Raw genomic sequence first — 69,835 nt, forward strand, 5'->3', positions numbered from 1 at the left:
CCATCAATGGACCCATCCTCCGTGAATTCGCCTTGCTCTGAGTGGAACCCTCCAATCGGTTTGGTCATCACAGCACCCCCTGGCAGCGCATTCCACCGACGGACTGGGAAGAACCGTTTGTTCCTTTTAAATCTGCTGCAGCCCATTCGATTCATTGGGTGACAGGTAATTGTTGTGGCCTGGGAAGGAGTAAACAGCTGTTCCTTATTCAGTCAGAGAGAGGGAGCCATGCTAGTCTGTACGCTATCAAACAAAAAGGCAATCCAGGAGCACTTTAAAGACCAACAAAATAATTTATTAGGTGATGAGCTTTTGTGGGAGAGACCCCCTGCTTCAGACCAGAGCCAGACCAGACCAGATTCTTGCTTCTCTGTGCCTTAAATATTGAGTCTGGTCTGGTATGGTTACCCTCCCCCCAGCCCCTGACAGCAATGGGCTATAAAGCGGATAGCCATCGATTTATAGGGCTCTGACCCAAACCTCAGAGAAATCTGTCTTACCCGGTATAAAGCTGTATGTAAAGTGAGCTCATGTTTGCCAAGAGGAAGAGGCCCAGCCAATTGCCCCATGGGTTTATATTTTGAAGAGTGATTTGGTTGTGTGAGATGGAAGTGCTCATAAGAGATAACACACAAAGAATGCTGGTTACTAAACACACTCACACAGAACATGCAAACTAAGCTCAATACACTTGGAAACTGGTCACATGGAATATCTTGTCCTCTCAGTTGTTCTCATACACTTCTTTGAAAGTCTGCAAGGCCTCCCAGCCTGGGTTCCATCTTCCTCCCTTTCAGTCCCAGATGTTTCCAGGAATCATCATAGGTTGGGTCACCAGGGAGAACTCATGATCAAGATTACATCACTTTCCTCCCCTAAACAGGTCTTGTCTGGGGCAGGAATTCTTTGTGTTCAGTCTAAATGTTTTTTTCTCAATATTGGGGAAAAAATACAGCTTCCAATGAGGAGCTCAGCATCAGCTGACCTGGCTACATGCCTAGGTGGGAGCCACCATGGCTCCCCCTCCCTGGCTCACAGGAAAAACAAATCTATTCACAGTTCATTGTCCTGAGTATTGGGCCATTAAGTTTTCCAAATAGTGCTTATGGTCCTCACTTAGCATGACAGCTAGACAGGAAGGACACAAATAGGATGTGCATGTTCTGAAGATTATAATCTTTCCAATGGTATGGCCCATGACGTAGCTCACAAATAGCATAGTCCAGTTATGACCTAGTCAGATTCATAAACCTGTTTTCATATAGCCCGTGGAATGCCCTGGCCCAGACAGAAGCCTGGCCTTTACCTGGCTGGGGAGAGGGATTTGAGGCCACAGGAAGTCACAGATGCAACTCAGACCAATCCAGCCGCTGATCTTGCTGTGACATCTCGAACCCCAGAAGGTGGTGACCAGTTCTGGTGGTACTTTGGTCCTGGAACGGCCCCCAAGGGATAAAGCCTGAAAAGAATTCCTGCAAAGGCCAAGATCGATGGGTTTGTTTTGTGTGGGTACTGGCTCTGCAGAGTGGTGGGGACTGTGCCGGCTGAGAGGAATGTGCCAGCTTTCTGAGATTTCCAGATTTCCTGTGTTGCGGCTCACTTCGTCAGAGGCAGGAAGGGAGTGGTGCAGTTGGCAGGGATTTCCTTACGGGTAGGCAGTCACATCTGTGCTCATGAGGCTAATTCAAGCAGGGAGAAGCCGTCAAGAAGACCAAAAGGAGAGAAAAATGACGGATTCTAACAAGCTAGCCATTCCCAGTCCCTACTCAGCCCTGCTCTGATGGTACCTCGTGTTTATTTCAATTCCAGCTCAACAATTTCATGCTGCAGCGTTTTGGAAGTTTTTTGCTCAAGGGTGCGTCCGGGGAGGGTAAAGTGCTAAATGCCCTAAGATATTTGTTAGTCTCTAACTTGCCACAGGACTGCTTGTTGTTTTTGCTGTAACAGAATAACATGGCGACCCCTTGGAGTCCTCTCTTTCTGTGTTCTCTTTGCAAACGGCAGGCAATTCCCCATGCATTAAAACAGCAAAAGGCCAGAGAGCAGGAGCAGCTCTGTAGTAATGAACCTACACACAGTCCAGTCCCGAGGACACCCAGCAGAATGAGTGAGGGACGGGTTATCTCACATGTTTTTATCACCCATGAGAGGGAGATTGCAAACCACTATTTTACCATCACAGGACTGGACCCATCCTTGGCACCTTGGAAAGTTGACTAGGATTTCATTAGCCCGCTGAGTTTTGAGGAGGTCACTAGCCTCTTGGCTATGCCAACACCTCTCATGAGGAGAGAACCAATGTGGAAGAGAACAACAAATCATCCTTCCCCTGCAGCCTGGTCCTCAGTGGTACTCGGACCCAGCCTAGCTGCTCTGAAAGTGTGAAGGAGCCTGCATGGCTGCCTAACACTCTCCCACGACCAGGGGCTCCCCATCCTGTGCAGAGATGTCCTTTACTCTGCTCACACCTCCTGGGGAAGGGAGTGGATCAGAGATGTGGCCAGAGAGCCCTGCTCTGTGACACTCCTCTACTCCCCAGGTATCCAAGGGGGCCCGATGTTAGAACAGCCCTGAGGCTGCTCTAATTTACCCCAGAGGCCAGGTAGGCCCTTGCCTGGCCCCAGAATAGAGAGTGTAAAGATAAAATCCCTGTTTGCCCTCCCATTGTTCATTCTGTCTCAAGCACAGCAATGGAGCTGGGTCCTTGCAGCCAAGCCATTCTCCAGCATCCCTGGGACATCCCATCTGTGTCTCTGCAAACCAGCCGGGGTCCTGTTCAGTTGTTTTTGCCTTTCCTTGGCAGCAAACTAGGCTGGCTGGGTAGGAGGGCAACGGAGACAGAGGCAACAGGAAGGCCAGCACCATTCTGCATTGGGAGCAGCGTACGTGGGCCGAATACATGTTGTCCTGTTCAGCGAGGCCTGTGCAGGCGTGCACCATGCATGGAAACATGCTGCTGGCTGCGGGTGCTCTGCTGATCAGCTGGGCAGCACCTGAATCTCTCCTGGGCAGCCCCCGAGCTCTCAGCTAGCAGGGAACTCTGGTGGGAAGGTTGGTGGCTCTGAGCAGAAGATGCTCCACAAGATGTGGCCAGACTGGGTGGTTTACCTGCTAGGAAAGGGGAGGGGGGATAGTCACTGCACCATCTGAGCTAGGCTGATTGTTCTATTTGCTGCCTCCCTGGTCAGCCTCACGGGCTGGTGCAGGAAGGAGAGGCAGGCCACAGCATCCCTTCCTTCTTTTCTTGCCTCCTTTGGGGGAGATCTCTGCCTCCAGGGCCTTAGGATGGAGCTGTGCTGCTGTAGGGGTCAGGAGGTGACGAGGAGAAGGAAGATGAGCAGGGTAAGGCAGAGCGGAGGCCCCAAGCTCAGGAGAAGAGTTGCATGGTGCTCACATGGGAGCAGGGGGGATCTCATGATGGGTGAGATCCCACCATGGACCCTGGAATGGGTGTTGGGGGTAGGAGGCCCCAACAGTCATTGGGGAAATGTTTGAGGCAAGCAGGTTGTCTTCCCCTTGACCTGCCCCACCCTTGCTCCTCTCAAGGACAGTGTCCGTATCTCCTCCGGAGCATAAAGGGAGTGGACAGCTCCTGGGCATCCCCTTCTTCCCACACACGCTGGTGGAAATGTCCCAATGTCCCCACTAACGACTTCCATCCACAGGCGGAATTTTTTCATTCCTGTGTGGAATCATTTTTACTTGCAGTGAGGTGCAGCAAATGTGCATCATCCGGAGAAACAAACAACCCAGTGGGCGCTCTGCTGGGGGCACTGCAATCTCTCCTGGGGGGCACATTACCGAGACCCAGTGAGATTAAGTAGTTCACCGATGGTGGTGCAGGGATGCTGGGACAGCCACTGAACACAGCGCTCCTGAGACTGAGTTCACATCCTTAAACCAAGGGTGTGCGAAGTGGGGAGCGAGCCCCTTCCGGGGGGGCAGGAAATTTCATAAGAGGGGGGACAGCACGATCAGCTGCTGGGTCTCAGGTTCAGCCCTCTCTTCAAAAATGCTGACCGGTTCCTGTGTTTATGTCTGTGCAGTCCCCTTCCTAGACCGATTTGTAAAACCTTTACATGCTACATCTTTACTTTCTCACATGTGCCAGTTAAGTTCTATGAACATAACTGACATTTCCATCAGCTTGGATTGCATTAGACAGGCTGGGGTGGGGCTGCTATTTAGAGGGACAAAGAGCGGAGCTGGATGTAAAAGATTGACTCACCCCTGCCTTAAACATAATGCCTTTAATGCTACCCAGGCATTTACGTGCTACCCAATGCATTGTTAAACACACAGCTCCCCTCCGTGGTCAAAACAAAGAGCAGTCAAGTAGCACTTTAAAGACTAGCAAAATAGTTTATTAGGTGATGAGCTTCCGTGGGACAGACCCACTTCTTCAGCCCAGAGCCAGACCAGAACAGACTCAATATTTAAGGCACAGAGAACCAAAACAGTAATCAGGGAGGACAAATCAGGAAAAAAATGATCAAGGTGAGCAAGTCAGAGAGTGGGGAGGGGAAGGTCAAGAATTCGATTAAGCCAAGTATGCAGATAAGGCCCTGTAGTGACTCGGAAAATTCACCTCCCTGTTCAAACCACGTGTTAATGTGCCGAATTTGAATGTAAAAGCCAGCTCGGTGGTGTGTGTCATTATTACCACTGAAGAGATGGCCCGAGGTTCATCCTTCACATCAAGTGTCAAGACCTGGTCACAAACGAGGAGCTTTGGAATAGGGCAGGACAAGAACCATTTGACTTTCAAATCAAGAGCAGAAAGTGGGGGCGGCCAGGCCACACTCTCAGAAAGCCATCAGCCAGCACAGTCCGTCAAGCTCTCCCATGGAACCCCCAAGGACAAGGCAAAAGAGGAAGCCCTCGTGGAGAAGATCCACTGAGACTGAAGGACAACAACCGGGGTAACTCCTGGGGTCAGCTAGAAGTTTTGTCCCGAAACGGGGTGAAGTGGAGGAGACGTAGATGGCCTTTGCGCCTCATGAAGTACAAAGGGTTAAGTCAAGAGATGAGAAGGAGTCTTAAGAAAAAGGCTTCAAAGCACATTCCTGGAAGTTTCTTTCTAGGGCTTGCAGCCCTGTCTGTAGGCTCTCTCAGAGGTCCAGAGAAGCCTGGGACATGTCCAGCCTTTGAGCCTCTGGCCGGAATAAAAATAAAACATGAAGACACATGAAAACAAAATAAGGCACCACAAGTAAAAATAAAACCTGAGAGAGAGAGATACAACTGGAATGTTTGCATTTAAAAGTGGATTTGTTTCCTTTTTAACTTATCAAGTACCAAAAAATTAACAAGTGTCTAAATCTGAGACCCCCTGTCAGGTAAGGCTCAGGCCATGTGGCTCTCCTGGCCCCCCTCTGATTGGCCCTGCCAGCCAGCACACTCCCGAGCTCTGTTCCAGGCAGAACCTGTGTCTCAAGGCTTTGTGGTACAGGCATTTGGCCCTTCTCCAGCACAGGCCTCGCCCTGGGTTTATGCGGAACCTAAACTCATTGGTTGCACCTGGTCCATGCGCTGCACTACCCCGCGGGCTGAGCCGTCACAGCTTGTGCTGTGATCACCGCGAATCTGTAACAAAGAAATGAAGGCACCAGACATAATCGACGGCCTGTCAGATAACCACAGGTGGGTTCGGTTTGAGCAGCCTGCCTGGGTCGCTGAGACGTGGGGGCTCTGACTGGAATGACTCTATTTCCAGGACAGGGACAGAGATGTTTAGAGAGACGTTCATGTCTTTACGAGGGAGCTGCTTGGAAGATTTCCTGGGGAACAGGTCCAGTTTGAGTACATTTTGTTCAGACAACACTTGGGAAAGGAGCGCTGCTCGGCACAGGGCATTTTGGTTTCGTCTCTTTGTTTATTTCATATAACCCAAAAAAAAAAATCACCCTTCAGACAAAGTGTTTCCAATAGCCCGCGATGAACATAATTTCCTGGGAAAGTCTGAAGTTTGTTGGGGGTTGAGGGAAACGTTCCCCCTAAATGTTTCCATTGTGGTTGGAATACGTTTTGTTGTGTGCGCCATGGCGTGTGTATGTGCATGGCCAATAGAAACACATGCTGCCGGCAGTGGGTGCTCTGCTACTGAGCCGGGCAGCACCTTAATCTCTCCTGGGCGGGCGTCCCAGCGCTCAGCTTTCAGGGAACACTGGCTGGGAGGCGCCACATCCCTTCTGTTTTGAACCAGACAGTCCTCTTGGCTTGGGCAGGACGGGGGGAATTCACATTCATACTCACATTCCCGTCCGTATGCTGAAGTCTGGTGAGACTCAGACACTGCAACACAGCGTGTGTGTGTGTGTGTGTGTGTGTGTGTGTGTGTGTGTAGGGGAGATAGGGGGTTGCAGCTAGGCTGAGTCTGAGCACCCCCAAGGATCAGGCTGCAGGGGAAGGAGGATTTGTTGCTATTGTCCCTGCTGCTGCCAACTCCAGCAAGTGGGTGCTGGGGACGGCGCGTGTAGTGGGGAAGCTGTGGGCAGCTCCTGGTGCCCAAGGGGAAATGGCAGGGCATTGCTGTGCATTTGGCGGCTGTGCAAATAACCCAGTGCCTGGGCTGCTCCCTCTCCTAGGACTCCCAGGGCTGTGCTGGGGTGGGGGTGTTGGTCTGCAGGGTGGGACAGCTCATGATGCTGCTCCCTGTTGCCGCGTGACCCCGAGATTGAGGCGTCCGTGCCAGCCCTGCCCACCCCTCCGCCATCCGTGTCACTAGCTGCCCATTGCAAGGGGGGTTGAGGGCCCCGGGACGGTGCACAAAGCGAATGCACCTTGAGCCGGGAGGTGGTTTAATACTCTGCATCCTTCTGCTCCCACCATGGATGCTGCAGGGGCTGTGTGGAGTCCAGGCCCCAGGGCTGTGCCCCTACTCAGACAGCATGGGGGAGACCCACGCCGCCGGTGCCCTGCAGGCTGGCAGCAGGGAGGAACCAGCCAGGCTCCGGGAGAGCAGAGCCCATCTGTGCTGCAAGCCTGGTGGAAGTATCTCTAGGTGGCAGCAACGCTGCACTTCAGCAGGTTATTTCTCTGCTGCAGCATCCCGTGCCTGGACCCTGAGGTGTGTCAGTGGTGCTGTCCATCCAGCTGCGGGCCGACAGCCACCCCGGGGCAGAGGCCAAGGTGAGAGGGTGGACGGGCTCTGCGCCTCTGAAGGGGCGGGGTCAAGAGGGGAAGGCGGGGAAAAGGGTGAAGGGGAGGGGCCTAGGACACCCAGCACCTTAGCGTCACCTGGACCGTGGCGCTGGCCCCCACACGGCTGCATGGCACGGCAGAGCACCGCTGCCATGGCACTTCATCGGCCAGGACGGCTGTGGCCACAGCTCTTGATTCCGTTATTCACCCAGTTAAAAATCCCAGGTCCTCCCTCACCTGTGTGTAGGCAGCTTCCGAAAGGGGCAGCTCTTGAAATGTCCCTTACGAGCGGGACAGTGCAAGAGGACGTGGGATCTTGGACAATGAGACTTGTGCAAAAAGCTTGAATGGAAACACTTATGTCTGATGTTGTGTGTTGCCTGTCTGCCCTGTTCCCAGAGCCTGGCCATCTCTGCGCTCATTGCCCTTTGAGGTCACGTCACTCCTTGGCTTCCTGTCTGAGAATCGGAGCTCTGAAGATCACGAAGGTCCATTATCGTGACCTTGCCTGATTTGCTGAGTAACCAGCCGGAGAATTCCTCCACCTGCCTGAAACCCAACAATCTGTGGTTGGACCAGCGCATCCCTTGTCGAAAGCTGCCTGATCTTGATTTATAGATTGCACGTGATGGAGACAGTGTTGCATCCCCTGGTAACTTGATCAAATGCTTAACTACCTTCTTGGTGAACAGCCATCCACCTCGTTACTCGTGTACTGGTGCGAGACAATGGCTCCACAATGGGTTAAAAACGGACATTAAATCAGTGAGGCCTTGGGTTTGAAGATGAAGTAGAAAATAACCTCTAGGGTCTTTGGATAACTCTCAAGTCAATGGTCAGATCTTGAGTCATCAAGCCAATGAAATGGTGTGAACCTTTTAGTGGCAAACACCGTGGTCCTCTATCAGCAGCAGCAAGGGACACGTGGTCTTTTACCTTCTGGGGCAGCCAATATATTTTGAAAACCTGGTGCAGTAGCTTCTCACATGCATGGGAAGCTTTGGGATAACTCTGCTCAGCAGCCCAGCCCCAGCTGCATGTTGCAACGCATGAGATCAGTTGGTTACAGTATGTGCCAATGTAATATGGCTCTTGTGTTAGGTAACCCCTGGTTGTGCTGGTTCACTTCTCCAATAGCTTTGCCAAAAGAGCCCTTGTTTTCTAATGCCTGTGTCACGTGCTTTTGGAGGGACAATGCTTAGCTTTCTCCATGCACAGGGTCTCCGTTACTCTTCGTAGCCACCGTTTGCCCCGGGTGATTTGGTCTCCCGTGTTGCTGGCCACGTCTCCAGTTCCTGCACACGGGATTTTAGGGACGGTTTGCCATTTTGTGGCATAGCTTGGGCTGTGCAGTTTCACAATCCTGACAGTAAGAAATGACGAAAGGTGCCAAAAGTCCAGCCCCTCAGAAACCTGCCAGACGTGTTTCTCTGGGAGAAACAGAAAGCCAGTGGTGGCGAATGGGAAAGGCCAGGCCATGGGAGCAGATCAGTCTGAAGTGTAATTCCCCAGCATCTGCATTCCTGCTGAGGTTGGGCTGATGTGAGGTGAGGCCTGGTCCAGATGCGTAGAACAAGACTCAGGCACTGGTAGATTTAAAATCATGGGACAAACTTTTCTATGGCACCTGGCTCTTGAGGACCAGAGATGTATTTTAGCTTACCAGAGAGCCCTCTGGCTAATTATTCTGAGAAGCTGCTATAAATCAACAAATCCTTACTAACGTCCAGGGAGCTAGGTATGAGCAAACAGTGCGCCCTTGTAGCCAAGAAGGCCAATGTCATATTGGGGTGCATTAGGAGGAGCATTTTGAGCAGATCTAGAGAGGTTGTTGTTCCCCTCTATTCTGCACTGGTGAGGCCACATCTGGAGTATTGTGTCCAGGTTTGGGCCCCCCAGTACAGAAAGGATGTGGATGTGCTGGAGCAGGTTCAGCAGAGGGCAACAAAAACGATTAGAGGGTCTGGAGCACAAGACCTATGAGGACAGGCTGAGGGATCTGGGCTTATTTAGTTTACAGAAGAGAAGACTGAGTGGTGATTTGATAGCAGCCTTCAACTTCCTGAAGGGGAGCTCTAAAAGGGACGGAGAGAAACTGTTCTCAGTGGTGACAGACGGCAGAACAAGGAGCAATGGTCTGAAGTTACAGAGGGGGAGGTGTAGGTTAGATATTAGGAAAAACTACTTCCCCAGGAGGGTGGTGAAGCACTGGAATGTGTTGCCTAGAGAGGTGGTGGAATCTCCATCCCCAGAGATTTTTAAGTCCTGCTGTGACATAGTCATGGGTGGGATGACTTAGCTGGGGTTGATCCTGCTTGGGGCAGGGGGCTGGACTCGATGACCTCTCAATATCCCTCCCAGCTCTGTGATTCTATGACTTCAGTTCAGCATCTGGCCCATATTGTTCCCATTCTCTGTGTTAGGGTAATACCCAAAGGCTCCATCGGAGACGGGGCCAGGTGCTGTTTGTACGCAGTGTGACGGACCTTGCTCTGTCCAGCCGACAGTCCAATGAGAGAGGTGGTGGAATCTCCATCCCTGGAGGTTGTTGAGTCCCAGCTTGACAAAGGCCTGGCTGGGATGAGTTAGTCAGATTGGTCCTGCTTTGGGCAGGGGGCTGGACTCGATGACGTCCTGAGGTCCGTTGCAGCCCTGGGAGTCTGTGAGATAAGACAACGGGGAGGGGGGTGGGGGGGGGTTGGAAGGGAGGATGGATCATTTGCCCTGTGGGCAGAGGGGGAATTGCACCAGGGCTGGGCACACTCAGCTCAGCACTGGGCCAGGTTTGAGTGCGAGCCCCCTTCCGTCCACACACGAGTCCGCCTGACTTGGATCAGCAAGGGCTGGGACCTGGACCCGAGTGCCCCGGGAGGCGGATGGGTCAGAGTTGAGATCTCCGAGGCAGGTCCAAGCTCTGTCATTCTACTGTGGACATGACTCAGCCTGACCCTACGTGTGTGTTCTGGGCAGTGCCAAGGGGACGCATTAGCACGGCTGCGAGACACAGTGGGATGTGGGCAGGCCAGAAGCCCGCACTAGCCTCAGCTGAAACCATTAGCGTTGAACTGACAGCCAAGGAGCAGACCAGGCACCGGGTGACGTCGGGCTGTTCTGAACAGCTGTGGGCCTTGTGCAAAGGTAGTGAGTTCAGACTCTGCCGGGCCTGCACGGCGCTGCATGCATGGAGCTCGCTAATAGTCCGTAGCCCACCAGGGAAGCTTTCCTGGCTGGTGCTGTACACAGGCCTGCAGCCAGGAGAGAAGTGTTTGCTGGGGTGAAACACAGGCCTGCCGGAGCTGCTGGAGAGGGTGGGAATAGGAGGCAATTGCCTGAGAGCCCAGCAATTCAAAAGGGCCTGGTCTTGGCGGCTGCTGCCGGATGAACCTCTTGAACCTGGAACGCTCTCGTCTGGCAGCATCTGGAACCCAGCTGGGCTTTTGCGAGGGCCACTTCTTACGGGCGTGGCCGCGTTTCCGGCGGTCCCGGGACGTTTGCTTCCAGCCACCAGGCCTGGCGTGCAGGGCTCGCTGCTGCTATTTCCCTGTAATTTACCCGGCATGTCTCCTCAGAGCCCAGCTCGCCGTGGGAGTGCTGGTAATGCTGCTCGGCAACACTGACTGCCCGTGGGCTGGCAGATTCTCTCGCCCGGCACCGGCCAGGTCCCGAGGGTGCTGGGTGAGAGAGGCTCACCCTGCCCTGCAGCAGCCCCGCAGACGGAGCCCCAGGCCCTTTCGGTTGCCAGCACCATGGTTCGTGCTGCGCTCTGGGTGACTCTGAGGGCTGGGGGGGCCCACGGGGCACCCTGGACGATGCTGCAGGCTGTCTGCCCTGTCTCTGTCCCTTCCACCTGAGGCCCCACCCCTTCTGGGGGTGCAGAACCCCCCACACCTTGGCCAGGGTTCCTGGGAGGCTGTCAGCTCCCCTGCCTCCTGCCCACAGAGTTATGCCCAGAGAGCCCAGGCCAAGCCGTGGGGAGTGCCAGTGGACCAAATGCCGGGGCTGGTTGCTCCTGGCACCCTCTTGGGAGAAGACATGTCTGGGGGTCCTCCCGCCCTCTTCAGCTTTGGGGGAAGGGACGAAAAAGCCCAGGCACAGAGAAACTGCGTCTTCTGGGCTGTTTGCACTTGGGGAGCCAGGCACACTCCTCGACGGCAGAGATCCCCGGGCGGCACCGGGGCCTGCCCCGCAAGGCCCTGTCTGTGGGCAGGTGGCTCCTACGTGCCTCTCTCAGGCTCGGGGTGGCGCTGTTCGCCTGCTGTGAGCCGTGAAGAGCTCTTCCGTCTCCTTCCCAGGGCTGGTGCCCGGCCGGGCGGCAGGCCTGTGGCGTAAGGCCAGGGGTGCTGAAGGGTTTGGGGGTGAGTGACTGAGCTCTTGGGCCTGGGAGCAGCCTGCATAGTGTGTGATTCTTGGCAGCAGCCCCCACGTGTCACTGAGCCCAGGCGGCCTGGGTGGCAAGATGGACCGGAGCGTGTCTGGGGACTGCCCGTGAGAGTCTGTTCCTGGCTCTGTGAGCGCCAGAGCTGGGCACTCATGAGCCTTCGCTGCTGCACACAGGACCACACGCGCGCCCAGCAGCGGCACTAACCCCAGGGCTCTGAGCCCGTGTGGCTTGGAAACACTCGCTCCACAGGCTCAGGTGCCACGGACCCCCAGGTGGCGTGCAGCGTAGCCACGGCGTCAGAGACGCTGACGTCAGCAGAGCTGCTGCTCGTTTGCACGGTCGGGGGGGAGAATCTGGCCTGAGACGTGGCTGGGCCGCGGGTGCGGTGCCAGGGCCTGCGTCAGACCTTCCGCTCGGCTGTCGGTCGGGTTTGCGCAGCAGCAAATTCCGTGGCGAGGACGCGGCGGGGAGCAACCCGGCAAGAGAGTTCCTGGAGCCGTACGGTTCACGGAGGAGCACGACGATCAGCCAGCCTGACGTCCGGCCTCCCACGCGCCGGAAATTTAACCCCCTGCTTCCTGCACCCAGCCCGAGACCTCGTGGTTGACCTTGTCCTCTTTGAGACTCTAGCGAGGGGGCTGAGTGAGGCCGAACGCCTGGTGTCTGTAGGGCTGGCTTCCCTGCTCTCACGCCGGTGTCGTGCTGCCGCTTTCCTTCCCCATGCAGTACCCCCGGCTGAGGATCTGCTGCCCTGGCCTTGGTGGAGTTACGCCTCATCCACTCTGGACAGAGATCACACTCGGGGCCTAAATCCTCAGGCCTGATTCAGGGTCGTTAAAAATGGCTGAGGGAGCGTTTCAGGGGGCAGGAGGATGGAAACGACGCTTCTCCGTTTGAGGAATTGACAGCCGCAGCCTCCTCCATGTTAACCCGCTCCCTGAGCTGAAGGGCAGGGCCTCTTTCTGGGCAGGCCATTGTCACGCCAGGGACAGCAACAGAGCGAGGCCTATCTTCATCAAGGGGGTGACACTGATTTATGCTCGTTGAGAGTCTGGCCTTGACTTGTGCTGGAAAGTCACACACCACCCAGCTCCTCATCTGTAATCTGCAATCCTAATCTAGGCTGGAATCCAGCATCATGCTGCAGGGCTCCAGTGGCTCACCTGCTGGGGCCAGGAAGGGATGTTTCTGCCCCAGTGCACAAGTGGTTACACATATTTTGTTTTTTCCTCCTGTTTTCCTCTGAAGCATTAGACATGAGCGTGGCAGGAGATAGGCAACTCGGCCAGTGCTCTCACGGGGGCCAGAGAATCCTCCCTCTAGAGGCTTCACTCGTGGGTCTTACTTATTGCATATCAGGAAGGGATTGCTACCAGGTCAGATTGGCAGTGATTCTGGGGGTTTTTCCACTTTCCGCTGCAGCACAGGAAGGGATTGGCTGCCAGGATCACCATCCATCCCCTGCTGTCGCAGGGCCTCTGGCGTTGGTGGCATCTCGCTCTCTGGCTGTCCCCCAGCTTCCTGAGGACAGAAATATTTCAGTCTCGCTGAAGTCTTTGGGCTCAGTGTAAGGCTAGCTGGATGCAGGCCAGATGAGTTAATCTGATGGTCTCTGCTTGCCTAGCACCGGTGCTCCCTCTAATTTTTTCCATCTGTGGGCAGAATAAATTTTGTTCTGTGCATTGAGGCCTGTGTGGATGTGCACCACCCATGGAAACGCACTGCCACTCGTGTGCGCTCTGTGCATCAGCCAGGCAGCCCCTGAATCTCTCCTGGGCAGCTATGCAAGCACACAGCTTCCAGGGAACACTGCCTAACCCACTCCCCATCCCCTCTGTCTTTATAGCACCAGGATGCCTCTGCAGCCTGGCCTCTCTCTTCCAGTTGCCCAGCCTTGCTGCCTCTGCTCTGCATTGCGCCAGTGCCCTGGCACACGAAGCAAACAAATCAGAGTGCAAACAAACAAAGCTGTGTGACCCGCCCCCACCAGCGCCTGCAATCCCACCCAGCGCTCCATAGGCTAGTGTAATTACCCATCAGTGCTTGTCTAATTAAAAGTTGAGCCCCATGTAAAGGAGAGCAGGGTTGGGCCATTATGATGTAAGCGTCTCAGATCTGGGCCTTGAACCAGATTTTCACACAGGGCTGTTCCTTTCAATGGGCCAAACAGGCCGTTGTGTAGGGGACCATGGAACCTGGGGCACTGAACTGCCCCAGATTTCATGGTGTCCTGTGCGCTGCTTGCTGCCTACTTGTTCCCATCACGCAAAAACTGGGAGTCACCAAATGAAATTAATGGGGAGCAGGTTTAAAAGAAACACAAGGAAATATTTCTTGACTCAGCGCACAGTCAACCTGTGGAACTCCTCGCCACAGGAGGCTGTGAAGATCATGTTTAACAGAGTTCAAATAAGAACAAGATAACTTCATGGAGAACAGGCCCATTGATGGCTATTAGCCACGATAGGGCCCTAGCCTCTGTTTGTCAGCAGTTGGAAATGGGTGACAGGGGAGGGATCACTTGGTGATTCCATGTTCAGTTCACTCCCCCGGGGCTCTCGGCATTGGCTACTGTCAGAAGACAGGACACTGGGCTAGATGGACCTTTGGTCTCACCCAGTGTGGCCGTTCTGATGTCTTATGTCAGGTTTTGGAGGGACTGTTGTGGGGGCTTTTTCTCCAGTTTTTGAGAAGTTCCCAAATTTTGGGTTTTTGAAACATTTGGAGTTTTCAAAGCTTCATTTGGAAACAAAAGCAAACTTCCTCGATGAGCGAAAACCCAGCGGGCGCTCAGCTAAGGCTGTAGAGCAGTGGTTCACAACCTTTTCCAGACAGGGACCCATTTTGACAATTCAGGAAGACTTGGTGACCCACGGCAAGTCAAAAATAGGTGGTAGGGGGCAGAGCTGTAATTAGCTAATATTACACCTGAAGCAAGAATATCAAGTTGTGCCCCCTCACGTTTATATGTTCATAATCGTTATTTCATAGGAAAGGGGAAATACGTTAATAAAATAATAACACTACGTTTACTATGGTTAATCAAGTTGTGGTGGTGGAAAGACACTCATCCCCAAACTGCTCCCCCTGGCTTGAACCCCACACTCAGGGGGTAGGGGAGTCGCATTGAGGGGCTGGGAGAGTCACACTCAGGGGCTAGGAGTCACTCACAGGCTGCAGGGAGCTAGGAGAGGCACAGGGACCCCCATGGCGGGAAGTCAGCTGGAGCATGGAGCTCTGGGCAGCAGTGCCAGCCGTGGGAACCCTGACCAGTACAGGTGAGAACCCCCATCCCTGCAGCTGGAAGCCGGCTGGGGCAGAGCCCTGGCCAGCAGAGCCAGCCACGGGAACCCCGGCCGAGTCTGGGAGGACCCCCGACCCCCGCAGCTGGAAGCCAGTCTGGGGGGACCCCATCTCCTGCAGAAGCTGAAAGCCAGGGAGCTGATCAGCTCTGCCCTCCCTCCCAACCTCGGCCTCAGGCCCCCACCTTACCTGAACTGGGCACTGCTCCACAGGGAGGCACCTCTCTGCCTGCAGCTGAAATGGTTCCCAATGTACTTGATTAGCTTAATTGCCTGATGGCTCTTAATCCAATTAAGAAGTTGAGAACCACTTCAGGAGTGTAAATGGCTCCTTAATAGCCACCTGTGGAGCCGCCCAGCCCAGCCCGCAACACTTTTGAAATATAATTGCCACTCATGTCTGGGTCCGGACCCACTGGTTGGGAAACCCTGTTGTAGAGGAAACTCATTATTCTCTCTCTAAGTGGTTTCAGGGCCATTAGCTGGGTCAGGACACCACTCCCACGGGCTTGGCAGAATTTGATTTTTTAAATTATTTCACTAGACACTATCAGTGTTTACTTGTATCCTTGTACTTTTGCACAAGCGAGAGTCAGGCATTAATTATTTAAGGAAGCAGAGGCTGAGATTCAAGCAATTAAAGCTTTATCACTAGGGCCTTATCAATCTCACCACTGTGAGAAATGTGCCCCAGACTGTGAAATTAGTGAAATCAGGTGTCCCTGTGTTCTGAAGTGTCCCATCAAAGGGGCTTTCCTAGCTCTGACTGGGCAGGGGAAGGACAGCTGCTGTCCCTCTCCCACAAACTGCTGGGGTGGTGGTTGTGGGGGGGACCAGACCAGACCAGACCCGACCCGACCCAACCCAACCCCTCTCCCCCAGCTGCAGGATGCTATCCCAGACTGGGCAGCAGCCTGAGGTTCCTGCTGCTGAAGGGGATTTGGGGAGTTGTATACTTTCTTCCTTGTGCTGCTGGGAGCACCCCATCCCAGGGGACTTCCTAGCTCTGACTGGGAAGGCGGGACAGGGCTGGGGGTCACAGTGATTCCTGCAGCTGTGCAGGGAGAAAGCAGGGGTTGTCCCGTCCTGGCCGATCAGGACTAGCTGCGAGGAGCTGCTGGCTGGGGCGCACCCAGTAGCACAGGGAAGATCGGACCCACCTCCTGGGACCTCCTGCAGGAGCTGGGAAGCTCCAGCACAGAAGTGAGGGTGGCAATCCCCCATCCCCTTTTGGGTCGGGACCCCACAGTCACACCACCAAGAAATGTCACATGTCAGCAGCTGCATGCACGACATTTGCCAATTTTCAAATCCTCCGGCTGTGGAATTGACTGTGATGGACCGTGAATTCGGCCGGGCCTGCACTATAAGCCTTACAATGCCAATTGTCAGCATTGCATGTGAGCACACCCAGCCGTCCAGCTCTGTGCATTCCCAAGCTGCGTTTCTCTTACTTGGTTGATGTTTTGATTGTTATCCATGGAAGTAGTTTGTGCGTGGGTGTGTGTGTGCGCACATGCAGGTGCCGCTGGACATTGAGCGATAAAAACTTGAGTCCTTCCAGTTCACTCATTAAACTCAGGCGCTGAATCTGTGTTTTATCCCCTCCTTGTAACTGAAGCAGCAAGGAGCCAGCGAAATCTACTGAACCAATACAGTACATAAGAACATAAGAACATAAGAATGGCCATACTGGGTCAGACCAAAGGTCCATCCAGCCCAGTATCCCGTCTGCTGACAGTGGCCAATGCCAGGTGCCCCAGAGAAGGAGAACAGAAGACAGTGATCAAGTGATTTATCTCCTGCCATCCATCTCCTGCCCTTGTTCTGAAGGCTAGGGGCACCATACTTTATCCCTGGCTAATAGCCATTTATGGACCTAACCTGCAAAAATTTATCGAGCTCTTTTTTAAACCCTAATAGAGTGCTGGCCTTCACAGCCTCCTCCGGCAAGGAGTTCCACAGGTTGACTGTGCGCTGTGTGAAGAAAAATTTCCTTTTATTAGTTTTGAACCTACTACCCATCAATTTCATTTGGTGTCCCCTAGTTCTTGTATTATGGGAAAAGGTAAATAATTTTTCTATATTCACTTTCTCCACACCATTCATGATTTTATATACCTCTATCATATCATATCTATTATATACCTCAGTAAGAGCCAGGACTTAGGTTTAGGCTGCAGTGATCATGTGAAGATGGGGTGTCAGACCCTCCCCGTTTGGCAGCTGAAGACCCGGAGCTTATTTTTCAAGGCCTCAGAGGCCTCCAGGACACAGCAACACATACAAACAGGGCACCCTTGGGAGACCACGCATGCAGGAGGGCTGACAGCCATTGCAGACCATAGAACAAAGTGTGTGTGTAGGGGGGGAATCAGCTTCATGCCTTTGGAAGGGGTGGGGCCAAGGGCAGAAGGGGTGGGGCCAATGCTAGCTGCCCTTAGCACTGCTGGGGTCCCTGCGCTGGGTGCCCACCACAGCCACATGGAGCAGCAAAACAGGACTAGTGGCACCCAGAGCTCCAGGACCCCTTGGCTACGTCTACACGTGAACGCTACATCGAAATAGCTTATTTCGATGTAGTGACATCGATGAGTAACGTCTACACGTCCTCCAGGGCTGGCAACGTCGATGTTCAACTTCGACGTTGCGCAGCACCACATCGAAATAGGCGCTGCGAGGGAACGTCTACATGCCAAAGTTGCACACATCAAAATAAGGGTGCCAGGCACAGCTACAGACAGGGTCACAGGGCGGACTCAACAGCAAGCCGCTCCCTTAAAGGGCCCCTCCCAGACACAGTTGCACTAAACAACACAAGATACACAGAGCCGACAACTGGTTGCAGACCCTGTGCCTGCAGCATGGATGCCCAGCTGCCGCAGCAGCAGACAGAAGCCCTGGGCTAAGGGCTGCTGCCCACGGTGACCATAGAGCCCCACAGGGGCTCGAGAGAGAGCGTCTCTCAACCCCTCAGCTGATGGCCGCCATAGCGGACCCCGCTATTTCTAAGTTGCAGGACGCGCAATGTCTACACGGTCCCTACTTCGACGTTCAACGTTGAAGTAGGGCGCTATTCCTATCCCCTCATGGGGTTAGCAACTTCGACGTCTCGCCGCCTAACATCGAAGTTAACTTCGAAATAGCGCCTGACACGTGTAGCCGTGACGGGCGCTATTTCGAAGTTAGTGCCGCTACTTCGAAGTAGCGTGCACGTGTAGACACGGCTCTTGAAAGGCAAGACCCTGGGGCAACTGCCCCTTGGCTCCGCCTCTAATTTTGATGAATAGTATTAACACTTAGTCTTATGCATTTAAGAAAACATTATCAATTTCACTCTTCACAGTTGCCGGAAATCACAGGCAGCTCAGACAATAATTATGTAATGGCAGAGTTTATTGAGACGCAAACAAAGTTTTGTACCAGCATCTCGTGTCAGCATGGACCCGATACATCTCCAACCAGAGAAGTTCTCAAGTTGCGTTTGTCGAACTTTGCCTCGCTGCACATTTCCAAATTCCCCACCGAAACGTTTCTTTGCGGCTTGGCTGGGTAGGTTGAAACTGACGTTTACCAAGATTTTATGAAGAAAAGTCAGTTCCTTCCAAGTCTGCCCATAAAATTTCCGCCATGAAGCAACTAGCTTAGGAACGAAGCTGGGCAGCTTGAAAATGTGTGTATTCAGCAGCATGTTGTACAGCTGTGAGACATGAGTGATAACAAAAAATTTGAAGACAAAAATATTGGTGTTCGAGACGAGTTGTTAGAGAAAGATCCTGAGAATAGGTTGGATATAGGAGGTCACCAAGGAGGAATTCTATAGGAAGATACACCTGAAAGAGAACCTAATGCAGAAGGTTATACAATGAAAGTTACACCTATTTGGGCATATTTGCAAAATGAACAATGAATAAAAAATCAAGACCCTGATATTTGGCATAATGGACAGTTCGAATCAGAGAGGCAGACCCCACAGAGAACGGGTAGATGAGATAGTAGATTGGTGTGGAGCTTGTCTATAGAAACTAAGCCACCCTGCACTGCAGAGGGAAAGTTAGAAAGAAATAGCGAGAGAGGCATCAGACACCAATAGGTGCTGAGCCCCTGGGCATTGTTGATGATAAAGACACACCCATCTCATAGAACTGGAAGGGACCTCAGGAGGTCATTGAGTCCAGTCCCCTGCCCTCTTGGCAGGGCAACGCACCCTCCCTTTCCCATGATCCCTAAATGGGCCCTCAAGGATGGAGCTGACAATGCTGGGTTTAGCAGGTCAGTGCTCAAACCACTGAATTATTCCTCGCGTCTCATGATGATGATGAAGTTTGTTATTTCCAAAAGCAACACTAATACTTAGTGGGTTTTACTGGTGAAGGCTTATGACCCACTACATTTATTAGCATCTAACATGCCACAGGACTGCTGATTTCTGAAGTTACAGGTAACACGACTACTTCTCTGACACTTTCTAGGCCTACTCTGTGCTGGCAACTGCTCCCTTGCTGTGTCCACACACGACGATTTCATCAGAATCCAAGAGAAGCTGACAAAAGATACTAGAGGAGGAGGAAAAAAATTACTGGCATATATAATATCCAATTCAGCACAATTGTAGCTTCCCCAGCCAGGAAATATGAACTTTAATTAATTCAAGAAGGAAGATGAAAGGCTGCTTATTTACTGCAGGAGTTTTGTTTGCATGTGAGTAGCCCAGAAAATTAATGATGATTAGGCATTCCCTCTGGGGATCTGAGTGGGATCAAGGGCTAGGCAGCCCATACGCAGGCATATCTCCAGGAAGACTCAACTCTCTTTCAGCATGTGCTTGATGGTGGGTGGTGGCTGAGAGTTTGGACAGAGTATAAAAGAGACACCAGTCCCAGCGCTCTTTACTCCTCTGTGACTGGCTTTGCAGCAATTCCATTTTCTTGGGGAGCCAGGTAAGTCTGATTTTAAGACCTCCTGTCCGCTTTGATCTCTTGCCTCCTTGAAGCGCTTTTTAAATGCTTAGTTAAGCTCAGAAATATCCATGTTGCCTAGAAGAACAAAGAGCCCAAGAAATACCAGTTTTATCTTCCTGCCTGTGTTAACTGTGGGTTATTATCAGGGCTCCATCTAATTTTTTCCATCCACAGGCAGAATAAATTTTGTTCTGTGCACTGAGGCATGTATGGATGTGCACCAGCAATAGAAACACAGGCTGGCCATTGTGCGTGGCTGTGGGCATTCTGCCAATCAGATGGGTGGCACCTGAATGTTGCCTCAGTGGCCACCCAAGGGCTCAGCTTACAGGGAACACTGGTTAGAGAATTATCTAATACTGTTACTTATTATTTTAGTGACTAAGGGCCTTGAGGTAGGCACAGCACAACTGTGTCCCTGTTCCAAAGAGCTCAGATAGAGGAAAAAGTGTAACAGGTGAATGGAATGAACAGATGTGGCCAGGAGGAGGCAGGATGAGTGGACCAGAGTACACACATGTTGTCATACTAATGCTCTTGCAAAAAAAAAAAAGAAAAAAGGCAGACCTCGTTCTGGGCTACGCTAACAGGTGTGTTGTGAACCAGATGCGCTGATGAGGCCTCAGTTGGAGTATAGTGTCCACTTCTGGTCCTTGCGCTTTGGGAAAGATGTAGAGAAATTGGAGAGGGTCCAGAGAACAGCATCAAAAATGAAACAGTTCTAGAAAACATGACCCATGAGGGACGACTGGGAGCACTGGGTGTGATTAGTCTGGAAAAGCGAAGGCTGGGAGGGGACATGAGAGCAGGTTTCAAGTCCTTTGTTCTTGTTTTTATTGACTTGCATCTGGCTGATTTCAGGCCAGGTCTTGAATTTGTCAAGGTCATTTTGAATTTCTAACCCTGTCCTCCAAAGTGCTGGCAGCCCTCCCCAGCTTGATGTCGTCCCCCCGTTTCATCACCAAGCCCTTCACGTCATCCTCCGAGTCAGTCATGAAAGCACAGAAGAGCACCTGAGCCAGAACTGGCTTCTGCAGCACCACAGTGGATGCGCTTTCCCTGTTTGACAGGGATCCACTGATAACTACTTGGAGAACAGACTTTTGGCCTGTCATGCGCTCATTTGATAGTAGCTTCATCTAGGCCACATTTCCCTAGGTTGCTTATGAGAGTGTCAGGCAGGACTGCTTCAAAGCCTTGCTAAAAACCCAAAATCTATCACATCTACTGCTTCCCTGCAAGTCCACTAGGCCAGCAACCAAGTCAAAGAAGGAAAGTAACTTAGATTATCACCCCTTTGTCATACAATCATAGAATCCTAGGGCTGGAAGGGACCTCAGAAGGTTACCGAGTCCAGCCTCCAATCTTCCAGCTGCTTACAAACTGATGAATAATTTATTCCAGTCTCTTTCCAGATATCAAAGTCCGATTGACTGGTCTGTAATTCTTCAGGTTCTGTTTGCTCCCCTTTTTAAAGATGGTTCTTATACCTGCCTTTCTCCTGCCCTCTGGGAACACCCCTCCCCCTCCAGGAGTTCTCAAAGATAATTGCTGATGGCTCTGAGATTGCAGCAGCCAGTTCTTCACCTAGCCTGGGAAGATTTTTATCAGGCCGGGCTGACTTTAATAGTTCTTTACCCACTTCTTCCCCTGTTTGGGATTAAGTCTTGGATCTGGGAGGAAGGAGGTGTACATTTTTGGCAGCTCATTCCAGTGTTTGTGAATACAGCCTGAATTAACAGCTGGCATAATGCAAATAATGCATAATACTTGGGCCCCCCAGTATAAAAAGGATGTGGATTTGCTGGAGCAGATTCAGCGAAGGGCAACAAAAATGATTAAGGGTCTGGAGCACAAGACCTATGAGGAGAGGCTGAGGGATTTGGGCTTGTGTAGTTTACAGAAGAGAAGACTTAGGGGTGATTTAATAGCAGCCTTCAACTTCCTGAAGGGGAGCTCTAAAAAGGAGGGTGAGAAACTGTTCTCAGTGGTGTTGGATGGCAGAACAAGGAGCAATGGTCTGAAGCTGAAGAGGGAGAGCTGTAGGTTAGATATTAGGAAAAACTACTTCACCTGGAGAGGTGGTGAATTCTCCATCCCTTGAGGTTTTTAAGTCCCAGCTGGACAAGGTCCTGGCTGGGATGACTTAGTGGGGGTTGATCCTGCTTGAAGCAGGGGGCTGGACTAGATGACCTCCTGAGGTCCCTTCCAGCCCTGGGATTCTGTGAAAGCATTTCTAGCTGAGCTTATGTGGGTCGCAAACCCTGTTTGCGTTATGGGACAGATAGTTAACTGGTGAAAATCAAGCTGGGTTCTCTAGTATCACAGTCATGGAAACAATCATGTTATGGATATGACAGAGCTCTATAAAATCATGACTGGTGGAGAAAGAGAATAAGGAAAAGTTATTTACTTGTTCCCATAAGGCAAAAACTAGGGGTCACCCAATGATATTAACGGGCAGCAACTTTAAAACTAAGAAAAGGAAGCTTTTCTTCATGCACGGCATGGTCGGCCGGTGGAATTTCCTGCCAGAGGATGTTGTGAGGACCAGAACTTTAACAGGGTTCAAAAAGGAACTAGATAAATTCATGGAGATTAGGTCCATCGATGGCTGTTAGCTAGGCTGGGTTGGAATGTGGTCCCCAGACTCTGGTTGGCAGGGGAGGGATCCCTCAGTGATTCCCTGCTCTGTTCACTCCCTCTGGGGCACCTGGCAGAGGCCGCTTTAGAAAGACAGAACCCTGGGCTAGAAGGAACTTGGCTCTGACCCAATATGGCCATTCTTATGTTCTCACAATATTCACCTTAGTGGAGCTCTGCCTAGTGGCCCGAGGGAAGGATCTGGCCCCAGGTGTTCTTTCCTAATAGAAGTTCTTTGCCCCTCCAATTATGGCTCCAGACCGATGCTGAAAAGAAGCCTGGATGTGTGGGAGGGGTCATCTGCTTTTAGCCTCTTCCCTGACTGCGACAGGCTCCTTCTTCCCTTCAGGCTTTTCCACAAAGATGCTGACTGCACTGGAGTGTTGCCTTGAATCCATCGTTGATGTCTTCTGCAAGTATTCATGCAAGGGACCTCCTCCGAACAAGCTCAGCAAGGGGGAGCTGAAGTGCCTGCTGCAGACTGAACTGCCGAACTTGGTGAAGGTGAGTCAGGCCAGGGCAACTTTGTTCTGGCCAGTGAGGAGAGGAGGGACACTTCTGGGGAGCCGGTAGGGGAACCCTGAGCCAGATTCTGTTCTAATTACACTGAAAGGCAATTTCCTTCAGAGCCCATCGCCTGAGTGCAGCTCAGACACCGTCCCAGGTGTTCGAAGTTACAAGCAGAGTCTGCTGGCTGCCTCCCCTCTGTATTGCACTGACATCCTGGCACAGGATCAGATTCTGAACTCACTGCAAAACTGGAATAACAATGCAGCCTAGCTCAGGCTTTGCTCCCTGGTCTCTGGGTGTTCTGGGGAAGAGGGTTCTGCACTTGATTGCAGGGTCCTGTCTCTTGGCCCCAGTTCTGCTGACATTTCCACCAGTGCAAACTGGCAGCAGGTTCAGTAAAGCGAATGGTGTGTTAGACTGGACCCAGACACGCAGCAGCTGGTCTCTTTGGGGCAGTAACAAGTCCCTTGGCCTTTACTGGTAAACAGCAGCATCTGCCCCAGAGGAGCAGGAGGAAACCTACAGGTTGAGGACCTTGTTGCACAGTTCTCAGTACAAGAGCTGGTCCAAATTTTCCAGACTAAACTACTTTTTTAAATTGAAAAAGCCTTTTGTAATAAAACAACCAACTGACTTTGGCCTTTGCAGAGTTGTTTTGGATGTGCAGACCAGAGATTTTGCAAAACAGGAATGTCTTTTTTAACAAATGGAAAACATGATCATGGGGCTCTTGACAGTGTTGGCTGATGGCAAAATTAAACACCCTCCCCTGGACAGGCAAACATCCCCTCCACGCAGTTTGTTTTGCCTTTTACAATTGGCTCTCATCACATCTCTTTGTTTGCTGCACTTAATGCCGCTCCCTTCTCCCCCCACACCCCTTACTGTTTCAACAGCACCCGATTGACCCAAAGGAACTGGAGTGCATATTTGATGACCTGGACAAAAATAAGGACCAGCAGATTTCCTTTAAGGAGTGCTTGGCACTAATATGCACAGTGCTCCTGATTTGCCATGAAAAACTGCAGGAGAAGTAGAAGCTCCAGCCCCATCCTCAGGAGTAACATGCAAATGAGCTCATAATTTGTGAACAGGATTAACAGGTTGCTTTCTGCTGTGTTATAAGGAGATGTGAATTATCTCCTGATCTGACATATGACCTGGTGTAATCAGATGAGATAATAAAGCTCCATTAAAGCTCTCAGTTTGTTGCTGTTATTTATTTGTACTTCAGTCATGACTGGGAACTCCAGCCAGGATCCTGGCTTCTGAGTGCCACAGCAATTAACAGGCCTGGTCCCCCGGCTCTGCTAGCCGATTTACTTGATTAGCCCCTTTGCCCTGCACAGAGCCCTGGGGAAGTCAATGGGATGGAGGGTCAGTCCCTGCAAGTCAGCTTGCAGAGAGACTGAATTAGAGACAAACCCCCACCCTTGCCTTGCCCTGTGTTTTATAGAGTCGTGCATGTGGCGGTCTGAAGGGATTGAATAAAGAGCTGCAGATGAACACGGCTGCTCCTCTGAGTGTAAATCAAGGGCCCTTAGTGTCTAAAAGGGAGTTGAGAACAGCAAGAAGTCCTGTGGCACCTCATAGACTGACAAATATTTTGGAACTAAGCTGTCGTGGGCAAAGCCTCCCTTTGTCATCTGCAGCGGGTCTGTGCCCACCAAAGCTCATGCTCCAAAATATCTGTTAGTCTCTAAGGTGCCCCAGGACTCCTTGTTGTTCTCGAAGCTACAGACTAACACGGCTCCCTCTCTGCTACATGGGAGTTGAGCTTTGGAAGAAGAGTCTGTCCCACCCCTGCCCCCTCTAATTCTTTTCCGTCCATGGGCAGAATATCTATTGTTTGTGCACCAAGGCACACATGGATGTGCACCACCAATCAAAACAGGGCCGGCTGTGGGCGCTCTGCTAATCAGCTGGGCAGCACCTGAATCTTTACGGGGTGGCTGCCCAGGCACTCAGCTGTCCCTCAGAGAACCAGTCCCAGTTCACTCAGCATCAACATCTCCTGGATCCCAGTCTATCTGCCAGCCTCTCTTTCCTTTCCCACCGGTATTGATGCAGCCGGAGAGCACGCCCGGTGCTCGGAGATGCTCACCATGACAGACACTTTGTGAAGAACTCGGTGGCACGTGAATGGCTAACCGATTTATTAGGACGTATGCTTTTGTGAGTTGCCACCAGACTCCTTGTTGTTTTGGCTGACACAGACTAGCACAGCGACCTGTCAAGCCTGTATAAATAGCTCAGTTGTACATCGCTTTGTGTCTGTCCGGGCGGCCGTGCGTACATGGCTGATGACGTGTCGACCTGTCTTGCATTGTATCCAACGTACATTGTACCGGTTGCAAAGAGGCTGAAAAATTCTAGTGCAGAGAGGGAGAAAGGAATTGCAACCATCTCCTTTTAAAACCCGAGCGTGGCAGGGCCAGTCTAGTCTTGCTAAGAATGTTGCCTCTTCCATAAACCTGCCGCTTCCCCGCCTGCCAGCTGCGGCTCAGCACGTAGTGTGACAAGTGCAGTTTCCTAAGCTGGACCCAAAGTGCTGCAACAAGGAAGGAGCTGACAAACTTGTTGAGAAATGGGCCCTCTGCCAGCTTTTGCAGGTTTCCTGTTTTCTGCGCTTGTGAAAGGAGGTAGAGTTCTTTAGCTTTGCAAGACCATTTTGCCCTGCTCCTGAGCCTTGGCGTGCAATGCCCCTTCCAAATAGTAACGAATTTGGCCTCCCTCTCCACCCAAGCAAGGTCACTGCAGCCAGTGGGGTCCTGGGATCCTAGGCAGCTGAGAATGGGGAGGTGATGGCTTTTGTTGGACCAGCTTCTGCTGGGAAAAGAGACTGGCTTTCCATTGCACGGAGCTCTTCTGCTTGCCCAGGGAGAGGCCCCTGAAGCGGTTTGGCTCAATAGAAGAGAGACCTCCTGCACTGAGCCTCTCTCAACTCCCTGCTCATGTTCAGGCAATTGAATTCAAGGACAAAATCCCCATGGAGTGGCTTATTCTGTAGCCGGGGTTCTCAGACCTCCTGCTGGTGCTGGCCTGGGTCCGAGGCAGGATGCTGGGCTGGAGGGACCCATAGGTCTGAGCCAGTCCCATGGTCCTCCATAAGGAAGCCTTATGGGCCCCATTTATGAGTCTGAGGGCTGGAGAGATGCAAAGGGCACAGGGGCCCCTAAGAAAGACCAATCTCTCAATTCCTGCTGCACCAGTGGGAACGGAGGGGGTCTGGTATGTTGGGAAGGATCGTGGCCTAAAAAGGTGTGATGCTAAGTCTATCCTGCTGCAGCTGAAGCCCCTCCCCATAACTGCAGTGGGACCCCCTCCCTGCAGCGACAGCCCTCCCCCGTAAAGCCGTGGGAGTCCCTCTCCCTAAATGCAAAGGGAGCCCCTGCCCCACAGCTGCAGCCCTTCTCCCACACCTGCAGTGGGAGCCCCCAGGTGTTGGCCTCTCTCTAGCCAGGGCTTCCAAAAACAGCTTCTGACCCCGCATGCCTTGATTTCTGGACGCTCCGCTTGAGCCCCCACGGTGAGTTTTAGGGGTGTGCCAGTCGAAGTCCTAGGAGCGCCAGGGGCTCTGAAAACCAGGCCCAAGGAGCTCTGGGTGGAGATTAGCGGCTGGTCAGCACCCAGGGTCAGGGCTAGAGAGGAGCCCCAGCCAGGGGCCAGGACACCATGGCACTAGGAGCGTACAGACACAGAACAAGGGGCCCCACAGTGGAGGCACCTCCATATAGATCCCTCTGAGGTTCTTGTGAAACACACAGCCCTAGGCCCGGTGCATGGCCTGACGCCTGCAGACTGCACGTGGGGGACTTCCTTTCTGGCACCGAGATCTCAGTCAAACCTCGGTGAAAGGGATGTGGAAATAAATCAGCCGGTTGCTTGGAAATTCCCCCCGAGTCATGTCAGTCTTGCAGCAAGTGAATGAGAAGGGATTAATGTTAAGCCTGAGGATGGAAAGGAATGGGCTGGTTAGGTTGGGTAACAGGCAGCCACCGCCACCACTGATTGTTCTGACGTGGTATTATTGCGGCTCATTTATGGATGGAATTTATTAGGCCAAACAGAGACCAAAAAGTAAATTTAGCTGGGAGACAGCCCCAGAGTGACAGAATGGAAATCTAGCAATAGCAGCAAAGGAAGACACAGCGTCAGTACAAACTGCAGCATGGGGATCCTGGACGACATAGGGCCAGATTCCCCACTGCGGTAACCCAGCGTAACTACACTGATTTACATCCTCTGAGCAGCTGTGACGATAGCTGACCTGTGGATGAGGCCACCTGGCCAATGGCTCAGGGGACATGTGGTCTATTCCTGACTCTATCACCAACTCCCAGTGACTGTGGGCGAGTCTCTTTCTCTCTCCTTCATCTGTAAAATGGGGACCCACCCCTGCTTTGGGGCCTGAGGCAGGGACTGTCACACACTGGGTTTGCACCAATGTGCCCTCTAGTCTTTTTCACCCAGGTGCAGAATAATTTTATATGCACTGAGGCTGGTGCGAATGTGCACCACCAATATAAACACAAAACTGAGCTGTGGGCGATCTGCTAATCAGCTGGATGCAGTCTGAATTGCTCCTGAGTGGCTGCACAAACCCACCCGGGGGGCCCTGATCTCAGAGGTGATGTTCAGCACCAAAAGTTCAGTAGGTTCCTCAGCAAAATGCGTGCAAAAGGTGGAAGGGAAGTTGAGACTCACTGCAGCATCTACCCGTGGAATAAGAGAACTGGAAGGGTCCTCAGGAGGCCGTTGAGTCCAGTCTTGTGCGCTCACAGCAGGTCCAAGCACCATCTAGATCATTTGTCCAATCTGTTCTTACATATCTCCAGTGACAGGTATTCTACAACCACCCTGGGCAATTTATTCCAGTAATTGACCACCCTGACAGGCAATTTTTCCTACAGTGCAACCTAAACCTCCCTTGCGGCAGTTTACGCCCCTTGCTCCTTCTCCTGTCCTCAGAGAACAAGGGGAACAATTTTTCTCCCTCCTCCTTCTAACACCCTTTCAGGTACCTGAAAGCTACTATCCTGTCCCCTCCCAGCCTTCTATTTCCAAACTAAACAAACCAGTTTTTTAATTCTCTCTCATAGGACATGTGTTCTAGACCTTTAATCATTCTAGTAGCTCTTCTCTGGGCCCTCTCCCACTTCTCCACATCTTTCCTAAAATGTGGAGCCCAGAACTGGACACAGAGCTCCAGCTGGGGCCTCGTCAGTGCTGAGCAGAGCGGAAGAATGACTTCTCATGTCTTGCTCCCGGCACTCAAAACCACCACCACGGTCCCATGTCTGTGTTAGAGCCGCTTTGTGTGACTGTGCAACTGCAGCGTGGCCTCCGAGAAGGCAGACTGGCCCGGAGGATCACTGTTACAGGCTGGCTCTGCAGGAAAGGCCTGGGTCTGACCCAGCCCAGAGGATGGACAAGGGCTGGCAGAGATGACTTCACTTTGCACCCCAGTAGACAGCTGCCACGCTCATGAGGTGAATGGTTTGACAGACGCAGAAAAGTGAACTCAACGCACAGGCTAGAAGTTGTGGCTCTCTCCTTAGCAACCCAACCCAACCAGGTGGTCTGGGACATCCAGGCGCTCAGGTGACTTGCTATGGCTGCGGAAAGAGGACGGTGGCTGGAAAGAGGATATTGCGCTTACCCCAGTGCTAATGCAGCAGAAGAGGTTATGCTGGAGCAGGCCAGCGTGCAGCTCCATTTCCTGGACAAGAGACCACACTGCTCCCTTCACCAAAGCCCTTGCAATGACCATTCCCGAGCAGGTGAAAGTGAAAACCCCAGGAAAGCCATATGAACCCGGTTAAAGCACTCTGATATACTGGTACCAAAACATCTGCCTTTGTGTCGGAGCCGAGAGCCCCCCAGGCCAGCCTCACGGTCGGTGGAGTGTTGGCAACTGGAAAATCCCCTGAGCCAGAGAACTAGCTCCTGTGGGAAGTTACAGTGAATTTAAGTGCTCCAGCTGCTGAGGGCTGGGAATGCAGTTTGGGTCAGGTAGACGTCACTGGCCAATTAGAATCTCCAGTGGCTGCTACAACTGAGTGATGCTCCATTGACTCCATCCGGCGGATTTCAGCCAAAGTTGGCAAAGGCTGATAATAACATGGGCCAATCAGCATTTGGCTCTTTGGCCACGTTATTCAGTCCCAAACATTTAGTTGCAATGGGGAAGAGGTGGGGGCAGAACAGTGGGTCCAAATCTCCGAGCCACATCTCTGAGCTGTCTGAACACCAACCCCGACCGGTGTGACGAGCTCAAAGCATCCAAAAGTTGCAGAAAATGCCACAGGAATTCCATTTACAGAAACCTTAAGCAACGCCTGGGTGTGCACCAGCCCCAGCCCCAGCCCCAGCCCCAGCCCCAGCCCCAGCCCCAGCCGGCAATCAGGTGAGCCAGAAACATTGTGCAAGCAGGGGATGGACCAGACCGCGGGACAGACAATAAAACAGGGCCCTCTCCCGTCCATCCTCATTCAGCCTCCTTTTCTTCTCCTGGTTCTCTCGCACTCTGCCCTTGCACCATGAGTCAGGTGAGTCCACATGGGATGGATTCCCCAAGATTTCCGTGTCTCGTGTTCAGATTCTCTTTTCATGGGTGACACGTTAGGGGAAGCAGGGGGACTTCCCCTCCTTAGAGGCTGGGGTCTTACCCGCCTCTTTCTTCCTGCCTTAGCTGTGAGCATGACTCCGAAATGCAGACAATGGCAGGGAGCACTTTCAGACCTCGTTTGACTGCTCCGGGCACATTTGGGGCACAAGCTATGTCCAGAGCCTGCATTTTTGAGTGCCCAGTGTGGGGTATTATAAAAGCACCTGCCTGGTGGCCTGGGAGCCCCTGATGATTTCCTCCAGTGTGTCTCCTTCAAACTTCAACCGAGTGGTTTCCCTTTCAGATGATCAAGGGGAACCTGTCTGAGCTGGAGAAAGCGCTTGAGGTGATCATCGACATTTTCCACATGCATTCGGCACGCGTTGGACATTTCGACACCCTCACCAAGGGGGAGCTGAAGCAGCTGATTGAGAGCCAGCTGGTCAACTTCCTGAAGGTGAGTGAAAAAGAACCCAGGGGAACTGAGAGGCAGAGCAGGCAGCAACTGGCTCCCACTCCCGGCCATGGGGCCACTGAAGGACTCCTGGCTCTCAGCAGCCAGGCATGGGGGTCCCATCCTGCTTTCTCCTGCCTCCGAGATAAGTGCCTGGGTGGGGCTGTTGGGTGGAGAGCTTCTCGTGTCCCCTTCACGTCTCGTACCACAAGGCGCCGGCGGCGACTACCAGCACCATCCCTCTCCCCACCCCTTTTCTTGCAGAATCAAACGAACCATGGCAACCTGGACCAGCTGTTCAAAGACCTGGACAAGAACAAAGACCAGCAGCTCAGCTTTGGGGAATTCATGACCCTGATCAGCCAGGTGACCGTGGACACTCACGAGCACCTCCACCACGCAGATGAGTAGCAGCATCAGCACCAAGCCCAGGCCATGGAGGGCTGCAGCTGGTGACAAACGCATGGAGACAGTAGCTAAAAGCTGCTGAGATCCCCCGTGGTGGGGCCTGGTCAGTCGACCATGAGCCAATAAAGATGTGCTGTAAAGTTCTCGAAGTCTGCTTGCCTTTCCTTTGGGGTTGCCTGGAGGCTGGTGACACAGGTCTGCTGGTGCCCCCAGCAGGGGTCTTGGAGTTAGTCCTTGTCTCTAAAATACTCTGGTCCAGAAGGTTGGTTCTTCTCCTGTCTGGGGCGAGGGAGCTTCCGCCTGCCAACCCCCAGAAGGAGAGATGGACATTCCTGGTGGGTGTGCACGAGGGAGCGTGGGACGGAAGAGGGGTATCTCCGCAAAAGACTTTCCTAAGGTAACGAGGCATATTCAAACTGATCGACTGCCACAGTGCAGCTCCCACAGGCTGTCGGTGGCATATCCCCACTGGGGTGGACATCTCCTGTCTCCATGGCAAAGCATGAAGTAAGCAAAAGATAGAATATCCCCATGACAAGTGGTAACAAAGGATAACAGCTGTGTAGGGAAGGGAACATAACGGGGGAAAAAGACAAGGGCAGAGCCCAGATCTCATTGCTTCGTTGGTGTCAGCTAAGGATCTGCCCTCTGAAGAGCTGTGGAAAGGAACACCATGCCAACTCCCTCCTGGACCTTCGCTTGCTCCTCTGCCTCCCAGGGGCTTCTGTAGTGACAGAGAGCTGGTAAATCCCTGCCCCTGCCCTGTGGTGTCCCCAGACTAGGCAAACCCTGTCCGTCCCCTGGGTCCCAGGGCACGCAGAAGGGACAGCACATGGTGGAGTAAGGCAAATATCTCAGCTGCTGGGGTTAGGTGTGGGATAGGGGGCTCTGAGCCAGCTCTCACCTCTCTGGGCCTGAGCAGCTCCTGATGTCACTGTAGCCATCTCAGGGGGTTTCTGTGCCCCCCGGGACTGGGCAGAGGGCCTTGTTCTCCTCTGTGCATCCACCCCCGCCATGCCCCCTAAGGAAGGGAGGGGCGGGTGCATACAGCCGGCACGGCGGCTTCCGGGGAGCCCCCTGCAGCAGCTCATGCTCCTTTAGAGGCTCTTAAGGGGTGCGTCAAGAACATCCGTTCATCCTTTTCGCCATCCCTCCCTCCTTCCATCCACCCAGTCAGCCAAGCTCTGCCTGCTCAGCCAGCCCTCGCGTTTCAGACTCACCACCACCGGTGGATCCACACACGTTAACACAGCGAGGGGCAGCCCAGGCTGGGAGTGGGCCCCATGAGTGGCCCTACTTCCTCTCTGGGGGCTGCAAGATTGTCACAGCCGCAGCGGCTTCGCTAACAGCACTGGCGTGCCTCGAATTTGTGGGGTGATTGGACTGGACCGTAGCAGCGCTTTGAGTGGCTGCAGCGGGAGCGTACAGCTCTCCCAGTGTTGTGAGCCATCAGCACGCACCTCACTTCAGGGCCCCGGCTTTACACGCCGGTCACAGCAGTAACACCGGGAGGCTGCACTCCTGCCAATGTTGCTGTCTGTGTGCGGAATAAATGTTGCTCTGTGCGCCGAGGCCCGTGCGGATGTGCACCACTCATAGAGACACGCTGCCAGCTGTGGGTGCTCTGCCAATCAGCTGGGGGGCATTTAAATATCTCCTGGGTGGCTGCCCAAGTGCTCAGCTTACAGGGAACTCTGCATCGCACCCTGCTCCAGAGGCTGTGGACATCTCCCAGGTTGGCCTAGAGAAACAGGCTAGAGTCCCCTATGCTGGGGGTCTGCGTGGGGCAGCAGGAGGGACCATAGACTGACTCAGGGGAACTGACATCAGTCCCCAGCTCTGCCGGGGATCTGGTGGGGCCCCTTGGGCAGTCACCTGGCCTCAGTTTGCCCTCCTGCCCTTTGTCCAGCTAACTGTAAGCCCCCCAGAGCAGGGACAGTCTCTCACTGCACATCTGCACGGCCTCCGGCACAAGGGGGCCTGATCTTGAAATCGAAAGTAGGACAACATGCAGGAGAAGACCCATGCGGGCCCTTGTCCTGTTCACAGCCGTTTCCACAAACGCCCAAGCTGAGGGGAAGACTGACAAATGTGACCTCCTGACATGCCAGGGACAAAAACTGACACATCACTGAGACCTGCTCTCACCATCCAACCCCCAAAAACCCAGGAGCAGCAGACACTCTTGAAGGCCTGCAGAGAACTAGCACAGGCTGACTCAATTGCAACATTTAGTCCCAATGGGGAAGAGGTGGGGGCAGAATGGTTCAAAGGCCCAAGACAGAACCCTGAGCTCTCTGAACACCAACCCTGACCAGTGCAACAAGCTCAAAGCATCCAAAAGTTGCAGAAAAAGCCACAGGAATTCCATTTACAGAAACCTTAAGCAACACTCGGGTGTGCAACAGCCCCGGCTGGCAATCAGGTGAACGAGAAATATTTCACAAGCGGGGGATGGAGCAAACCACTGGACAGACTATAAAACAGGGCACCCTCCTGCCCATCCTCATTCAGCCTCCTTTTCTTCTCCTGGTTCTCTCGCACTCTGCCCTTGCACCATGAGTCAGGTGAGTCCACGTGGGACGGATTCCCCAAGATTTCCGTGTCTCGTGTTCAGATTCTCTTTTCATGGGTGAGGCGTTAGGGGAAGCAGGGGGACTTCCCCTGCATAGAGGCCGAGGTCTTATCCGCCTCTTTCTTCGTGCCTTAGCTGTGAGCATGACTCCGAAATGCAGACAATGGCAGGGAGCACTTTCAGACCTCGATTGGCTGCTCCGGGCGGATTTGGGCTACGAGCTATGTCCAGAGCCTGCATTTTTGAGTGCCCAGTGTGGGGCATTTTGAAAGCACCTGCCTGGCAGCCTGGGAGCCCCTGAAGGTTTTCTCCAGTGGGGGTCCTCCAAACTTCAACTGAATCGTTTCCCTTTCAGACGATCAAGGGGAACCTGTCCGAGCTGGAGAAAGCCCTTGAGGCCATCATTGACATTTTCCACCGCTATTCGAAACGAGTTGGACATTTCGACACCCTCACCAAGGGAGAGCTGAAGCAGCTGATTGACAGCCAGCTGGTCAACTTCCTGAAGGTGAGTGAAACCAGCCCAGCTTCCCTTGTTCTCTGCAGTGAGTAGAAAACCGCACCAGATCTTCCACTGCAATTAGCAGAGCAAGGTTAATGATCTGGAGCTGCGTCTCTGGGAAGCTGAACACGGCTAGGGCCTGAACGGAATGAGAACAAGGCATGGGGCTGTGATGTGGTCCACAGAAACGGAACAGGACTCAGTTCCTTTCACCTCCTCTCTCTGTGGACCAGAGTTCCCTGTAAGCTGAGTGCTTGGGCAGCTGCCCAGGAGAGATTCAGGTGCTGCCCAGCTGATGAGCAGACAACCCACAGCCGGCAGCCTGTGTTTCTATGGTGGTGCACATCTGCACATGCCTCTGTGCACAGAACAAAATGTATTCTGCACAAGGATGGAAATAATTAGAGGGAACCCTGCTGTGAATGCCAAATCCCAGGCGTTTTCCTTTCAGAGCTGGCTGCAGTAAAGAAACCCAGTAAGAGATGGTCTCTGTACCACAGGGAGTGAAACTGAGCTGCCGCAGGTTGCTCTGGTTTGGCTCATGAAAGACAGATATGTGCAGAGTCGTGGCCAAGAGGCTCTTTAGGGGTTTCCCCTCACCACTGCAGGAACTGAACCCCTGGAAAGGGCCTTTGGGGACCTACTGCACCCCAGGGAACTGTTGGGAGCAGGTTACTGCTCTTGTGCTTTGCTTTTACTCCTGCTGGCTAGCTCCATGCCCTCCCCTCACGTATTTCCAGCTCCCCTTCCACCACCTATTCAGAACAGAGCTGAGTGGGCCGCTCACTGGGTGGGGGGCGTAGGGGACTAACTCCTGCTTGTTCTGTGCCTCAGTTTCCCAGGGGGAATGATATAGGTCTCCATCGTAAAGTGCCTTGAAATCTACGGCTGAGCAGAGCAAGGCTGTGTTTGAGGTTCCCTCCTTCGCAGCCTACGCAGAGCTTGTCTAGGCTATAATCCAGGGAGAGCCCACTAGGGGCTGCTTCAGGGGCTCAAGGAGGAAGACGCCAGTGGGAGATGAAAGAGGGGAACGGCACCCTGGAATGCAGATGCCGGGCTCTGTTACTGGGGTGTGCCACTGCAGATCTCAGTGTCCTGTATCAAGGGGGTTGGGAGCTTCATCCCCCAGGGGAACTCAGGGGCAGAGCAGGCAGCAACTGGCTCCCACGCCTGGCCATGGGGCCATTGAAAGATGCCTGGCGCTCAGCAGATGGGCAGGTCAGCCTGGCTTTGCCCAGGGGGCCCCTCCTGCTTTCTCCTGCCTCCGAGATAAGTGCCTGGGTGGGGCTGTTGGGTGGAGAGCTCCCTGTGTCCCCTTCACGCCTGGTGCCGCAGGAGCCAGCAGTGACTAACAGCGCTTCCTCCCCCGCTCGCCCCGGCCCTTTCCCTCCAGAATCAAAAGAACCAAACCAGCATCGACCAGCTGTTCAGAGACCTGGACAAAAACAGAGACCAGCAGCTCAGCTTCGGGGAGTTCATGGTCCTGATCTGCCGGGTGACTGTGGCCACTCATGACCACCTCCACGAGGGAGAGCAGCAGCAGCAGCAGCAGCAGCAGCAGCAGCAGCACTAAGCGCAGGCCACGGAGCGCAGCGGCTGGTGACAAACGCATGGAGACAGTAGCCCAAAGCTGCTGAGATCCCCCGTGGTGGGGCCTGGTCAGTCGACCATGAGCCAATAAAGATGTGCTGTGAAGTGCTCGAAGTCTGCTTGCCTTTCCTTTGGGGTTGCCTGCAGGCTGGTGACACAGGCCTGCTGGTGCCCCCAGCAGGGGTCTTGGAGTTAGTCCTTGTCTCTAAAATACTCCGGTCCAGAAGGTTGGTTCTTCTCCTGTCTGGGGCGAGGGAGCTTCCGCCTGCCAACCCCCAGAAGGAGAGATGGACATTCCCGGTGGGTGTGCACGAGGGAGCGTGGGACGGAAGAGGGGTATCGCCGCAAAAGACTTTCCTAAGGTAACGAGGCATATTCAAACTGATCGACTGCCACAGTGCAGCTCCCACAGGCTGTCGGTGGCATATCCCCACCGGGGTGGACATCTCCTGTCTCCATGGCAAAGCATGAAGTAAGCAAAAAAGAGAATGTCCCCATGCCAAAGGGTAACAAAGGACAACAGCTCTGTGTAGGGAAGGGAACATAACGGGGGAAAAAGACAAGGGCAGAGCCCAGCTGAGGCCAGATCTCATTGCTTCGTTGATGTCCACTGAGGATCTGCCCTGTGGAGAGCTGTGAAAATGAATCTGGGCCAACATTAGTTTTCTGGGGCTGAATTTCCATTCTGCTTGGCCAGCAGCCCCCGTGCCCAGCACACTAGGGCTGGGCACTCATCCTTTGCCAGGGTGGAAGGCAGCTAAGCAGGGCTCCCTCTAATTTTTTTCTACCTGTGTACAGAATAAATTTTGTTCTGTGCACCAAGGGATAAGCACATGCGCACCACCTGGAGAAACACACGCTGCCAGCTGTGGGCATTCTGCTAATTGTGTGGGCAGCACCTGACTCGCTCCTGGGTGGCTGCCCGAGTGCTCCGCTTGCAGGGAACACTGCTGTTATGCGTTATGCTGAGTGTGGATTTCTTGGTGCATCCTCACCCTGCGCGCTGCAGCAAACAGAATGGAGAGTCTGTGGGGCTCTCTGCTCCCGGGAAGTGGTGTTCTGACTCATCCCTCCAGGCCCATGGCAGACCGGGGGGCTATGTGTCACACAGGTTTAATGGCAGCATGTCCCAGTGTCGTAGTCAGTGGCCACTGGGTAGTTACTTGTGGCCTGTCTAATGTGACCTCAGCACTTTCACTGGGGCCCATTATTCCTGTCTCAGTCCAGGCGAGTGAAATTCACCCGGGGAGGGCGCGTGTCAGCCCAGGTGTTAACAGGGGGCAGAGTGTGGGCTCTGCTTTGCAGTGACTTTCACGCAGGCTTTCCCCATGGACCACATCCCTGCTGGAGGCCAATGAGGACACCCACAACACTGAACAGGGAGACGCCTCCTCTCAGCTAGTGAGCACCGGCAACAGTCCCCACGCAGGGGGCTAACAAGCAGCAAATCCCTTTCTGGTTCCCTCTGAATCTGCCCTTTCCCTCCCCAGGCTCCGGAACTGCTAACACCCAGCTCAGCCCTCGCTCGGCCGGGAGCTGCCCCCAAACTCATCGGGCAGGTGCCTCACTGGCACCGTGACCACGTTTTATGGGAGCACCTCAGGCCCAGGCTTTCTGCATCTGCCCCGAATGCCCTGGCAAAGGTGCAAAGGTGCTGGGCCCTTCGGAGATGGATTCTCAGCTCCTCTGCTCTGCTGGGGAGCCCAGGCATGGTGGGGTCAGCTGACTTGTCTGAGGTCACCCTTGGCCTCAGTGCGGTCCCAGGGACAGAATTCAGATGATCTGGCCCTCAGCCTGGAGCCCTCTCCTCAGAACTGCCCCCAGTCGAAACAGCTAAGAAAACATTGGGAACCAAGAGGGACGGGGTAGAGAACAAAGAGAAAATGTCACAGTGCCACTACCTTGGCCAGGGGCAGGCCATCATTTTTGTTGGGGGGCCACGCCAAGACTTTGGGAGCAGCCCAGGGCCGCGCTCTTCCATGATGTTAGTTGAGGAGGTGAGGGGTCTGGGATAGAGGTTAGGTGCAGAAGGGAGCTCTGGGTAGGGACTGGGGTGCAGGATGGGTGCGGGGTCTGGGAGGAGTCATGGGTGTGGGACAGGAGTCTAACCTGGGGAGGGGATTAGGAGGGGGTGCAGCATCGGGAAGGGGGTTGTGAGCTGGGGTAGGGAGTACAGGGATGGAGGAGGTGAGGTGACAGGTATAAGTCCTGGCCAGGTGTTTACTCTGGTGGGAGGCTCCCGGCCTGCAGCCCAGCGGGACCCTCGGGCGGGTTTCCTGCCTGTTGCAGCTCCACACGCTGCTCGTATCAGTGGCTGCTGGGACCACGTGCCTCTCTGTGTCATGAGCCTCTGGGTGGGCATCTCCAGGAGCTGCTCATGCCTGCAAGCATGGCCCAAGCAGCTCTCATTGGCTGGTTATCAGCCAATGGGAGCTGTGAGGATTGTGCTGGGGCTGGGGGCGTGCATGAAGTCCCACCCCTTCGAAGGGGAGTGCGACACATGGCCCCAGGACCTGCTTGCTTTGAGCAGTGTGTGGGGCTGTGGCAGGCAGGAAACCCGCTGGAGAGACTTGCAGGGCTGTGGGATATTGGCAGCCCAGAGTACCTTGGTGGGTCAGATTTGGCCCATTGCCCACCCTGACCTAAATCCACAGGACACCTGCACCTGGAATACTGTGTGCAGCTGAGGCCGCTGCTTCTCAAAAAAGTCGTTTTAGACCTGGAAAAGGTCTGGAGAAGGCAACAGAAATGATCAGGGAAAGAGAATATTATGTCCAGTTTGGGGCATGCATCAGGAAAGAAGATTGAAGAGGGTCCAGAGAAGAGCGCCAAAAATGACGCAAGGGCTAGAAAACCTGACCTCTGCGGGATGTTTGAAAGAACTGCTTGTGTTTAGTCTGGAAAAGAAGAGACTGAGCGGTGACATGAGAGCAGCTTTCAAGTACCTAGAAGTTTGCTGCCAGAAGAGGGAGAAAAATTGTTCTCCCAAACCTCAGAGGACAGGAGAAGGAGCAATGGTGTTAAACTGCAGCAAGGGAGGTTTAGGTTGGACCTTAGGAAAAAATTCCTAACTGTCCGGGTGCTTAAGCACTGGAATAAATTGTCCAGGAGGGTTGTGGAATCCCTGCCATTGGAGATGTGTAAGAGCAGGTTGGACATGTGCCTGTGAGGGCTGGTCTAGAATCAGCGGTTCCCAACCTTTTCGAGACGGCAACCAATTCAGTAAGACTTTGTGACCCAAGAAAATCCAGAACTGGGGTGGGGGGAGGTTCTCCCCTGGCAAAAATAATTTTATAAATCTTGATTCGCCCCCTTCCCCAGGCTTAGCCCCCCCAGCCCCAAACCGTCCCCATGCTTAACCCCACACAGGCCCAAATTACCCCCAGGCTTAAACCCCCTTGCAGCCCCAAAATACCCCACCACCATCTACCTTACACGAGTTTCACTGCTGCCTCCTGTTGCTCCTTCAGCAGGCCACCATCACTGCCTCCTCTGCGTGGCTCCCCGCAGCCCTCCTACTCCCTTCCCCCACCTGCAGCATGCGCAGCTCCTTGCCCCGTCACACTGAAATGGGACTCAATTTAATTGGTTTAATGGTCAGATCCCTCCTGTCAGACATTAAACCATTTACAACGAGTTTCATTTCAGTGCGGCAGCGCAAGGACAGGGAGCCAGAGGAGCGAGCAGTGGCAGCGGTGGGAGTTGCAAATGTCTCCTTAAAAAGTCACATGTAGGTCAAAGCTGCCCAGCCTGCGACGCTTAGAAAATCTATGGCAACCCATAGGCCGGGAATCCCTGGCCTAGATGGTGCCTAGTCCTGCCATGAGTGCAGGTGACTGGACCTGATGATCTCTTGAGGTTCCTTCTGCTTCTAGTATTCGATGATTAAAAAGACTGGGATTGTTTAATTTAGAAAAGAGGTGACAAAGGTGGGATATGATCAAGGTTCATGACATCATAAAAGACGTGGAGAAAGTGAATATTTGCCACTTCAAAGATTAGTGGTCACCCGATGAAATAGGCAGCAGGTTGAAAACAAACCCAAAGAAGATTTTCTTCACATAGCTCACAGTCAACCTATGGAACTCCTCGCCAGGGGATGTTGCTAAATTCAAAAGTATAACTGGGTTCAAAAGGGAAGTTGATACACTCATGGAGAAGAGGTCTATCAAAGGCTGTTGGCCAAAAGGGTCAGGAATGCTGCCCTCATCACTGGCTGTCCCTAAATTGCTGACTGCCAGAAGCTAGGGCCTGACACCAGGGGATGGATCAATCAAAACTGCCCTGTTCATTTCCTCTGAAGCATCTGTCTCCAGCCACTGACAGTATCCAGGTTACTGGGCCAGCTGACCACTGGTTTGGCCCAGCCTGGCCATTCTTATCTTCTTTATTTGGAGGTAATAAAACACTAATGGAAAACTGTTTAAAAAAGCAGGAGGGGAACAAAATGTTTTGTGGGACCACAAAACTCCACAGCAGCACATCCTGGGGGGTTTGTTATGATCACAGACCATTAATGACTCTGATTGCTATTTGCAAAATTAAATCATCAAATCACCGATTGGGAAGGGTGGAAGGGGCATCATGAGGTCCCCAGATCCAGCTTCCCATGCTGAGGGAGGGTTCAATATACCCAGAGCATCCCTGAGAGGCATTAAGCTAACATGCTCTTAAAAACGTCCAGTGATGGGGACGGCCTACCCGCTCTGGGCTTAGCGCGTGGGACTGTTGAATAGATTTTCAGCATGAATTATGCTTGCTGCAAACTAAGATGATTTCCTCTTCTGCCAGGGAGAACAATTGATCATTGTGTTTTTTACAGACTGGAGGAATGTTAGTACATCCGCCTCCACTTCCTGTTCTCTAGTCTACATGTGCCCAGTTCTGTTGGCTGTGTGTGTGGGGGGAAGGGGGGAAGAATTGTGGGACACCTGTGTAAGGTGTGGAGGGAGGTGTTGTGCTCTGGGAAGGGGCGGGGCCTCAGACAGAAGGGGCGGGGCTGGAGGCAGCTGGGTCTGGGTGCAGGCAGCTCTCAACACCGCTTGGAATGTGCCATACCACCCCACTGCCAGCCCTCAGAGTGGGCTGCTCAGTGCTTCAGTGCTGATTTAAAGAGCAAAGGGTTTGGCTGCTGCAGCCAGGAGCCCTGGGCCCTTTAGGCTCATCAGGTCCCAGTGCAATTTGCTCCTTTGCCCCACCCATTAGCAGGTCTGCCTTTGGCCTTTCCTCCTAGCTCATGTTTTCCAACCCCTTCCCCACTTTTGTGGCTTGACTCTGGATCTTCCAGTTTGCTCTTGTCTTTCTTAATTCAGCAGAGCCCCACACCAGGCTCAGTACTCCCCCTGAGGCCTTGTCTGCCATGAGCAACCCACAATGATTACCTCCTGGGTCTTATGACCCTCTTGTTAATGCCTTCCAGAACGACATTTTTGCAACAGCATCACACTGTTGACTCACAACTAAGTTGTGATTCACAACAACCTGCTGTAACAAAGTTCCTCCTTTAGCTTGGTGAGTCCTGCACTTTTTGGTGGATTATTTGCCGCGGGGGCTCATGGCAGCCCCGGTTTAGACACCAGCTTGTTGTTTGGTGAACTACTCTTATCCTTGGCCAGATTAGGGAAAAGACAGGAGATCAAACTCTATACTCTCTGCTATTCCTCCAAGTGATTCAGGCAGGACAAACCCCTCTTCCAGTCTCAGTCCTTCTCCTGTGCTGGGCAGGGGATGGGAGAATGTGGAGACCCCAACTCCACCCTCTACTCTGGGGTCTAGCCCAGGGAGCCTATGATAGCAGCTGCCTGAATGTCTCCAGTCTCAGATCCGTTACAGCTGTGATTCCTGGGTCACTTCCACACAGAGATTCCCAGCACCCTCCTCACTGCAGGCTGTTTCCTGTGGTACCTGCTTGTGCTGCCTTCTTTCAGAATCTCCACAGCTTCTTTTCTCCTTCACACCTCACACACACAGAGCCAACAGAAGAGGAACCTTTTTAGAACCAGTCTCAGTTGGTTCTTCATTAACTCCAGGCATCCTCATTAGCTTGGTTCCCTTGAGTCTGGAAACCTCCTTATTGGTTTCAGGTGTTTTAATTGCCCCTGACTGAGTCTAGTAAATTCCTGCTAGTTCTTGATTAGCTTTTGCTAGTTTACTCTGGGAAAAGGGACCTATTTAATCTTGGGCTAACATATTTCCCTTCCATCGCTCTTCTGCAGACCCTGTCGCACCTCAGATCCTTTTCTGCGGTCCTGCGGCCTAGACAAGTTATCCCCCATTTGGAACATGTGCATTTGCTTCAGACCACTTTCCCAATCTAACAGGATCATTCTGAATTCTAATACTGTCTTCCAAAGGGCTTGCAAGTCCTCCTACCGGGGTGTTATCTGTAGATTCACGAGCACACTCCTCACTCCATCATCCAAATTGTTAATGAAGCTATTAACAACCCCCGGAGGATCCCGCTTGCTGTATTGCCCTTATTTGACAGTGACTCACAGCAGCAGTACCAAATCAAGGCCTTATTGAACTGAGCATTTTACAAACAGATATGGAAAACTTATCCAGAGAATTTATACATAATCCTTCATCTCAGCTCTACTGACACCGTAGAGTGACACTGATTTTCACTGGCTGAGGATTTGGTCTCTCACCTTTACAATGCAGCCCATACATAGAAGATCATCGCAATTCTCTTAAGCATCTGCCTGTGGAACTAACACAAATATTGTTCCCTTAGCAGAGGTCAATCTTTAAAACTAAATGCAAACAGAAGGAGAAATCACAGACACATTGGCACAGTGTGTTGCCTATTAGAAGTGAAGGTCTTTCGGTTTTACTGATCCATGTCCCATCACCTGTTTTTAAGCAGAATTCCTTTTGACATCCGGACATATTAGTTTTACCACAATGCATGCATTCTATGGATGGCACATTTACAGCCCTCCAAATGCTGCACAATTCCCTTGCTGCTGTGGTCACTTTTGAGGGAATTCTAAAAACCATTGGGCTGTTACCTGTAGATAACTGAGAATATTTGGTTATAACAATAAAGGGTACAAAATAATCAAGACCATTTACTCCTATTCAGTACTGTAGTACCTAGATGCTTGAAAGGGCTAGGCATCCTCATGCTTCAGGGCATTAACCAACCTCAAAATAATGGGGTCAGGAAGAAACCTTCCCTAAGGATTGGTTAATTCATTACAGCAACATTTCTTGCACCTTTCCTTGGAGCAACTGGTGCTATCCAGCAACAGAGACAGGATACTGCAAGAGCTGGACCCCCTGGTCTGGCATTTTCTAGCTGATAGTGATTTTGGTGCATCCAGTTCAGAGATTCCAAAGCAAGTCCTTAGGCAAGGGACTGAGCACGTCCAGTTCTTACTGAAGGCAGCAGGAGCTACAGCTGCTCAGCATGCTAACAATCAGCTCCTAGCACAGGGGTATCCCACAGCACTTATAAGAAAACCTGGATGGAAGAGCTGAGGGGATGCAGGTGTTGCTGTGTGTCAGTGAACTCTCACTTTAAAAAATCTGTTGCACCTAAAGAGCTGAGAACAGTTATAGTTTCCCAAGGCTGAGTGAGATGCTGCAATTGACCAACTTTCTGACCATTCCTGTTAAGAAACTTGCCACTAATGTCCCAGAAACCACAATGCTGAAGCAAAGTCTCAGATTGCCATAAAACGGCCTCTCGTTAACCTCATGCTTGCTAAACAGGTTGCTCCAGCTTCCTTCAAGCACGGGTTTTGACATCGAGGTATGCTGGGTGGGATGAGCCTAACCAAGAGCTGGGTGTGATTGCTTGCAGCCTTTTAACACCATTCCATCACGGGTGGGATCTGAAATAACCAAATAACTTTTTGGGGTCGTTGTTCTCAGTTTGCCCTGCCTTCTAACACCGTAAGGCCAGCTTGTTATTTCTCTTTGGAACAATCTGGGCAGCTTTACCTCACCCTGGATTCCTCTCCACCTGCTCAGATTAAGCATGTGCATAAGTCTTTGTGGAGTGGGTGGGGGAGTTAAGTCATTCTGGCTGGGAATTTCAAAGGCGTCTAAGAGAATGAATGGTGTTTGGGCACCTAAATCCCACAGGTTTGTGTGACACTCCCCCCCAGGTAGCAAAATGCTGCTTTGCACAGATAATGTTTGCCACTTATTACTGGTGAGCTTCCTAAATCTTAAGAGTACGTAGCTCTCTGCTCCAGGGAAAGAACCAAAGGCAGGTCAGACCCCTGGTTTGTGAGTGAGATGTCCCTGCAGAAGCCAGCTTGTAAAATCACCCTCCTCCACCCATGGGAGCACAGCAGTAATTCAGGCTTTGGGCCACATTCTCAGCTGATGCAGATGGCTGTAGAACCATTGACTTTGGTTCGCATGAGTGGGGGGTTTGTTTCATCCCCCTTTTCCCACTGATGTTGTCACAGACAAATTCTTCCGGACAGCTCGAGGGTGGCTCCCATATGCACAGGATGTTTTTCTAGTCTGTACTGATAAGAGCTGTATTCAAATTCTATAGCCTCAACATTCCCTGTCAGGGCATCCAGGGATGATCAGAAAGGGCAAAGAACTCACTCAAGGCCACATAAAGAGGCAGTAGCAGAGACAGCATTAATATGAAACCTGTTCAGTGCTGTAGTGCCCAGCTGCTCATCTAAAACAGAGTCCCATCGTGCCAGGTGGCACAGTCCCTGCTCCGCAGCACTTCACCTAACCAGATGAGGGACAGGGGTGGAACACAGGAGTGTCCGGAATTCCTTGTGGACCACAGAACAATCTCCCGGGGGAGCAAAGCTGCAGTGGTTACTGGGTGTGGATTGAAAGCTGGTTTCTCTCTCTGCTGTCTGTAGGACGCCCAGCTCCCAGGCCAATAATGAAGCTATTCCTCAGCTTTGACTTTCCCACACAGCTGGCATGGAAATTATTCAAATTTTTTCTTGCCCCACAATCTCAGCAGAACCCAAATGTTGTGCACAGTGAAACTTCGTGAGTTTCCTTTGGAAACCTGAAAAGTGATCCGCCCAGTTCAAAATTGTCTATTTAAACAGAACCCCCCAATGAACAAATGGGCAGTTTCCCCTCCCAGGGGCATTTCTGCTTCCTACAAAAAGCCCTTTTACCACCCCAAAAAGTCTGAATAAAATGCTTTGTCCTCTTGCCGCATAATTCTGTCCACATCAAAAGGGGGCAGCTTGGTTTAAGGGCCCCAAGGTGAAAGAGATAGGGACAAGGACAAATTCTCCGCATCTCTGACCTCCCTCTGCCACAAGGTCATTTACTGACATTCAGGGCAGCAGCAGTCTCAAGTGCAAATTAGAGTCTGCATGAGAGGCAGCATCCCATGGCTAATGGGACCCAGGGCATGTCCATTTCCTTGGCAGTTGGCAGAATGTGGCAGACTTCTTGCTGGTGCCTAAAATCTGAAAGCAATAGGTGGGTTTAGCTCAGCGAAGGGAGGTTTGCCAGGGCCTGCACATGTGAGCATTTCACAGGGATGCTACCTTTAATCTTTGTCCGCCCTGAAGGTTGGTCAGGTGGCACCTTTGTGCCTTTTCTGTGAATGTTGAAAACTGCAGCCCTGGCAGAAAAGATTTGCTGTTGGCAGACTACACCCCTTGTGTGTTTAAGTTGTATACAATGGACCTCACTTCGCTTAGGCCAGCATTTCTTAAACTAGGTTCCGCAGAACACTGGTGTTCCATGATCAACCTGCAGGTGTGCCATGAGGGGCTGGGTCTGTTTCCATACCACACACTGATGGTACTGATTTTCTGGTATTAAAACCAGATGCCTGATTACATGGCTTCATTTTGTTTTTGCTGTACAGGTTGCTGTTTTTTTTCTTTTTTTTGGTCTGACGACAATTTTTTGAAGAAAATTTTTTGTAGATGTTCCCCATAAAACTGTAAGCGTTTGAGATCTCAGAAGTTTCAGCAGCTTTGAGCTAGGCTAGCGCATTACCCCAGCCAAGTGTAACTGCCTCCAGGTAGACTAGAACTTGAGTCCTCTAGAGCTCAGGGCAGGAGCCTCTGCCACTTGAATGAAAAGTCCTCTGCCACTCAGCTGAGGCTGTAAAGGAGTCATTCTTCCTCTCAGTAAGTGGTCCAGGTGCCCCTACTGGGGACAGTGAACCACACTCCTAGGTGTGTAGGTTATACAAGCACACTGAAAAGAATGTCACCCGGGCAAAATATCACCACCTCTGGGTAGCAGCCAAGAGTAAATGCTATTTCAGTCTACCCACCCCTGGCTGCAGCAGAGCCAGCTGTTGGCACAGCGTGTGCTGTTTCCAAGGTGCTCAGGGCAAGTGTCACCCCTGAGTTCAGGAGGCCCCTGACTCATGCATGGATAGCAAGGTCACTCTGTCACCTACCAACTGTTTGTGCTTGTGGCTGGAGAAGGCTCATTTCTTCTGGAAGTCTAGAGAGTAAAAACCCCAAACTACCTTCCTTGAGCTTTTATTCTGACAATAATCTAACCTAACTAGGTTCCTCTGAGAATCTCAGTTTTGTGGGCAAAGGAAAAAAAAAGCCCTTGCAGCTCTGTGATTCCTGATACAACAGCTGCTTTCCAGAGCATGGTAGTACAATGACTCATCCTGCTGCTGAAGAGAGTCACTTAAATCCCTTTGATAGGTAATGGGAATTCCTGGTGTTAATTAAGCACTCAGGAGCTCAAGCCTAATTGCATCTCCTGCAGGGCTGTGATGAAAAAAGCCACTCTCAGCAAAGCCCTGCTAAAGGAAAGCTCCACCCCTAATCCTTTATCCTTCCTGGGACATGGCTGGGATCCACTTGTTGACAGGGAAACAGCTAGCACCTGTCTCTGCAAAAGTGGTTCCATAGCAGCTGGGGCAAGGCCAGGTAGCTTCTTAGCTTCAGACTGATTAGCTGAGGGGAAAGGGGCTTCCTGCCTCATCAGGTTCAGGGTTCACTGCAGCCTGCTCCCTAGGGTGGGCAGACCAGGGTGAGGAGCACCACCACGAAGGAGTGAAGCTGCTTTGGGGTATAGGCTGGGCTTGGGGGAGGGGAGATCTTGGAGTCACTGAGGACAGTCTCTGAAGACATCCCCTCAGTGTGCAGCAGCCATCAAAAGAGCACAGAGAATGTCAGGACTCATTAAAAATGGGAGAGAGAATAAGCCAGGGAATCTCTTGGTGCCTCTGTAGAAATCCAGGGCACCCCAACATCTTGAACACTGCATGCATGTGTGGTCCCCTCATCTCAAAAAGATATCTGGGCATTGGAGAAAGTTCAGAGAAGAGGAACAAGAATGATTAGCTGTTTGGAAAGGTTGCCACATGAGGAGAGGTGAAAGGGCCGGGGACAGGCGTGGGGAAAGTAAATAAGGAAAAGTTATTTATTTATTCCCATATCACAAGTACTGGAGGCCACCAAAGGAAATTAATAGTTAGCAGGTTTAAGACAAACAAACAAACAAAAAAGTCTTTTTCCACACAATGCACGTTCAGCCTGTGGAACTCCTCGCCAGAGGACGTCGTGAGGACCAGGACTTTAACAGGGTTCAAAAAAGAGCTCGATGAGTTCACGGAGGTTAGGTCTATCATGGATGTTCGCCAGGCTGGGCAGGGATGGTGTCCCCGGACTCTGTTTGGCAGAGGCTGGAAATGGATGACAGAGGAGAGATCACTCAACCGTTCTCTGCTCTGTTCACTCCCTCTGAGTCACCTGGCATCAGCCGCTGTCGGAAGACAGGCTCCTGGGCTAGACGGACCTTTGGTCTGGCCCAGAGTGGCCATTCTTATCGCACTCAAGGGAAGCCCACAGGATGGGGTCAGATATTCCAAAGGGCTCTGCTGCCCGCCGGGGATGAATCCTTTGCAATGCCTGGCCCTGGTGTGTCTGGCAGTTCTGCACCTTCATGCCGGGCAGAGAGGCCCACACAGAGCCTGGACGCCGCTGAGGCCGATAGCTGGGATACCTTCCCCTCCCCCCGCCGGACAAGGCTGTTCCTTGCCCCACAGCCCGGGGCGCAGCCAGAAAGGGGAAGTCCTGGCGGCTGACACAATCGGATGTTTGCTAATGGTGCTAGGCTGTTGCCTCCCTCCGGGGCTCCTGGCGCTGCAGTCGCATTGTGTCACCCCGCTGGGCTGGGAGGCTCTCAGGGTGGGACAGGGACAAGCAGGCTGCCTCGGAGCTGCTCCTTGGGTGAGACCAGTGGGGCGACAGCAGGGACTCCCCTCCCGACATGAAGGGGGTTATGCTAACCCCAGGGCCACGTTCAAGGCCAGCTGGGTGGAGGGCACATTCACCTCCTGGGCTGGGCAGCCCTCCTGCTCCACTCCATGCAGGGATTATGCCGAATAGGGAGGGGACAGTGCTAGCCTCCAGGGGGCGGGGGGCAGAGAAGCTGTGCCAAGGGGGAGATTCACTCAGCTGCCCCTCTCCAGACCACCCAGGCTTCATGCTTCACTGCCCCTGCTGCAGGAGGAGGGATACCGGTTCCCGCTGGGCGCCCCGTACGGAGGGATGAGCCTAAGTCGGGTGGGCACTAATTTTGGATGGGGGCTGCTCTAGGGGTTTGGGGGTGGCCAAGGGCTGCACTCTTCCAGGATAGTGACAGAGGAGGTGTGGGGTCTGGGGCAGAGGCTGGGTGTGGAAAGGAGCTCGGGGTAGGGTGTTGGGGTGCAGTGGGGTGTGGGCTCTGGGAGCGAGTCTGAGTGCTGGAGAGGAGTCTGACCTGGGGAGGGTGTGGGGGGGGGCGCGGCTCGGTGGGGGGATTGTGGTCTGGGGTCGGGGTGCAGGTGGTGGTGCAGAGGGTTGGGTTTTTGGACTAGGTCAGGTAGTTGGGGTGTGGGAGGGGTGGGGTGCCAGGCTGGGAGGTGCTTAGCCTAGGCAACTCCCAGCCAGTACCCCGTGGGACCTTCAGGCAGGCTCCCTGCCTGCCCCGTCCCTGCATGCTGTTCTCTGCATGGTGTGTGCTATGGGGTGGGGTCTCTGGCCAATGGGAGCTGCAAGAATTGTGCTGGGTGTAGCCGCAGTGCATGGGTCCAACCCTGCAATGGGATGCGCCGCACAGAGATGCAGCTGGCCCCAGCAGCCGATCGCGTGGAGCAATGGGTGGGATGGGGCAGGCTGGGAGCCTGCCTGAAGGTCCCACTCGCTCACAGACATTTGAGGCCCAGAATATTGTGGCAGGTCAGATCTGGCCTGTGGGCCATATTTTTCAAGCCCTGACCTAAGCCCCGTATCTCTTTTGCCCTGGCAGGAGCTCGGCCCTGCCCCTTTGCACGGGGTAGCCCCCCTGAGGTTTGTGGGTTGGCCATCTGGTCCCGTGCTGGATGGGACAGGTGTCCCCAGGCAGGCCGGGGCACTGCGCAGTGTGAGCAGGCGTTATGTCTCCTGTGCTGCTCCCCAGGGAGCCTGTCCCCATTACAATCCGACCTCTGTGGTCTGGTGCTGCAGCATTCCCCCAAGGGGCCCAGGACCCTGGAGCAGTAAGCAGGGGCTGGCCCCATCTAGACGGGCATGGAACACAGCACGACGGGTTTGAATTACTGGCTTTCCGAACGAGCTGCAGATTGAGCATAGGGGACGTTGCCCAGGAATGCAGCCAGCTCGGGCTCATTGCTTATGGCAATGCCTCCCTTCTGCTAGTGGCCCCTGCCCCTTCCTTAGCAAGTCCAGCCTCCCGAGCTCCCTGGGGAGCAGGGCGCGTTAACTCCATTTCCCAGGAAATGGAGGCCTGCGAAGATTGAGTGACACCTTTGGGAACAGAACCCTGGTGGCCACTGTCCCAGGCCAACCCTTCCCCAGAAAACCAGCCCCAGCTGCCAGCCTGGGCTTTGGCAGACATACCAGCCTTGTCCTAGGGACCCCACTCTTGCTGCAAAACCCACTTACATGCATGCAGGTCCCTGAGCTGTGGAGAGCCGGCAGAATCCCCATCGCTGGAGGCTTTTTCCCCTGGCAGGGGTGGTGCCCAGAAAATCTCTCAAGGGCCCATCCAGCCCCCCAGGGCTATGATTCCATACCAGCATAGACTAGACCTTGCCACCTGCAAACAGTGAGACAATGGAGTCCGTGTGACCTTGTATGGTGGGGCAGCAGTCACGTGCCCCCTGCCGGCCAGTCCTCTCCCAGGCTGCAAAGCCAAAGGATTAATCAGTCCTCAGGGAGGTGACAGCCCAGAACTGCTGTGGATAGAAAGCTCTTAGGGAACTGCTAACATTCTGGGCCTGGATTTCCAGGGCTGGGCTCTGCCTGCCACGTGCTGAACATCCCCCAAAAGTCAGGCCCCTGCAGATTAGATTCAGAGGAGGAACCAAATGTTCCCAGCGGCGGAACCCTTCCCAGCACAGCCCTGGGAACCTCCCTACAGCTCTGCTTCTTGCAGCAGGCACCACGGGGGTTCATTCTGGAGTCACACACAGGCCTGTTACCTTTACCTCCCTTCAAGCTGGAATCTCCTGTTTGGTTGCTGGCCAAGGGTCAGCTTCCACCTTCCCGTGGAGTACTTGCCTAGGCCCTGGAAAAAGATACTGCAATCCTGGAAGGTGGTAGAAGCCCATCTACCAGATAAGGGGATGTGTGTGTTGCGGGGAAGACAAGGTGGAGTAGGGGAGGGTCCTCCCCATTGGATATATGTGCACCCCCAGTCTCATGTGACACAGTTGCAAAAAAAGCCACAGTATTCTGGGATGCACTGTCACGAGTGTGGTGAGCAAGATGGGAGAAGTCATTCTTCCGCTCTGCTCAGCGCTGATTACGCCTCAGCTGGAGGATTGTGTCCGGTTCTGGGCACCCCACGTCAGGAAAGAGGGGGAGAAATTGGAGAAGGTCCAGAGAAGAGCAATGAAAATCGTGAAAAGGTCTAGAAAACATGAGCTGGGAGGGAAGACTGAAAGAACTGGGTGTGTTTAGTCTAGAAAAAGGAGGCTGAGAGGGGACATGGTACAGGGTGAACCTCTCTAATCTGGAAGTATCAGAGACGTAGCTGAGTTAGTCTGTATCTTCAAAAACAACAAGAAGTCCTGTGGCACCTTATAGACTAACAGATATTTTGGAGCTTAGCTTTTGTGGGCAAAGACCTGCTTTGTCAGATGCATTTGCCACGCAACTGACGAAGTGGGGCTTTGCCAATGAAAGCTTATGCTCCAGAACATCTGTTAGTCTATAAGGTGCCACAGGACTTCTCGTTATTTCTAATCTGGAACTCTCTCATTGAGGAACATCCGTGGTCCAGCGTGATTTCAGTTAGCTGGACAACCACTTATCGTGGGCGTGGCCAAGTTTTCTGTGGTCCCATAAAGTTTGTTTCCAGCCGCCAGTCGTGGCTCTCAATGTTCTGTGCTGTTATTTAGCTGTAATTCACCCTGAAATGTCTTCTAAGAGCCCAGTCAGCAGTGGGAGTGTTCGTAATGTGCTAGAAAACATTGACCTCCTGTGGTCTGGCAAATTTTCTCGTCTGGCACCAGTTAGGTCTGGAGGGTGCTGGATTGGAAGGTTCAACCTGTAGCAACCTTCAAGCACCTAAAAGGTCATTACAATGAGGTGGGAGAAGAAATAGTCTCTTTAACCTCTGAGGACAGGTCAAGAAGCAATGGGAGCGTTTGGTTGGACATTAGGAAAAACTTCCAAAAGGTCAGGGTGGTTAAGCACTGGACTTAATTGCCCGGGGAGGTTGTGGAATCTCCAGTGTTGGAGATGTTTAAGAGCAGGCTAGACAAACACCTCTCAAGGATGGTAGAGGATGGTTGGTCCTGCTGTACGTGAAGGGAACTTCATGGAGGTAGTTTGAAGAGCACAGGTGCCAGAGGCGCGCCAAGCTCCGTGCAGGCACCTAGAGTACACCTGGAGGGCATGGCAGGTGCCAGCAGAAAGGCTGCATCCCCTGAGGTAAGGGTAAGCTTCGGCCCAAACTCCTCCTCTTTCATAAGAACATAAGAACATAAGAACGGCCATACTGGGTCAGACCAAAGGTCCATCCAGGCCAGTATCCCGTCTGCCGACAATGGCCAATGCCAGGTGCCCCAGAGAAGGAGAACAGAAGACAACGATCAAGTGATTTATCTCCTGCCATCCATCTCCTGCCCTTGTACTGAAGGCTAGGGCACCATACTTTACCCCTGGCTAATAGCCATTTATGGACCTAACCTGCAAAAATTTATCTAGCTCTTTTTTAAACCCTAGTAGAGTCCTGGCCTTCACAGCCTCCTCCGGCAAGGAGTTCCACAGGTTGACTGTGCGCTGTGTGAAGAAAAATGTCCTTTTATTAGTTTTGAACCTACTACCCATCAATTTCATTTGGTGTCCCCTAGTTCTTGTATTATGGGAAAAGGTAAATAATTTTTCTATATTCACTTTCTCCACACCATTCATGATTTTATATACCTCTATCATATCACCCCTCAATCGCCTTTTTTCCAAACTGAAAAGTCCCAGTCTCTCTAGCCTCTCCCCATATGGGACCCGTTCCAAGCCCCTAATCATCTTAGCCGCCCTTTTCTGAACCTTTTCTAATGCCAATATATCTTTTTTGAGGTGAGGAGACCACATCTGCACACAGTACTCAAGATGTGGGCGTACCATAGTTTTATATAGGGGAAGTATGATATCTTTTGTCTTATTATCTATCCCTTTTTTAATAATTCCTAACATCCTATTTGCTTTATTAACAGCCGCTGCACACTGCGTGGATGTCTTCAGAGAACTATCCACTATAACTCCAAGATCCCTTTCCTGATCTGTCGTATCTAGATTTGACCCCATCATGTTGTACGTGTAATTTGGGTTATTTTTTCCAATGTGCATTACCTTACACTTACCCACATTAAATTTCATTTGCCATTTTGCTGTCCAATCACTCAGTTTGCTGAGATCTTTTTGTAGTTCTTCACAATCCCTTTTGCTTTTGACTGTCCTGAACAACTTGGTGTCATCTGCAAACTTTGCCACCTCACTGCTTACCTCATTTTCTAGATCATTGATGAACAAGTTGAACAGGATCGGTCCCAGGACTGACCCCTGGGGAACACCACTAGTTACCCACCTCCATTGTGAAAATTTACCATCTATTCCAACCCTTTGTTTTCTGTCTTTTAACCAATTCCTGATCCATGAAAGGATCTTTCCTCCTATCCCATGACCACCTAATTTACATAAAAGCCTTTGGTGTGGGACCGTGTCAAAGGCTTTCTGGAAATATAGGTATATTATGTCCACTGGGTGCCCCTTGTCTGCGTGTTTATTAACCCCTTCAAAGCATTCTAATAGATTAGTTAGACACGACTTCCCTCTGCAGAAACCATGCTGACTTTCGCCCAACAATTCGTGCTCTTCTACGTGCCTTGCAATTTTATTCTTTACTAGTGTTTCTACTAATTTGCCTGGTACTGATGTTAGACTTATCGGTCTATAATTGCCAGGGTCTCCTCTAGAGCCTTTTTTAAATATTGGCGTTATATTGGCCGTCTTCCAGTCATTGGGTACCGAAGCGGATTTAAAGGATAGGTTACAAATCACTGTTAATAACTCCACAATTTCACATTTGAGTTCTTTCAGAACCCTTGGGTGAATGCCGTCTGGTCCTGGAGACTTGTTACTATTCAGCTTATCAATTAACTCCAAAACCTCCTCTAATGTCACTTCAATCTGGGAGAGTTCCTCAGATTTGTCACCTAAAAAGGCTGGCTCAGATTTAGGAACCTCTGTAACATCCTCAGCTGTGAAGACTGAAGCAAAGAAATCATTTAATCGCTCCGCCATGGCACTGTCTTCCTTGAAGACACCTTCACCTGTGTGTAGCCTTCAGCCATCACCATCCCTGCTGTGGCCACACCTGGGCTCCCAATCTGAGATTCATAGTGCTGCAGGGACCCAGATCTGCTATATGATTCCTGACCTTGGGGGCATGGTTGCAGGGGATTAACTTTGGCCTGAGGCCCTGCCTGGCTCCTGGGGTGCATTAGAGCAGCCTTTGGGCTGTTCTAATTAGTGCTCTGGTCCTCACAGCCCCCACGGATCATGGAAACAAGGAGCAACCATGGTGCAGCAGGCTCCAGCCACATCTCTGATCCCCTTCCCCACACCAGTGACAGTGAGCAGGGTGGGCTGGGTTTGCCCTCTGCCAGGGGGAGATTCCATCTGCTTTAAGGTCCCTTTTTCCTGCCACAGTGACTTAAAGGGAGTCTAACTGAGAACCAGGCCCTTGTTATGCCTTGTCACCATTCTTGCTTCATTCAGTGCAGAGCAGAAAAGACTTCCGGGCTTCGCCCAGACAAAGCAGCAACAGAACAATAGGCACACAGATCCCTTTGCTCCAGCAGATGCAGGAAATTGATGAAATTAGCAGATGACAAAAATAGACACCGGGAGAGGCATCTTTTACACACTGTGCAATTATCCAGTGAACTTCATTGCCACAGGAGACTGCCAAGGAATGCTGCCTAACCGCATTTGAAAGCTGATCTGAAGTTCACCGAAAGTAGGAGACTGGCATCTACTGGAACAAAATAATGTGCCTCACCAGCTCTCATGCTTCCGGGTAGGAGCAGAGATTCATCTGGGGTCTGCCTTCATTCCACGCTGTGGGTCTGCACATCTGTGTGTGGAAGGGCAGAGCAGTATGTGGTTGACGTCACAGACTTGGGCCTCAGCGCATCTGTATACGTCTGGCTTTCTGTGCTGCCTTAGTGCAAGTGGCTTTAATAGCACAATGCATGTTTCCCCACCTGCAAAATGGGGCTAAGGACAGTCCCATGGCTTGTAAGGCTGGCGTAAAGCCTTGCCCACCAGCTGGGGTCTCTGACAGACAGGCACAAACATGGGTTCAGGTTTTCCCCAACCATCACTGGTGTGTGCACCAGACCAACCCTTCACAGAGATCCTGGGCCCAGTTCACTGCTGCCAGCTGAAGAAGTTTCACCCCTGCTTTGCACCAGTGTAAACGACCATGCAAGGTGCTGGACAACAGGGAGTCAGACCTACTGTCACCTTACCCTGCTTAGGACAATGGAGCGCCCAGTCCTGCGGGGTTCTGAGTGCCTTCAATTCCCAGGGAAGTCAGGAAGATAGGAGGGTGCTCCACCCCGAGCAGAACTGGACCAGAAGCTCCATGTGTGGTTCTGTGGGTGCAATGGGGCAGAAAAGGGTGCACAGCATGTTTCCTCTCACTTGCACTGGCAAAGGGCCAAGTTCTGGTTTCATCTACGTCGGCATAAATCCAGAGCCTCTCCACTGATTTAAACTGCGGGACTCTGGATTGATACCAGTGCCACGGGGCGCGGGCGCTGGCCCCAGCGTTTGGGGCAGGTGCTGAGCTGCTGTAAATGGGTGCTGGGCAGGAGCTGCATGCGGAGACACTCCCTCTGTGGGCTTCTCTTGCCTGTAGGCTCTGCCCCTGCAGCTCCCGTTGGCCATGAATGGTGGCCAATGGGAGCTGAGGGGGTGGAACCTGCAGGTGGGCACAGGGCAGCGTGCTGAGGCACCTGCTTTCTCCCAGACTCTGCACCCCACACCTGCCCCTGCCTCCTGCCCTGAGTCCCCTCACCCAGCCTCAACCCACAGCCCACTCCTGCACTCTGAGCCCTTTCTTTTGGCCTCTTCGAGAACCGCCCCCAAAGCTAATGGGCCCCAGAAGAGCCAGTCTGGCCCTGCAGCCAGGGCTGGTCTCTGCAGAGGTGTTTTTTCACTCCCTCACCTGCCTGCTGGATCGTGTAGCTTGCAGCCAAAGGCAGTGCGTGAAGTTCCCAACCTCCCCCGCCAATGCAAACCCAAAGCTTTGTCTTCCCTAATGGGTGTGGTTAGGAAACCAGCCTGTCCAATGAGTACATTAATCTTCATCCTGTTTAGGCGGGCAGGAGATGCCGTCTGACTTTCACATCCAGGCAAAGCGGAATCACCTCGCGCCCTGTGTCTCCGTTCGCTCTGGGTCACGTTCCCACCCTAAGCAGAAAAACAAGCCCATAGGGTCTTACCCACAAAACCTCACGTTCTAAGAAATAAAAGTGTTAGTCTTTAAGGTGCTGCAGGACTGCTTGTTTTTTGTTGGTTTTTGCGAAGCTCCCTTCTGAGCCTGCCCACCTTAAGTGTGATTTCAGGCCAGCTGCAGCCTTAACTTAACAAGCCTTTTACTTAACAAGTAAAATTAAACCTGCTATTTGGAAATAAAGCCTCCCCTGGACTGCCGGGAGCCGCTCGTCCTCACCCTGAGTCTTCACTACCTTGTCCAGTGAAGGAGCTCCACGCTGCTGGAGGGAGCTGGCAGTCTGGCCCTGGAGCCCTCTGTTCATCCACCCCGTATGTCCAGGCCAGGCACTTGCCTGGAACTGCCTCTCCCCAAAAGCCAGGGGTGTCCTCACGGCACATCCAGTCCAGGCTCTGACCCAGGTTGGAGCTGGCTCCCCTCTTTGCCCACACAAAAATCACGGTTGGGCTAGCAGGACTCAGATCCAGGGTCCTAGTGAAAGCTACACACTTTTGGGGTGTGGTTCATTCTTCCACGTAGTGGCACAGACCACTCAAAGAGAGAGAATGAGTCTCCTACAGCCTTAGCTGAGAGCCTGCTGGCTTCTAGCTTGTGCAGTGGAGACTCATGCACCAAGCTCCAGAAGGCCCAGGTTCAGTTCCACCTGCTGGTGTTCCACTAGCACTCCACAGGGTGAGCTGGAGATGGCGTCCTGCTGCGATCTGAACCCAAGCCTAGGTGCCAGGCAGGACACAGTGAAAGAGCAGAGCTGAGTCAGGAGTGGTGCCCTCTAAGCTGAGCACTTGGAATGCCATCCAGGAGCGTGTCAGGTGCCACCCAGCCGGTTAGCAAAGCGCCCGCAGCCAGCACCATGTGCTTCTACCGCGGTGCACAGCTGCACATGCCTCAGCCCACATAACACAGTTCATTCTGCACATGGATAAAAAACATTAGGGGGAAGGCTGGGTAGGATGTTGGTGCTGCATTGTTGCATTAGCCTGACTGCGTAATCCAGGTCCAGCAATTGGAACCCAGGGTTCAAAGGCAGGGTGTGAGCCAAGGGCAGAGTTCGAAACACCGGCTCCGCAGGCCCAGGCATAGTGTGCCTTAGTGTAGTGTAGACACCCTGCCAACAATCTGTGGAATATTATACAGCCTGATCTACCTACCCCCTTCTGCCCGTCTATCAGCCTCACGCACATGCACACTCTCTCGGTCTCCCTCCCGCTCTCCGGGAGAAGGTGCCTTTGTTGCTGCTCTCAGAGGGGAGCCCTGTTTTCTGTATCTGTAAAAAAGCTGGGGAGCTGTAGCACCTTCTAGGCCTGAAGTGCTGCATTTCCTGGCCTTGCTGGTGGAAAAGAACGAGACAGCAGGTGGGTAACACAGTCCCAGGAGCCCAGCCGCTGTTCCAGCCGAGGCCCCAGCCCTAGCTCAGAGCCCAGGCACCGTTCCCAGGACAGGCCTAGAGAGGGGACCTGACACGGGACAGCGGGGATGGGTGGTGGCCGCTGGCAGGAACAGGCCAGTTAGGTACGTTCTGGCTGCCCCCTGCTGGTAAAATCCTGTTGCAGAGCCAGCAGCTGTAGCTTTGGTGCCTGGCCTGATGGGCTAAGACCAGAGAGAGGTGGAAGGAGAACATTAACCTCAGTAGCTCATCATTAACCCTCAGTGCCTCGCTCCCGGCCCAGGGCCTGTCGGTCTTTCCCCATGCCCCGCTGCCCTCCCTTACACACAAGCTCAACACCGGGTGACCAGACTGCCAGTGGGAAAAATGGATGTGGGGGGGAAAGGTTCACTTGGAGACAGCTCCCCAGATATTGGGACTCTCGCTTAGCAGGTCTCAGTTTATTATATGTGCTGGGCTGCACGTTACCTGGACTGCAGGCAGCCAAGAGGCCGGGCCCTGACTCTGGACCCCGGATCCCCCCCATGCTGCCTGCCCCGGATGCTGAATCCCTGCTGTGCAGCTGCCCCAAACACTGGACTGCACAGGCTGGGCCAGCTGGCAGACCCGACCCCCACCATGCAGGGCGGGCCACTGTCACAGCCTCCCCGCTCCATGCAGCTGCCCCGGGTCAGGGCTGAAGGGCTGTTCTGGGCCTGGAGCTCACAGGGCCTGGATGCTGTCCCAGACCCCTGCCAAGTGGGTGGGCTGCCTGCCCTGGCCTTCCATCATGCATTCACCCAGATCCCAGAGCTTGCAGGGCCGGGGGGCTGCCCTGGGCCGCAGGACCCAACTCTGCATAGCTGGCCAGCATCCCTAGTCCCCTCATCCGGTGGGGCTGGCTGGCAGTCCCAGCCCTGGATTCCTGCCAGGTGGGGCAGCCCAGCAGCCCCAAGCCTGCTGCCCTGGGTGGCGGGGAAGTCCAGACACTGTGTGCTGGGAAGCTGGGAACCTGGCAGACCCCAGCTTGCAGGCTGGCCTTTAGCATGTAGATGAGCTGGGCCACAGGTGGGTTCTATACAGCCTGCATGTGGCCCAGCTCAGAGAGCCACTGCCCTGCCCAATAAAGTCCTCTCAGTTCTTGAGCAAGAAGGCCAGATTCGGCCAGCAGATCCAGTCAGCTGATCCGGCTAGCAGAGGATTCACCCAGCATCAAGGAACCCTCAGGTGCTAGCTCCCCTTAGAGTAACCCCTTTCGGGCCACTAGTGTTGATGAAAGGGGGTGTGTGGCCAAAGCACTTCTGCATTTCGCTGATCTCGGGCAGCATTTGTGGGCTGTCTGTGCAGTTTAGAGCACCTGCAGACTGCTTTAATTTGTAACAGTGAAATCGGGAGTGGGGGTTTAAAGCTTTCTTCCCTTCCCCCCACCCCCACAACTTCAGTCTGGCACTGAGAGAGACTAGGGCAGGTGGGACTAGGGGGGCTCAGCAAACCAGGAATGAATGCTGGCAGCCTTTTACTCTGGACTGTCCATCTGAATCCAGCTCCGAGCTAGACCTGTGACCATATTCCTGCAAGCCTGTAAAATGGGCATCATGGAAAAGGGCCACCTGATGGGAGTGTTAATTAATGAGCGTTTGATCCTCCACTTGTCTGAGTTACCTTAGCTAGAACGGATGAAAGATGCCAGAGAATCTCTAGTCCTTGCAAAGTGCTGCTGAGTGACAGTGTCTATGTCTGTGTGTTTCTGAAGACCCTTTGCAATAACGGGGCCTCTGAGGAGCCATGGACTATTATAATTTCTTTCTTGCCTGAGGCCTACAGCCTTGCCCAGAATTTTATTACACACTCTGCTCCTCTTTTTCCCCATGTTTTTCTCGTAGAAGCTGACTCAGCACCCCAAAATCCCCAGGCATTTGCACGGATCAATAGAGCTCCTTGCACAGACTAGTCATTATTTCTGTTCCAGATGGAAAACCCCAGCAGGGCTCGATTCTGTGACATCATGGGTCACACCCATGCCCAAGCTGATGCACTTCCCACTTCCTACCCTTCTCTCTTGAATCACAACACCCAGTTACCCAGCAAAGGGACTTTTCCCTTCCAGGCCTGTTTCAACATCTCCTTTGCCTTCACGTCGACAGCAGATTAAAAAGAGACCCGTTGCCCTGTCCCTCCTGGACAGAGACTCGGTGCATGAACAAGACCCAGGTAAATACTGAATGCTTTGTTTTGCTGCTCCTTTGCTCTTTGTCTTGCTTTGGCATGTCACCCCACCCTGCCTGCGCTCACACGCCCCAGGGCTGTTGTCACCCGGGATGGAGTGGTACAGACTGTGGCATATCTGTGCAATAACCTGAGCCGGGGGAGGGGCTCTGACCCCTCTAGTAGCTGACCCGAGTAAGATGCAAAGCTGCGGCCTCATGCTCTGAGCTTGGCTCTCCCAGGCTCAGTCCCTCCTGCCAGTCTCAAGGTAGCTGGTTACATTTGCCTCAGCCTCAGAAAGGTGTGGCTGATGTTTGAGAACCTGCAGGAGGGGGAGGGCTCCATCTGGGGAGGCGGACACAGGAGTGGAGCTGGGGATGAGGGGTTGGGGGTGCAGGCTGCCATGGGCCAATGGCAGGGGGAGAGGAAACCCACCAGCCCTTGCTTTCCAGCCACCTCTCCCCATAATGGCAGCTCCAGCCAGGCTGAGCCAGGAGTCCTGCATGGCCATGCAGTTTACAGGGAACCTAGGTTATAGGCTGTACCCTGGGACCCAGGAGACTTGCGCTCAATTTCTCCATTCTGCTACTGACTCTCTGCGGGACCATGGGCAAGTTACTTCATCTTTCTGTGTCTCATTTCCCGCCTGTGAAGGGGGTTATTTGCATGAAGGGGGGTTATTTCTCATTTCCCGCCTGTGAAGGGCATTGCCTTGCCCCATGGGGAGAATGAACATCGTTAGAACTGAGGGCTGCTGAAATAGCCCCATAAGGCAGGGCATTTCCTTATCATGGACAGGGCTGACCCTACTGACCTGACACACCAGACTGGCTGAGCATGGAGGTGTGCCCCCAGCTCCACCGCCCCAGGCTGGAGCATAGAATAGTGTACTTAATGGGGCTGGTGCCCAGTGAGCGGGTTTGAGACCCAGCAGTGGGAGAATCTTTCCTCCACAGGCAAATCCCAATTGAGCCAGTATTAAAAAAAAACAAAAAAACCTCTCCCAGAAAATCTTATACAACCCCCTTCCATGCTCACAGCCCTGGTCACAGCCCCCAAGCCTGTCAGACACTGGCCAGAAGAGTCTGCAGAGATTCAGATCCATTGTGAATATGTGTAGCTGGTGCTGGCTGGCCAGACAGGAGGGTGCAGTGGTTAGAGAAGAAACCTCAGTGTCAGGGGACCCTTGTTCAGCACTCTGCTCTGTCACAGGTTTCCCACATGTCCTGGGTCAAGTCACTTAGCTGTTACAGGCCTCCCTTCCTCTTCTGGGCAGTGGCACTAACAGCTCTGTTCCGCCTCACAACAGGGCCAGGAGCATAAACATGTTACAAATCCCAGGGTGCGGCCATGCTATGGGCCCCAAAAGTGCCTGGGCTGGGCAGGTGGGGAGCGCCCAGTTCTCCTGTTGTTGTTTAGCAGCTTAGTCACCAGCAAGAAGGAATGGCTCAGGCAGGGCTGGGAGGGGCAGCCAGAGCCAGAGCAGATGAGCCAGAGAACCAGGAAGTCTGGTGTGCTCCCACATGCAGCTCAACCCCAAGCTGAGTGAGAGAGAAGGCTTGAAGGCGGTTAGAGCTGTGGTTCCCAGCCTGGGGGTCCCCAGCTGCGGTTTCCTTTTTCGGTGGAGAAGGGTCTGGAGCAGCTAGAATTGGCTTTGCTGGGGGTCTGCGCACGGTCTGGGGGTGATTGGGGGCTGCACCAGGGAAAAGGTCGAGAACCACTAGGTTAAAATCTGCCTGGTCTCCCACACGGGTACTGGAGAGAGAGTGTGTTGGCTGCAGTGGCACAAGCCTGGATGGAGCCTGTGGATTTCCTGTTACGAGCAGTGGCCCCGTTAAGAGCAGTGTTATACCTGTGCAGGGGGACGGCAGCTTCGGCGGCCCCTAGGTAAGGTGTGGGGGGCTGGCTCTGTGACCCTAGAAGGTGAGGCCTTAGGCAGAAGGGGCGGGGCTGGGAGCAGCCATCCATCAGTGCTGCCCCCTGTGGACAGGCCAGGGTCCGAGTGCGGACTGGCTTTTGCGAGGTGCACCAATGTGGAGGCGATGGCCCCCCCCCAACAACAGCCAGTCTGCACACAGGAAGCGGGGTCAGGGGCTCGGCTCTGCCCAGGGCTCCGGGTGCCGGCTTCCTGGAGCACGAGGAATTGTTTTCTCCTGGGGTAAATAACGGCCTCTGTTCCCAGGCCACTGTCACGCTTGCCTGGAGATTTCAAGTGAAGAATCGACAGGATGTTCAGCCTGGCTGGGTTTCTCTGCACTGTGTGTGCTGTCACATTGGGTGAGTCCGGGGGGATCCTACCCACAGCTCGGGCAGGGTGAGCACGGAGGTTGGGTCCATCAATGGCTGTTAACCAGGACAGGCAGGGAGGGCGTCAGCAACCTCTACCTGCCAGGGGCTGGGAATGGGCACCGGGGAGGGATCACTTGGTCTGTTCATTCCCTCAGGGTCCCTGGCATTGGCCACCGTCAGGAGACAGGACACTGGGCTGGACGGACCGTGGGTCTGACCCCGTATTGCTGTTCTTATTGCGGTGGGAGATGGGTCTTCTGTCCTTGTCTCTACCACCGCCTTGCTGCGTGATGGAGACACACTCACTTGGCCGCTTCTGGTTCTCCTGCTCTAAAGCAGGAAGAGCCGTGCCATGGGGTACAGCTGAGCAAAGCACTGGGGACGTGGCAGAAAGGAGAAGCTGCCTGGAATGTAAAGCCACTGGGCCCTGGTTGTTGCCAGGTGGGATTGAACCTGGGATCTTAGACGTTAAAGCCGTGAGCCTCTGCTGTGTGAGCTAAAAGCCAGCTGCCTCTTGGCTCAGGCTGTGGCGTAGACGTCACCCCCTTCTCAGGGGTCTCAGTGCCACTGGGTTACATGCAAAATAAATATTGTTGTGTGCACCAAGGCATGGGCAAATGTGCCCCCCAGGAGACACCTGGCTGTGGCACTCTGCTAATCAGCTGGGTGGTACTGGAACCTCTCCCTTGTGGCCGCACGAGCGCCCAGCTTACAGGGAACGCTGGGGTGACTCTAACCTTTTTGGCAGAGACAGTCCCTGACAGGTCAGTTACCAATAGTCAGGGACGCGGTGGAGGTACAGGCACAGGCACAGGCAAGACTGAACCCCCCAGACTAAAGTGGTATCTGGGTGCTCAGCACTGACCCACAAACAGGCGCCGAGACAAGCGTGGCCATGGGAGCTGTTTGGCTGCGGTGGGAGGGAACATTCCGAACGAAGTGCCAGGAGCGGCAGTGACGCGGGCAGAGCCCAACGGTGGTGGCAACACTTTGGTTCACCCTTTTCTCTCCCCCATCCACAGGCCGTTCCTGCTTTCATATTGTCTCCCCAGGCAAGTGGGGCGGCCACCCAGCCAACTGCTCCACGCCCCTCAAGTCTGTGCAGACAGGATACGTCGTCATCCTCCACACGGCCGGCAGCCCCTGCAAAACTCAGGCGGAATGCACTCAGCAGCTGGTGAACATCCAGCATTACCACATGAACGGCAAGGGGTGGTGCAACATTGCTTACAAGTAAGAGGCAAAAGCACCTCCTTTTGGCCCTGATCCAGCAGAAACTAATGCGTGTGTATGAGCATCAAGCAATTACTCATGGGCACAAAGCCATGCTCACACACGATCTCTTCACAGGATCAGGGTCTGAGATCACTTCCTCTGGCACAATCTTAGTATTGTAGCGAACAGACATAGCCAGCTTCCTGCAGCAGCTCTTACTTTTCACTCAAGCTGATTGGGGTGCAGGGATGAAGACTGAATATGAAAAATTTCAGTACTGTCAGCACTGTTCCCTTTCATCTTTTCCAACCATGTGTGGATTTTTTCCATCCATGTGCAGAATAATTTTATGGGCACCAAGGCACGTGCACCACCAAAACCACAGACCTGGCTGTGGTGCTCTGGTAATCAGCTGGGTGGCATTTAAATTTCTCCTGGGCAGCCGCACAAGTGCACAGCTCGCAGGGAACAGTGAAAGTAAGCCAGAGTTTTCAAATTTGGAAGCCTAGACTTAGGCACCAAAATCTATGGTGAGGCAGTTAAATAAGCTACTGGCTCCCCACTTGGGAAATATTGGTAATTTTTTTTTTAACATATTACTGTGATTCTGCTCATTGAATTTTTTTTATTTAAAAAAAACAATGCTGCCCACAAGGATCTGCAAGCCCTGTTTAGCCCAATGAGAAATAACCTCCTTTCCCCACCATCCAGAAAACGCTTGCAAAGAAAAGGAATGCATCCCCAGTGAACTCAAACTAAGTAAAAAAAAAAAAAAAAAAAAAATGGTAATGGGAATTTTCCAACAAAATGGTATTTTGTTTACATTTCAAAATAACATCAAATCATCTCAATTGTCCACAAAGTTCCAAGCAGCTCTCGTGTAGGTAAAAAAATCCTCATGCGTTTAAAACCAGTGATGACGTTTTTATGAATAAGGTTGTTAAACCCTCCAAACTCTGACACGTACGCCCAGCTCCGCTGTTCAAACCCTCTGCTGCAAGGTTGGGGATTTTAAAGTGGGACCTTTTTAACCTGCTTCTGCTAATGGGTGCTGGGTGGTGGCATAAAGGTGTGGGTTGAACCTCTCTAGTCTGGTACTCTTTCGTCCAGTAACATTCATAATTCAGCATGATTTTAGTTAGCTGGATGACCACTTATCATGGGTGTGGCCAAGTTTCCTGGGTCCATTAAGTTTGTTTACAGCCACCAGTCCTGGCTCTCAGTGTTCTGAGCTGTTATTTAGTTGTAAGCAGTGGACGTGTTGGTAATCCTGCTAGAAAATATTGACTTCCCGTAGTCCAGCAAATTCTCTCCTCTGGCACTGGTGAGATCCCGAGCATGCCGGATAAGAGAGGTTCAACCTGTAAAATGGCCAGATCTCTAGGCAGCCATCAGAGGAAAACCTCAGCCGTAGAATGGATGGTAAATTTTAGATTGGAAAAATTTCCTGTCCGATCCCTGCAGCTTCCTGATTGGAGAGGACGGGAATGTGTATGAAGGCCGAGGCTGGAATACAGAAGGGGCTCATACCTATGGTTACAACGATATCTCTCTGGGCATTGCCTTTATAGGTGATTTTACAGGTAAGTGTTCCCAGTCCTCAGCCCTAGACTGATCCCTTGCAGTGCTAGGGGCTGTACAGACAAAGAGCATTAGCCCAGCTCATGTGTAGCCACAAGCTGAAAGGGACGTGACATAGCTGGGGGTTGGGGGGCAGCTTTCTTGAAAGGTCCTGGGATCTCTAGGCATCTGATCTCTTCCATTAGCTGGTGCCTGTCCTACATTCCAAATCCCTCCACAGGAATAAATTTTGTTTTGTTCACCAAGGCATGTGCGGTTGTGCCACCAGTAGAAACACTTGTGGCCGGCAGCACCCAGGTCTCTCCTGGGTAGCTGCCCAGGCACTCATTTTATGGAGAACGCTGTCTGTGACCCATGTATAGCCCTCTGCGTTGCTTTCGGGCACGGGAGGGTGGGCTGCAGAAGCTGGCTGGGTGATGACATTCCTTGTATTACGCCAGCCTGTACTTCGGGGTGTGGGGGAGGTTCTTCAGAGTAATCAGTGTGTGGGTTTTAGGGGCCGTGTCTACACTAGCCCCAAACTTCGAAATGGCCACGCAAATGGCCATTTCGAAGTTTACTAATGAAGCGCTGAAATGCATATTCAGCGCTTCATTAGCATGCGGGCGGCCGCGGCACTTCGAAATTGATGCGCCTCGCCGCCGCGTGGCTCGTCCAGATGGGGCTCCTTTTCGAAAGGGCCTGCCTACTTCGAAGTCCCCTTATTCCCATGAGCTCATGGACGAGCCGGGCGGTGGCGAGGCACGTCAATTTCGAAGTGCCGCGGCCGCCCGCATGCTAATGAAGCGCTGAACATGCATTTCAGTGCTTCATTAGTAAACTTTGAAATGGCCATTTGCGTGGCCATTTCGAAGTTTGGGGCTAGTGTAGACGTAGCCCAGGGTGAGCTGGCCCTCAAAGAGGGGTTCTGGCCAGGGTCTAAATGTTCAGAGCTGGACCTTGACCTGACCTTAAAGGACACAGTCACCCTGTGACACAACATCCTGAAACTAGAGCCCTGACTAGCAGTCAGCAGGGCCCTATGGCAAGGTGGGAGCAGGGCCCGGCTCCACACTCCCGAAGGGGCGTGGCCAAAGGCAGAAGGGGCAGGGCCTATGGCAGATAGCCCTTAGCGCTGCTCAGATCACGGTGCCACTCTCCCTCCCTTAGAGCCATGCCGAATGGCGCAGCTGCACGGCCCTGCATTTGAAAGGGGCCTGGGGTAACTGCCCCTTTGGCCCCCACCCGGGGTGGGCCAGATAGTGGTGCTGTTCATCTGCCTCCCACCCCTATCTCTACGTCCTGGGGGGTTGGATGCTGAAGCATGGGGCTGAAATTAGGACAAGCTGATGCCCTGCCCCATGGCCCTCCCCCCCAGTTCCTCCCCATCTTTCTTCTGAGCCCCTGTTTGGAAAAAGGCCTCTGAGAGTTATCTGTATTCACGGGGCCTGTCCCTGGTCATCCCACTGGGGAGCAAACTCGCGGCCTGTCCCGTCAGCCCCCAGGGAGAAAACTCAGGCAGATTCTCTGAGCCAAATCCCTTCCTGCTTTCTTTCAGGCAGGTCTCCCGACGCAGCAGCCTGGAGAGCTTTGAAGCAACTACTCCACTTTGCCGTCAGGGAAGGCTACTTGTCTTCTGACTACCTCCTTGTGGCCCATGGGGACGTCAGCAACACCATTTCTCCTGGGCAGCCCATCCGCAGTGTCCTCAAGACATGGCCCAACTACAAACACTGAGAGTCTCCAGCCTTGGGAAGGATGCACGGGACTTCAGAAAGCCGAGGGTGCTGTCTGAGGGATCTGACACTTTCCGTGTGCTTCGCCTGTAGCTGCCTAGATTTTTTGGACTCTGAAATATTTTGGGTTGGGTTCTCAGACAAGTGCAGGGAAGCAACCTGGCTGCATCTAGCCAGTTGAGCATTCCCTTCTCAAACGAGCAGAGCCAATTCTAACACCTCATTGCTTTAAAAAATCATGCTAGGCCCCTAAATACTTTTAAAAATCTGCTAGGGTAACTTAGAGCAACCCCTGGACAACTCTAATTTATGTCAAGGCTGGGTCTGGGGCAGCATGTGGATTTGGGTGAGATCACTGGCTGCTGACAGTCCTGTCCACGTCGTACCAGGTTTATCTTGATACAGGAAAAATGTTACTAGATTTATTTTGCTATGGGGAAAATGTGACACATAACAAGAATTTTTTTTATCATATTTGAGTGAAATCCATTGCTGTGCAGAGGTCTAGCACAAAGTTTACAGCTCATTTACACCTGGTGGCAGGAAGACCCAGGTGAGGCAGAGCCTGATACTGTTTCCGTTTCTGTTGTTTGTTTAATTACAAAGCTGGGAAATCAGCCGAACAAGTTCTGCATAATTAAGGAGATGGGCTAGCCAGGAACAGACAATCTCAGAGAGATGACTGAGCTGTTAATTAAACCTCCCTGCCCAGCTGCTGGGGTGCAGGTCTAATTTACTGATGAGTAAACACCAGGTCATTGACTTTCTGAGGATGACACATTAAAACAATTGAAGAGGCAGAGCTAGAACCAGGAAGGCCTAGTCTGTTCTCTAACCCCTAGGCCATACTCTCCTCCTGGAGGGAACACTAGACTCCAGGTCTATAGAATTCTCTCAGTCCTGTGCTCTAAACACTAGTCCATACTCTCTTCCCAGAGGGAGCACTAGAATTCAGGTCTTCTGGCTCCCAGTCCACATTCCCCTACTCGGGCAGAACAAGGAGCAATGGCCTGAAGTTACAGAAGGAGAGGAGTAGGCTGGATATTAGGAAAAACTACTTCCCCAGGAGGGTGGTGAAGCACTGGAATGCGTTGCCTAGAGAGGTGGTCAATTCTCCATCCCTTGAGGTTTTTATGTCCCGGCTTGACAAGGTCCTGGCTGGGACGACTTAGTGGGGGTTAGTCCTGCTTGAAGCAGGGGGCTGGACTAGATGACCTCCTGAGGTCCCTTCCAGCCCTAGGGTTCTATGATACAATGCAAGAGTTGTGGCTCTCGGCCTCTTTGTTCTAACCCCTGGTCCTCACTCTATGCTAAGAGCTGAAAAGTCCTGTCAACCCCCCAACCCCTTCTCTAACCTAGAGATTCCACTGGAATTGGGCCAGGCCTGCCAGCAGCGGGTGGCAAAGGGGCAGCTGCCCTGAGGCACAGCACCTCTAAAGGCCCCAGTCAGGTCTAAGGGCTAGGGTGTGGGGGAGCTGCGCTGTTGTCCACACAATGCTGAGGGCTGGCGGGTCCAGCTCCACCCATTTTGCCAGAGGCCCCGCCCCTTCTGCCAGAGGCCCTGCCCCTACCTGGACTGCAGAGCTTCCTCCCCACTTTCCAGGGGGCCTGTGTGGCTGGCAGCTCCCTGGAATTCAGCCCTGTGCACTTCCGTAGCAGATCGCTTGGGCTGGATGTGCGGACTGAGAGGATGAAGAATTTCTACCCTGGATTGAGCTGAGGGCATGTCCTATTCTCACTGTGATGGGGCAGGTCACTAACCCAGCAGCCTACAAATGGTGGCCCAGCACTGGACCCATAAGGAATTGCGAATAAAGAGATGTTGGCTGCGTTTGAAGCCTGTGCCCAGCTGGCGTAGTGGAAGGCAGCATTTTCCTCTCCAGACTAAAGTTTCAAAACTTTATGCCATCAAGGAGTAATTGTAAACTTTTGAAAGCACAGCCCAGAGGCGAGCGGGGCAAGGATTCCAGGGGTGGAGGGAAGGCCAAGTACCCCGGCCCTTTCCCCTCCCATCCCTGCCCCAGTCCCACCCCGACTAGAGGTGCTCATAACCCTGAAGTGCTGAAGCTAATCCATGTCCAGCCACCCTGTGGGCCTAAACACTGCCACGAAGTCCCTCCCCATCAGACCCTGACCACCTCTTTGCTCCCTGAGCTAATTCTTCAGCCCTAGCCATGAAACATGCTCGAACTCAGGAAAGTGCTATGGTGAGAGACAAGAAAGGCAGCACCCCAGCCGGGATTTGCAAAAAGCGTGTTCACAACAAACCAGCCACCTGGATGGAAACACTGGGCTGGGGCTCCCTCCCCCACTGTTTTCTCACCCGCCTAATCCATTCCCTGCTGAGGCTTAGGGTCCCAGCCCCGGACGTGCTCTGGTCTCTGCCTGTGGTCCACAGTTTGTTTTCCTAAGGACTGAAATTTTAGCAATGCAGAGCTGGATAGAACCTGGCAAAGTCATCACCTCCAGCCCATGGTGCTGAGAAAGATCAAGTTCACCTGGACCATCCCTGACTAGGCTTTCACCAGCCTGGTCTATAAAACCTCCAGTGGGCTCTGAGCCAATGGAAATTTGGGCTTAATATGGGGCCTCTGAGGGGGACTATGATGATCTGCGACATACAAGAGGTCAGACGAGATGATCTGGCATTAAATTCTATGAAACTACCAACAAGCACAACATTAGTAGGTTAGCTGGGTAGGCCTCAGACATCCAAACAGCTGTTGACTGAAGCCAGGGGGTAAAATTGATTTTAGATACGGAAATCCAGCAACGAGAATTGCGGAGCTGCAGACGATGTATCTAAAATCAATTTTTGCTGCTGTCACCACAGTGGGGGGTCGAGGGGAGAATCTCTCCCACCAACTTCCCTTATTCCTCGCCACTGTCAGGACTGGGGTCAATGGTGGTGTCTTGAGGGCTCTGTTTGTGCGGCTCCACTGGGTGCATTAAATCAAACCCCGGAAGATCGACCGCCATCGCAGTGTAGACGTACCCTGAATTTCAACGGTGGCCGGGTGCAGGGCTAGCCTTAGTCACACAGTACATAAGTGGCTGTGTAGGGCACCCAAAAATTCAGGGCATCTCTGAGTTTTGGTCTCCACCCTCCTGCCTCTTCCTGTCCTGGTTCTGCCCCATCCTGCAGGCTTCAACCACAGCTGGTTGCTGCAGCCTCGTGAGCCTACCTGGAGAGGATGCAGTAACTGAAAGCTGAAAAACCCTTCCAGCCAGCCCGACCTAACAGCACAACGTCGACTCTGTGAAAGAGCCAGGCAGGTGGTAATGAAGCTATTTAACTGGCATTTGCCAGCTCCTGGTCTATAATGTCAGTTTCTGAATTGACCGACAAAACCATCTGTCCATTACTGCAGGGCTGCGCAAACTGGGGGAGCCAACCTCCTCAAGGGGCATGAAATTTCCTAAGAGGGCGCAGCATAATCAGCTGCTGCATCTCAGGCTCATCGCTCTCATTAAAATGTTGAAGTCTGTATTTGCATTTATATACTACTGAATAAAGTTTTTACACTCTTCAGGCTTATTTTCTTAACCTTCAGCTTGGTTTGCGTTAAACAGGCTGGCTGTGGGGGCCCAGATGAAAAGGGGGTCCAATATAAAAGAACTTGCTCACTCCTGCTTTTCTGTAATACTTCCACTGAACATGTTAGCCAACAGAAACAGAACTTTAGATTGAAATTTGCTTTCAAATATTTCATTAGTGTTTTGCTGAAAATTATGAAATCACCTCTCTAAAAAATTTCTAGAATAGATTTTTAGAGGCACAATGTCAGTATTCATCTTTTTCCTTAAATGCTTAGCTCTTCAGGCATATAGTTTTTAAAAAGAATCCTTCAAAACACCCATCCTTATCTAAAATACACATGTGAAGCTGGTCTGCTGTCAGATAGCGGGGCACCAGTTTAACAGTACTGCCTACAAATCATAAGGATGGATTTGGTGGGGTAAATCTTTTAGGCCAAAACATCTTTGGGTGAGAAGCACATTGTCAGTGAGAATGAAATATTTCACACTCCGCGTCGGTTTCCTTGCATTGTTCATCTTGCGGAGGGAAAAAAACACACCAAATTTCTGGAAAAAACAAACCAAACCCAATCCATGTTTCAAAGTGAGACCAGGCAGGCAAGGATGTTCCATAGAAAAATTTTCTTTAATTTAAAAAAAAAAAAAAAAAAGAAAAATCAAAAATCGGTCAACATCAAAGCACCTTCTTTTGCTCATCCGCAATTTATATTTTTCAGCTTTTCAATTTGCTGGACAATTCAAACATTGTCTGATTCAATCTGACCCAAAGCCGTTTTCCCCTTTGGTTTTTGAAATTGCCACCAAACTGAAAAGCCCATTATTCACACAGTTCTGGCTTCAGTGGATTAAGTTTAATTTTGGTGTGATAGCTCCAAACAGGTTGTTCCTGAACACAAAGTGC

General features: G+C 52.6%; 3 protein-coding genes across 3 annotated transcripts; all 3 read left to right on the plus strand.

Moving 5' to 3' along the window:
- The first annotated feature begins 29,462 nt into the window (after positions 1 to 29,462).
- LOC142003934 (protein MRP-126-like) lies at positions 29,463 to 30,555 on the plus strand. Its single transcript, XM_074981317.1, has 3 exons — positions 29,463 to 29,491; positions 29,855 to 30,007; positions 30,269 to 30,555. Exons 1-3 carry the CDS (start codon positions 29,483 to 29,485, stop codon positions 30,413 to 30,415), a joined length of 309 nt encoding a protein of 102 aa, XP_074837418.1. The 5' UTR covers positions 29,463 to 29,482; the 3' UTR covers positions 30,416 to 30,555.
- Positions 30,556 to 32,927: 2,372 nt separating this feature from the next.
- On the plus strand, positions 32,928 to 35,187 carry LOC142003793 (protein S100-A12-like). Its single transcript, XM_074981068.1, has 3 exons — positions 32,928 to 32,979; positions 33,343 to 33,495; positions 34,883 to 35,187. The coding sequence occupies exons 1-3, from the start codon at positions 32,971 to 32,973 to the stop codon at positions 35,060 to 35,062; spliced, it is 342 nt and encodes a 113-aa protein (XP_074837169.1). The 5' UTR covers positions 32,928 to 32,970; the 3' UTR covers positions 35,063 to 35,187.
- A 23,272-nt stretch (positions 35,188 to 58,459) lies between these two features.
- Positions 58,460 to 66,082, plus strand: LOC142003891 (peptidoglycan recognition protein 1-like). Its single transcript, XM_074981245.1, has 5 exons — positions 58,460 to 58,600; positions 60,777 to 60,871; positions 61,906 to 62,116; positions 63,563 to 63,681; positions 65,217 to 66,082. Exons 2-5 carry the CDS (start codon positions 60,823 to 60,825, stop codon positions 65,393 to 65,395), a joined length of 558 nt encoding a protein of 185 aa, XP_074837346.1. The 5' UTR covers positions 58,460 to 58,600; positions 60,777 to 60,822; the 3' UTR covers positions 65,396 to 66,082.
- The last annotated feature ends 3,753 nt before the right edge of the window (positions 66,083 to 69,835 follow it).

Source organism: Carettochelys insculpta, chromosome 30 (assembly GCF_033958435.1).
Source record: "Carettochelys insculpta isolate YL-2023 chromosome 30, ASM3395843v1, whole genome shotgun sequence".
NCBI lineage: Eukaryota > Metazoa > Chordata > Testudines > Carettochelyidae > Carettochelys > Carettochelys insculpta.

Bases quoted from the DNA above. Each gene is read 5' to 3' on its own strand.
- LOC142003934 (XM_074981317.1), top strand. The intron at 30,008-30,268 runs GTGAGTGAAAAA...CTTTTCTTGCAG, and splicing joins AGCTGGTCAACTTCCTGAAG to AATCAAACGAACCATGGCAA.
- LOC142003793 (XM_074981068.1), top strand. The intron at 33,496-34,882 runs GTGAGTGAAACC...CTTTCCCTCCAG, and splicing joins AGCTGGTCAACTTCCTGAAG to AATCAAAAGAACCAAACCAG.
- LOC142003891 (XM_074981245.1), top strand. From the start codon at position 60,823: ATGTTCAGCCTGGCTGGGTTTCTCTGCACTGTGTGTGCTGTCACATTG. The intron at 60,872-61,905 runs GTGAGTCCGGGG...CCCCATCCACAG, and splicing joins TGTGTGTGCTGTCACATTGG to GCCGTTCCTGCTTTCATATT. The intron at 62,117-63,562 runs GTAAGAGGCAAA...CGATCCCTGCAG, and splicing joins TGGTGCAACATTGCTTACAA to CTTCCTGATTGGAGAGGACG.